We start from the raw sequence: 72,089 nt of genomic DNA, 5'->3' as shown, positions 1-72,089 counted from the left end.
TTGATATATAAGTGATTAAGACTGTCTTTATTATCTTATAAAACTGAAACAGTAAATCAATCACATATTTTAACTGAGTTTACTTTATATCAGATAGTTTCAATATCTGAATCTTTTTCTAATCAGAGTATTACACTCAATAATCAATTATCTAATATAATTAAAGAGTCTGATTAGTTATCTTATATATTGAACTTCACTGTGTTTTAATATTCTGTATTATATTCAGTGATCTGACTGATTTATTTATTTATTAAATATTATGAAATTGTTATTATTATTTAAAGAAGGTACAAATTGTATTAGCAATGTTTTAAATCTGTGATATTTAAATTATTAGTCAATCTATTCAAAATTAACAGTAGTATTATTAAAAAGCATTATTAAAAAGTAATATTAAAAAGTTGTCAGATTTCCCTCTCTACGGGCCGACCGCTTCCGCCTAAGCGAGGTGTACGCTGATTGCTTAGCAAATGTCTACACATATAAAAGACTGCATAATAGATAGATCTTGATAATATAATAAACTACTCTATATATTATCTTCATCAGATTATGTCTTTTTTATGCATAAGAATTCACTCTAATTTGTTATATTCTTACACTTCATACTCTTAAAATTAAAAAAAAAGATCTAATTACATTCTGAAATGCTGTATTAGTGGTTCTGCAGCTGCTCATCACAGATTGAAAAGAATTGTTGATTTCAAAATCAATCAATCTGCTACAGACTTTTATAACAAGTCTGTAAGCAATTTCTGTGTTCTCACATGAAAAGAAGATATTCAACACAGTTAATACATACATATAATATCTCTGAATAAGAGCTGCTTGAGCTGCAATCACTATCTCAAACAGCTCAAAAAGTTCAAACTGAAATGAATACAGAATATGATATAAGTTTAAGAGAGAGAGAAGATCTTCTTTTAACAGAATACTCTATACTTATTCAAGATAGTTCTGTCAATAAAATCACTGAAATGTTGATATGCTTCACTTATCTATAAGAGACAGAATTCTCAGAAGCAGATGCAGTAAAAATCACCTGTGAACAATGATTATAGAAGCAGAGAATAAATCTCAATCTCATCACAGCTGTAAACTCAGTCACTGAGATAGATATGTTCTGCAAATTCAAGACTGATTACAGTTATATTGAAATGAAGATTACTACAAAGCTCTCAGAACTGAAAGACTCTGATATCTGATACTGTGAAATTGAATCAAAAGTAGTTTTAATCAATACATCTCACATTCTTACAAATAAAGAGCTTTTCCCAGATACTCAGCTTATGAGTGATGATTTAAAAATATGATAATATAAAGAAAGCTGATTATAAGAGTGTATATTGAACTCAATGAAGACTGAGCTGTAAACACTTACTTAATTCAAACTCAATCAGACTGATAATAATAATGTCATTAGAATGAGATAAGCTGCTGCACTATAATAAGTAGTTGAATTAAAATATTAAATACACTGAGCAGATCTTCAATTCAAATTATATAACAAGGTCATCACTATATTAATTACTGATTATGAAAATGATGTTCCACTGTATACAAAGCACTGATAGATAATAATAAACAATATTAATACATATAACTGATTAATATTCAAAGACTTTCTCACTCAATAATTCATACATAATCTGAAGACTCATGTACAATCATTCATTCAAATCTATCTTAAGAATCTATGTTAAGAAATCTCAAAGATATCTGTCTCTGAGATCAATCTTGATAATCTCATTGATGATCTTGTTCACTACAAGACAGTTGTCAGATCAAATAACAACAGAAAGAGAATATCAGCAAAAGAAGCTGAAAAGAAAAAGAAAAAAAAGAAGAATAAGAATGATGATAATAAAGCAGAACTCACTGAGATAATTAAGCTCAGATCACAGTAAATCAATTGTGACAGAGAAAGAAATACATCTAATCTTCATCATAAAAACATGTTTGATACAGTGATAAAGTGTAAGTATTATACTCACTGCAGACATGATGAGACTGATTATTTTCTTAAAAACTGAAAAGATTAATTATCAGAATATCAAAGAATCAATTATTCTATAATTAAATACTATGCTGAAAAGAACTCAACATTCTTTATCAGTGAAAAGAACTCTAACTTTATATTTACTGCAAAAGCTCTATCTGCTACTACAGTCTGTAGAGATTCTCTATGATACTTAAACACTGCAGCTTTCTACACTATGACATCTGATATAAGTGTCTTTAAATACATATACACTTCAGATGATAAAGAAGAACTTGACTCTGCAGAAGAAATCAATGATAAGTTAATTACATCTACTAGCATTAATGAGGTCTGTATTTATATAAATGAAATGAAATTGAATCTGCAGAATATTTACTACTCATCAGCAGTTTTCTGTAATCTCTTAAGCTTCAGTTAACTTATTAATGAAGAATTTAACTTTGAACTTCTCTGAGATAAGAATGATTACATCATTAATTTTAAGATGATTGATGAATACAATTAACATTTCTATACTGTGAAAACAAATTATCATATCTATTTAATTTATAGTATCTGTGAAGCTGCTCTAGCTGCAGTTGTATGAGTATTGTTGAATTATAACAATACACTCTTTGTATAATACATTCATCTAGAACATCTGAATATCACTGACATTCAATAACTGATAAAAGATCTCATCTCTGACATTAAAATTAAGAAGAGCTCTGAAATGTTATTCTATAAGACCTGTAAACTTGTGAAAGCTAAGAAGAAGATCTCATGAATCTCTATAATAAGAGAAAACACTCACAGCACTTATCTGCACTTTGATATTACAGAAGATAATGAATTCTTCAGCACTCTTGATAATTTTTCTCCATCTCTTCAAGACTACAGATACCTACTTCTTATAGTAGATGATATCACATGTTATAAGACTGCTTATTTTCTCAAGAACAAAGATTAACTGCTGAATGTTATTGACTTTCATCTTAAATATCTCTGAAATCTGAGTATAAAAGTTGCATTTATATGTTCTGACAGAGTCACTGAAATAAGTGATCAACAGATACAAGTAGTTCTCACTGAATTCAGTGTCAAATGAGAGTTGACAGAACTCTATGCTCTTAACTAAGATGATATTACAGAACAGTTTATTTAAACTGTTATCTTAAAAGCTCACACTATAATGATACAAGCAGGTCTATCAGCTAAGCTATAAGCAGAGACTGTGTTTACAGTGATACTGTATATCAATATAGTCTCAATGAGTACTTTCTTATTCTCAGATATGATTCAACTGAAGAACTGAATTCTGCTAACTCTCTATAAAGTATGAGAAGACAGACTGTTTCTGCACAGCAGTAACTTGTGAGCTGTTAAATTGTCAGTTTATATTCTCAAAGAAGATCTTTAAAAAGATTATAATAAGTTTACTGAACACAGTGAATAAATAATTCTGATTGAATATTACAGTGAGATGACATACAGAATATGAAACTCTGTAAAGAATGAAGTCATCATATTCAGCAGTGTAAAATTTAATAAGAATATCACACTATCATAGCTAGTGAGCTCAGAACTTGATAATCACAATATAATTAATATATCTTACATACTGACTACAGAAATACTTACTTATAATGATCATCTTTATACTGATTCAACACTGATCTCTGTATCTCTGCAGAAAGAGTTTCTCTCTGTACAGATATCAGTTAAGAACATCTCTCTCTTATTTACTACTACAGTTAGACTGACCGTGTGACCGTGTCTGAGACCAGGACCAGATTTTTTGATAGTCTCATTACCAATTCAACTGATCTCATTACACGGTTTTAACATTAGATAGTAGTTTCATACTGTTTCAGTGAGACTTACTGTCTACTCTTATCACATTTTTCAAATGAGACCATGATTTTCACTTCTCAATTTAAATTATTTTTATTGCTTTAAATGACTTTAAATCTCATTTGAGTGTTACCAAAAAGTGTTACTTTTTAAAAAATTAAAAATAGTCTAAAAAAACCTTAAAATGTCTAAAAATAGTAACTTTATACCAAGAATGGGACTAAATGAGATCAAATGAAACCACTTTCTTATTTTTTTCAAGTCATGGTTTCATTTTAAGATCTGATATATAGTCACTTTGCATGTTTTTTTGATAGCCAGTCCCAGCGGGATTCACGTCAAGAAATGTATGGGACCAGATCAAATGAGATCAAATGTGAAATTCATGGTCCCGGCGGCCAGTCTAGCTACAGTCACAGACTGCAAAGTTGAATATCTCTGAAAGAAAGTTAGTGAGAAGTCATCTACAATCTCAAAAAGATACAGAAGATCTCAGAAAAATAACATAACTTTCAATCTTATTACTCTGAAGATATTCAGTATTATTGAATTTCAGCTCTTTCACATATTCAAGATCTGTATCACACACTGAGACTCTGAGACTGTTGCAGAGATTAAAGTTTTATAAATATATAAGAAGATAATTGCATCTCTGTAAAAGAATGCTTAAATAGCTGTTATAAAGAAAGAGCTTGACTCTGCAGCTAAGTATAAAATTTTCAAGATTGTGAATAAGTTAACTGTTAAAACCTGAATTCTTGATAATCACTGAGTTTATCATGTCAAAACTGATGCAAATGGCAGTATATTATTCTACAAGACAAGATGAATTGTCCAGGATTTTCATCAATAAAAGAGTGTTAATTTCAATGATATCTATGTCTCTGTCATCTCTGCTTCTGTTATTCATACTATACTTGCAGTAGCAGCAGCAAAAAGTTGAAATATTTATCAAGTTAATTTCATCACAGCATTTCTGAATGTAGGTCTGTCATCTAATAAGCAGCTTTATATAAGATAATCAACTGAATTTGATGATAATACTAGTTATATATGCCTACTTCTGCAGTCTCTCTATAGTCTGAAACAGATCTTCTATCTGTGATTCAATCTACTTACAAGTCATTCCAAGAATATCAGTTTTGAATTCTCTCATTATGATGAGAGTCTCTGATTCAAAAGAGACTCTCAGATATTCCTCACTCTCTATATGAATGATGTCAAGTTAATAGATCTCAATGCAAATATTATTGAACAGATGTTTCATTAAATCATTGATTAATTTATGATAAAAGATCTGAGATCTGTAAACTACTACTTAAGCATGAAGATTGAGAAGAATGACAGTGATATCAAGCTGTTATAAGTTATCTATATTGAATCAATATTGAAGAAATTTGAAATAACTGATTTCTGACCTGTAAGAATTTTCATGAAATCTGTCTTTAATCTGCTCTTTAACTCTGAATCTTTTAATGAGTTCAAATATCAGTAAGTCATTGAATTACTTCAATATCTTATTATATACACTTATTCTAATATATCTTTTATAACTGTCAAACTTATCTGTTGATCAAGCAAGTCTATACAAGCATGCTAAGTCACAGTTAAACAGCTCTTTCACTATATTCACAGTATAACTGATCACTATATTCACTACATCACTGAAGTAAAAAAGCTTAACTTTGAAGTCTTTACAGATTCTGATTGAGTAGATAACACTGATAACTGTAAATCTATATCAGGTCTTCTCATTCATCTCACAGACAGATCAATTATATGAAAATTCATTAAATAAATAATTGTGACACTGAGTATCACAGAAGCAGAGTACATATCTATCTCTGAGAGTCTTAAAACTGTAATCTGGCTACATAGACTACTTACGAAGCTTGGATTTCTACTTCTCAATTTTACAGTTTCTCTATATATTGATAATAACAGAGCAATTGCTGTAGTAAATGATGAAAAGATCATCTGCAATGTACATTATATTGATATTAAACATCATCATATCTGCGATACTGCAGCTGCAGATATTATTAAAATCATACAGATAGATATCATCAGCATGACTGCAGACACTCTAATAAAAGCTTTAACAGCTGAAGTTTATAAAGATGCTCTGATTAATATTAAGATCTGAATATCTATAGTCAGAAAGGCTCTGAAGACATTCTGACAGATATAGAGTCTTATCAGCCTGCTATCTCTACAGTAGTTTATACATTTATTCATTTATCTCACTGTTTTCTTTACTTTCTTATTCTTCAAATTCTTATTAGTTCTCTATGAAATCTTTGATGAAAGATACTACTATCTTTTATATATAATATTTCTTCTTCAGTTATAGAATCACTCTGCTAAGTTGTAAATATCTACTCAGCAGAGTAGTGACTAAGAGAGGTATCAGATTCCTCTCTCTACAGGTTAACTGCTTCCGTCTAAGTGAGGTGTACACTGATTGCTTGACAAACGCCTACACACATAAAAGACCGCACAATAGATAGATCTTGATAACATAATAAACTACTCTATATATCACCTTCATTAAAAGTGTGATTAAAAAATATTATCTTTTACAAAGTAAATGCAAAAGTTACTTAAGTAATTACTTTCATCTCATTCTCATCTCAAGAATCAGTCATCTTATTATTCATTATCTTAATGTTAAGATTCTTTATCAGTGTTTATATCACAAGTTAAATCACATAAACAATGCAGAAAATATGACCTTGTTTATTGTAAGAAGTCTACGCTGAATAGATCAGTATAATCTATAGATCTTATATAACAAAGAGAAAAACATTAGAGATGAAAAAGAAAGAAAAAGTGTGAGAATTAGCAATTGAAGTGAATATTTATACATGTATGTGATGATGTACATAGTGAGGCTTTGAGATAGAAGAATCTATACATGTTCATAGCAGCTGAGAATCAGTGATTGAGAATGACTGAGAATCAGAGTGTACACAGTTCATGACAGCTGAGAATCAGCAATCAAGAATGGCTGAGAATTGAAGTGTACATATTCAAGAATGAAGCAGTTGAAATCTGTGAAGTGTAACAGAATAGTCTATATAATTGATTGAGTACAGCTCATCATATTAGCTTCTCTCTTTCAGAAGCAGTTCTCATCAGTCAAGAGCTGCTGTTTCAGATAATACAGAACTTGAAGTTCAGATCAGTTGATTATAGCTGACTTATTTCATAAGATATTATCAACTGCAGCTGCAGAGTCTCTTATTAAGAATGTTCTCAATCTCTTACTCAAGCTCATTATCTTCTTCTATAATGCCTGGCAGCTGTCAGTCAGAAGTCAGTTAAGAAGAGAATGAGTCAGTAATGATGCAGTGAAGCAAGCTTGTATAGAAGATATTATAAATCTCTGATAATATGTTAAGATAGTAGTTATAACTCTCTAGAACTTCTATCACTTTATACTTAATATAATGATAATTCAGTGTATAAGAAGAATGTGTAATCTGTATATTCTTAAGATTTAATCACATCAAGTCTTCTATCTGTGGTTCGGAAGAACGTACGACCGTCGGATAATAACGCGGCCGCTTCCGAACTACTAGCGTACGCGTACAAGTGTAAAGGGGCCATAGCAGCCGCTAATCATAATTAGCGTATGATATTACAATATATAAGAAGCCGGCGTACGCCTGTAATCATATGCTGGCTTAAGCAATCTTTGAATCACATCTGATAGCATGTCTAAAAACTGATGAGAAGCACAGGCTTCTTCAGGGCATGATAATTCCATCTACAAAGTGATTCATAGTTATCATGTCAGTGTGGTTCTGGAACATCTCAAAAGATAGTGTACAAAGAACAGTGAGCAGAAGAGCATCTGATTGATACTGCTTCACTTATTGAAGGAAAACTCCACACCCAGGCAAATACCATGTATGTGAACAGATGAGGTGTGAGAAAAGAAATGAGAGCAGTGAATCAGATTCAAAGAAGATCACTCTTCATTCAAAGAGATAAAAGAGAGAGGTGGCCATCACTGAAGTCATATAATGATAACAGAAACCATATAATGATATAGTGATAGAATGATATAGCAATATAACAATACAGCAATATAGCAATATAATAATAGACATTGTATGATCAAAATCACTGAAATGAATACCTTCTCTAGTCAATACAAACAACACCCTTCTCTGCTATCTGAACTGAAAGGTATGCAGAACCTCTTAGAGAGTTTACTCAAAGCAGTAAGAAAAGCAGCTGAGATCACTGAACTGAAATCAAAGCTCTGTACATGTACAAGAATTCTAAACAAGATTAAGGCCTTGTGTACACAGTGACAGGTCAAGACAGAAGTCAAACAATAATTGACATTTACTGCAGATCAAGCATTCACTATAAAGAGCTTCACTGATGCAATCATCATCATCAATAAGAATAGAGAAAATCAGATCTTAGACCTGCAGTAGAAGATTGAACATTTACACAGATAGATAACTACACTGAATCTGAAGATCTCACTATAATTGTTCACAATCTCTTCAGAAGTATACACATTATCAGAGATCACTGTGCAGAATGAGAATCTGAGTATGAAATATATCAAGTCAGAAGATCTGCTGAAGTTACTAAGCTTCAATGATGACTGGAAAAATGATGCTGTAATCAGCTGACTAAGTCAGATGCAATTATATTATCAGATTAAACATGAACTCACAGACAGACAGTCAATGAAATTTCAACAAGTCTTAAAATCTGTCACATTTCTATGCAGAAAAGCGAAGTCATTATGAATGACTGATGAAAAGATAAACCTTGCAGACTCAGAGTAATATTCATTTTCACAAACATGAAATGAGTTTTTTAAGTGAATCTTGCATAACTTTGAGAAAGTGAATATATGAGATAAGTGTTATAAACACTTCACTGAGTGTAGATAAGTGAGTAATCTTATATTATACTTCACACACTTCAGCTTACACTATCTTATATTGAATAAAGAGCTTTCAACATCTTTCTGTTTACAGATCTTCATTCATAATCTTACATCTGAGTTGAGAGTGAAATGAAAATGCTTAATCTCACAGTCAGACACAGTAAAGAAAGTATACAACATTCTTATCATACAGAAATAAGTGAGTCAATTGCAACAGAAAATACTGCAATCAAGTATATCTCAGTGAAGAATGAGTAATCAGACTTCTATAACACAAGTCACACATCTGAATATGATAAATCTAGATCTGAATGCCATTGCTAAAGTACTGAATTCTCTGAAAAAGAGATTCTCTAGATGAAAATCTTGATATTACAAGCATCAAGCTTGCTTCAACTGTGAATATTAAAATCATGATACAAAAGATTGCACTCAGTATGCATAGTTAAGAGAAGCAAGAGAGTCAAAAAACTAGCAGAATCAGTGAGCTCAGAGACACTCACTGATATTCTATGAAAAGTCTTCAAAGTGAAAGAGATGTCTGTGTTAGATGACTCTCTGAATTCTGTGAATGCAAAGAAGAAGCAGGCTTCTGAATGAAGTGTAGATGAGAATGATGAAGTGAACACTCATCTCAATATCTTGAGACCTGAAATGTTAATGTATAGAGAGCACTTGAATAAGAATTAAGAGATGGCTGCAAAAGTGTTAGCAGACACAGAAGCTTCTATATAATATATTAGTAATCATATAATCTGAAGATTGAAAGAGGTCTGCTGAGTGAAGAATTTCTGATGCATAAGATTATCTGATAACTGATATCTGATATCACTTATAAAAGTAAGAGTTCTCTTGCACTTCAGAGAATAATCTTGCTATATTTAAGTATGAGAGCTGCAGAATATGAAATACAATCTTATTCTCAGACTCAACTGATTTCAAAGATTCAACTCACAGATTCAATAATGTACATGTCATATGCAGTTGACTGATAGGAAGAAAATGGTTCATACAATTCTATCAACTGATATGAGAAGAACATTTCACATCTCTGATATAAAAGAGTTAAATCTGCTTACACATTAATAAGCAAAGAGAATGATTTGCAAGACCTCATTCAAAAGCATTCTATATATCATACAGAACCTGAAAGTGAAGAAAACCAAGATAAAGAATATACAGAAGAACAAGCATATGAAGAAGCTTCTGAAGAAGTATGAAAAGATCTTCTGAACAGATCTTTCACCAGAATTGTCACCAGAATGAGAATTCATACATGAGATTGACACAGAGGACATAAAACCAGTCAATCAGAATGTATACTCTCTGTCATAAACACATCTCAAAGAACAGAAGCATCAGATCACTGATCTTCTAGAATATGATCTCATACAATTCTCATCAAGTACATGAGGCTTTTCAGTCCTATTCATGAAAAAGACAGATGAAGAGTGATGAATGTGTATCAATTATCAAGCACTTAATAAGCTTACAATCAAGAATGAATATTCACTGCTATGAATTCAACAACAGTTGAATACAGTCAGAAACACCTGATATCTATTAAAGATTAATCTTCTCTCAGAATACTGATAGATCTGTATAGATGAACTGTCAGTCCTGCAAACCATGTTTAATACACAATGAGAGAAGTTCAAATTCCTAGCAATGTCATTCAATCTGACAAATGCATTCATCATCTTTCAAATGATGATGAATACAATTCTTCATAAACAGAATGAAACCTCATATCTTATATATCTCAATGATATTCTAGTCTTTTCAAACTCATACAATGAATATCTGAAGTATCTCAATGAAGTGCTTACAACTCTGACAGAGTATAAGCTCTATATCAAATCAATCAAGTGTGTGTTTGAAATGAAAGAGTTGAAGTTTGTAAGACATGTAGTAAGTGATGACTGTATACACCTCATTCTGAAGAAATTGAATATCATAGTAAATTAGCCGTGGCTGAGAAATGTACACTATGTACAACAGTTTCTTAAGTTGGTCTCATACTACTGCAGGTTCATCAAGGATTTCATACAAATATCTGCATCACTCTCAGATCTCTTAAGAGAAATGAATGCAAATCTGCAAAAGAAGAAGTTTCATTCAATTATCTGAAATGTCATGTGCAAAGAGGCTTTTCTCACACTGAGAGAACATATAACAACATTCTCAGTGCTTATTCAATCAGATTATAATAAACCTTTCTACATCAAGACAGACACATCTGAATGAGCTATTGAAGACACTCTTCTACAGATAAGCAAGAACAGCAAGCTGCACTCAGTGATATACAATGATAGAAAACTATCAGATGCTGAGCTCAATTATTCAGTGTATAAAAAGAAATTGCTAGCAATCAAGCACATGCTAGTATTGTGAGATAGATATATCAATAACAGGTATACAACAATGATGATTACAGATCATAAAAGTCTCATCTATCTATAATTAATAATAAAACCTTTCAAACACTTAGCACATTGAATCTCAGAGTTTCAAGTGTACAATCTTCATATCAAATACTAAAAGAGATCAGATACAGTGATACCTGATACAATCAGTCACAGATCTGATTTCATGAATGAGAGTTCTGTGAATCAGACACAAGAGACATTTGTGTTAAACACACTGAGAGAATGCAAGGAATCAGAATGAGTGAACATTATGATCTCTTACTTGAAGAATGACAAGGTGTTGAATGACAAGCATCTCACAAGAGTAGTAGAAGAGATACTTTCAAACTTCAAGCTGAGAAAATTGAGAAAGAAAAACAATATTGTGATTTACTGCAATCTAGAATACACAGAAGCTTTCTATCTAGAATCTTCATTTTGATGTGACTTGATGACTTATATGCACAAAGAATTCAGTCACTTAGAAAGTTCTGAACTCATGAGCATACTCAAATCAAGAGTGTACTGGTCAAGCATGACTGAGAACATTCAGGTGTATGCTCATGAGTGCCTGAATTGCCAGGTCATGAAAGAATCTAAGAAAGAATTAGAATATGAGAAAGCACAACATCAGATGAAGTGTATAATACAACTGTTCAAATAATGAGAAGTGAATCTCATAGACATATTGCTGCGAATGCCAAATGAAAATTGATGAATAATCACTGCTATTGATTACACTACTGACTGGCCAGTTGCAAAAGCAGTTTCAGAGATGATAGAGAAAGTGATGATGAAGTTTCTACATGATGAGATCTATGTCAACTATGAAATATCATATGAGATTCTAACTGATAACAGTGTGAACCTTATAAAAGAAGTAGTGAGGCATTTCATGAGTCAGTTACAGACAAGACATTGTAGAACAACATCATATCATCTGTGAATAAATGAGAAGATGAAATGCTTGAATGAAATCTTGAGCAACATACTGATGAAATATCTAGTGAGCAAGCCTACAAGATTATGAGATGAATATCTCAGGCAGGCACTATTAGTTATGTGAATTTGACAGCATGCAGTCTTCAAGTGTTCATCATTCTATCTGTTGTATGAATTGCATCCGCGCATCTCAGAGAATGCTTTGGAAAAGGTGAGAGAGAGAGCAGTTATGAATGCAGCAGAAACAGCAGTTGCAGATGCAGCAGAAACAGCAGTTACAGATGCAGCAGTAGCAGTTGCAGACACAACAGTCACAGACACAGAACTAAGATTGAAAGAGATCAGCCATGCACATATAAAAGCTAATGAGTTACTCCTGAACTGAGCAATTCAATCAAAAAGAATACAAGACTCACTTGTTAAGAAATCAAGTCTCAAGATAAGAATATGAGTTCTTATACATAACAAGAGTTCTGAGAAGTTTCAATCTAGATGGTTTGAGTCATATAAAATACTCAAATCACATTCTCTGAGAATATACACATTGAAAGAATCAGAGAAATGAGTCTTATACAACTTAATCAATGATTCATAACTTATAAAAGCAAAGATACAAGACCTGAGCAGATTATGATCATTCACAGCACTATTATCAGTGTTAAAAAAGAAGAGACTTATAATTGAAAAGTCTCATGAAGTAAGAGAAATCATAGACACTTACAAATCAGATGATCTCACTTATTTCAATCTTTTCACAATTATAAGAAAAGAATGAGAAGAAATGAAGAAATCAGATAAATACCACACTCTGATAAGTGATGAGACTGTAGCTGATTATATGATAACACATCACAGACAGTGAATGCAACATGGCAAAGAGCAGTCTCAAAGCAGCAGACTTGCATGTGAGTCAGATCATAGAAGAAAAAGAAATTCAGAGTTGAATTCAACTGTTTATACCAGTTCAATTGCAGAGATCACAGAGAATGAACTATCTGAAACATCTGCAAACACATGAGATTAAGCCATCTCAATCCCTGAGAACACTCAGAGATCAGATGAGATTAGTTTCAATAAGCTGTTCACTGTAGTGATCTGAGTGAGTGAAGAGAGACAGTATAATACATGAGACAGAATCATAAAAGATAAAAGCTGCTGAATCTAGTCACTGAACACTGTATCATATAGAGGTTGTGTAAGAGTAGTGACTAGCAGATAAAGAAAAAGTGTAAGAAAAGAGATAATGAATTGATCATCAATCATAAGAGTCAGCTGCAAAAGACAAATATTATCATACACATTTCATTCATTTTCATACATCACATGTTAATCTATTTTCAACATCACATCATCTGAAAAACACTAAAAACAAAGGAAATCTCAAAACTTGAGATCTGCAAGGAATTTGAGAGCTGCAAGTCACTCTCATAACAACACTGTGTATGTCTTTAATTCCTCTACTGCTCTGCATACAATATTAATGTCATTTATCACAAGATTGACTGGAATGTCAATATAGAAATGTGTATGCATATATGTAGAGAAATTGAAGAAGAGCACAGAACCTGCAGGACCAGAAGTCAGAGCAGAGAGAGTGAAGACAGAAGAAATGAAAGAGAGAGGTATAGAACTGAACAAACAACAGAAGTCACTCGGGGCTGAACACTTATAATCTGATGTGCACACAACCTTCCCCGCAGGAGAGAGAGAGAGAGAGAAAGCAACAAGAGAAGCTTGAGAGCAGAAGAAAGTAGTCTTGATAATGTTATCATCTTTGATCAGAATGGTCTCTGATACTGAAGTAACTAAGAATCATTGTTAGTATATGAAAATTGTAAAAGCAGAGATAACAATTACTGAATAAACACTCACTGGCCTTAGAATTGTACACATAATTACAACACACATGAGGCTTCTCAGAAAGAGAGAGAGAGACATAGAGAAATACAGAAAGTAGAACACAGCATGCAAACAGCTCATTCTCACAATAATATCTCAGACAAGGTATACAAGTCTCACATCTGCAGATGTAAAAGAGTATGACATCTGTGTTTTCATTTCTGAAAACATGAATATTCTTCACCTGTATTATGAAGTTGAATGACAAATATCAGAGAATAGACTGATACAGGTCAATCATTCTGAAGATATTCATCAGAGCAGATATATCTGCAATATTAAATTTAACAGTCATGAAAAGTTTCTTGATATCTGTGAATATTATAACTTCATGCACAGTAAAACTCATCACAATTTTCTCTAAGAACAGAAAAATCAGCATCAGAAAGAAAAGATGAAAAGAAAAAGACTTACAATCTTAACACTGTTGAGAAGAGAGATGATTCTCTGATATAAATGAACAATTCTCTCATTATAAATATTTAAAATAAACATAATAATTAGCATCTGTGACTGAGCTTCAGATAGTCATGTTATACATCATCTTTATACAATAAATTATTCTGAGAGTCAGTAAGAAGAGTGAAAGTGTACACACTGAAAGAGATAGTTCATTAAGTCTATACAACATCTTCTTGAAACAGGAAGAGCTGGTAATGAAAGCAGAGATGATAAAATCAGAAGTAGCAGAAGTGAGAGTTGCAGAAACAGAGGTAGTGAGAGAGAAATCAGACACAGAAGCAGATGTAGAAGATTAAGAGAGAGCAGTAGAGAAAGAAACAGAGAGAGCAGAGAGAAATGTAAGAGACTCAGTCACACATGACACAGACAATTTCTTCATTATCATGTTCTTCAAGTTCTCAATCAATGATTTAACACTGAGTTCACTATTATAGACAGATGTGAATCTGTCAACATGTGAAGATTCTATACAAATAAAAACAAACATATCAGTATCTGCATTCATGCAAAATCATGTCAGAAAACATGATCAGAAACTCACTGAGAAGGAAATAATTAAGAGTATATGAGAAGATGAAGAAGATGTGTCATCATTCATGATAATACATTGTTCTGACAATTGTTAGAAGATAAACAAGTTCTGATCATGTTTCATAACATATTACACTTACTGCTAATGAACTGCTCAGTATGAGTACTATGATAATACTTGTTATGAGAACAGAGAGTCATTGCCAGAAACATGTATAATGTGATAGATGAACAGATAGAAAGAGTTGAACAGAAGAAGAAGTAAGAATCTTGAATGAGATGATGATGTTCAATGATGATGAAATGAAGAAGATGATTGAAGAATGAGAAAAGTTAGTGAATGAGTAATGTAATATAGTGAAAGCTTCTTTGTAAGAGTGTACACAGGACACTAGCTGAATCAGGAATAGGCCACATGATCATGAAACACTAGTGGCGAGCTAATCCGCATGAAGCTAGGGCGTGCGACATGGTCATGTGGGCGTGACCGAATCTGGTGGGGGAGAATGTGGTTCAGAAGAATGTATGACTGTCAGATAATAACGCGGCCGCTTCCGAACTACTAGCATACGCGTATGAGTGTAAAGGGGCCATAGCGGCTGCTAATCATAATTAGCATACGATATTACAATATATAAGAAGCCGGCGTACGCCTGTAATCGTACGCTGGCTTAAGCAACCTTTGAATCACATATCTTATATTATTCAGTGAGATCTCAGTGAATATTGATTTGATTCTCTTAATCTTGTTTTACAGTTATTATAAAGACTTCTGCTCAGTTATAAGTATCTCAGAGCTTTATTACTATATTATCAGTGATCTGAATTGAACTGCAGAGATTCAGTGTGAACTGTGTAATCTTCAGAAGATTCAACATCTTCATGTAGTAACTATGTATGAGAAAGAACAGACTTATATCTATTGAAATAATATCTCAATCATTGATAGTGATCTCTGTATATAGAAGAAGATTATATTAATCATCTTATAAGTAATTACAGAACTTATGAAGATAATTTTTCATAGTCTGAATTATTTATTCTGATATATTATCAGTCTTAAAGTGATAGACAGTTGATAGATAGTATATAATCTTAAAAACTTAACAGATTCTTGTTCAGAGAGTGCTTATGAATTAACAGCTCTGATCTAATACTATAGATCTCAGTAATTTATATATTCAATAAACAGACTCTGTAAAAAAGCTTTAATAACTTATTCAGTATTTATTTTATTACAAGATTTCAATATTATATCTTTACTTAATTAATTCATAATAATCAGAATATTGCTACAATTCTTGCTCTTAAATAGATTAACAGTGAAATTAATTACTACATCTTATCAGATTCTATCAGAAATATTAAGTGATTTCAGTAAATCTTTTCTACAGTTCTTTTATAAGATAATGAAAGAACAGTAATTACAGTTTCAGACAAAGTATCTAATACTGCTTAATATCTCAGATCAGTAGAACTCTTGAGAGATCATTCTATACAGTTGTTTATAGTCTGAATAATCAGTTATATGTGAATTATGTATCTCTGACATTATTCAGATATGTAAAAGTTTGAAGTAAGAGATTCAGTGTTGTTTGCAGAATTATAGAGTGTTATTATCATTGATTGAACATTCTGAGATATCAATTCTTATATATAGTTCTGTAACGTGGCGGAACCGAAGTGATGACTAGTCAGCAGTGACATGTAGAGATAGTTGTTTGAGAAGCTGTATAAGTGAGCTTGACTATCTTGCTTGAATAGTGAGCTTGTAGGCTACAGAGTTATTACAAGAATATCACAGATATGATACTTAGTATACTAAGAAGATTGTATGAGGCATGCAGTAACTCTTGTATATATTTCAGTAGAAGAAAAATAAATTGCTGACTTCTTTTATAAGGAGTCAGTATCTAGTTATTCTATATAGACAATGAGTGAATACCTTCTCTCATTTCATGAGTAAGACTAGCTGAAGTGATACCTCAGCAGTGTCTCACTGCTAAGGAAAAGTAATCTGCTGATCTCATATAGAAGTGAGATTCTCATATTTATCAATCAGATCTTTCTATGATATATCTGAATGATGTTATAGAGTGATTGAAAACTGGTTTGAATAGCCTGCAGAATGAATGAAATCATTCACATGAAAGTAATGAGTCATGTGAAACTGCAACAGGGCCTTGACACAGTCAGAAGTGTGACAATACCCTCTTCTTTAAGAATATAGTCTCTATGCTCTCAAGATTACTGAATTAGAAATTATCTTTGTTATATAGCAACAGTTGTCAACTGATTGACAGTGTATATACTGTGTATAATACAAAGAAATAGATGAGTTTTTCTGCTGACTGTGTAGATCTTTCTTTTCTCATCTTCATTCAAACTAAACATGTGATAAGTGAGTTCCTTATATATTGATTTGAAATATGGAAAAATGTAGTTAATAAGTGACTTGCAGATCTCTCATCATATTTCATTCTATATATAAAATTCCCTGCAAAAGTGGTGTGTTTTAGAGACAAAGCTAACAGTAGTGATAGGATTTTTTAAAAAGATTCTCTCTCTCTGTGACACATTTTTCTTCCCCTCCTCTCATCTGCAATAGTGAGTGTATGAGAGCATCATTCTTGAGAGACAATAAGAGGCTTATTCTGACATTTTCTAGTGAATAACAAATGTCTTCATGATGCAGCGATGGTCTCCATGACTGTCAAGAAAGCCAGGTTGAAGGCAGAGATGATGGTGTCAATGAGCCGCGGGAGCACTGCTCTCATTATTACACCTTCTTCTTCTCCTTCTTCTGCTTCTTTTACAGCTGCAGTGATAGTTGCTGTGCCTTGCAGTGAGGTGTCAATTCTTCTGCTGATTGATTCATCTATGTCTGATCTGTCTTCTGCCTCTCTCATTGCTGTTGCAACACCGCCCCCTCTGTTCACTAATACAGTGATGTATGACCCTGTGTGATCATTTGAAGAGGAACTCAGAAAGAGCTTGATTTCAGAGACAGTGACTCTGAGAAGCTCAATCTGTAGTTCCTCTTCTGCACACTCAAGCCCTGCTTAGAATGCTGCTGAGTTAGGTTCACAGAGTCTTACAGTTTCTTTATCTTCTCTCTGTGAGAAGGCTTCAGTGCAGTCTCTGACCAGTATTACTACTTATCTACACTGTGCTAAGCAGCTGAAGAAGAGAGAGATCTTATACATCTGCTTCTTCTTTCACTCTCATTATTTTCATTGTATTCACAACAATGACTTCTATCTCTCTGTAAGTATTCTCTCACAGGAAGATGTTGTATCAGCTCTGATAAGAAGTCTAGATACTTAAGCAGTACAGAGTAAGAGTCTCAGAACTTCAAGTATTGATAAATTTTATCAAGACTGAGAAGATCTCTCTTGCTTATCTGTAAAAGAAGACAAAAAGTGTGAATCTCTGAGATGAAAAAACACCTCAGAATGACTGACTTTAAGAAGAAGTCAGCTGATATCATCATTGAAAGTACTGCAGAGATTAATCACTGATTAAAGAGAATCTCACTTCAATTGAAGTAGATGACTGAGATGTTTTATAAGTTAATAAGTTATCATTTCATACATTTCTTCTGCTCTTCTGTGATACTGCAGTACTAACTTCTCATCAGACAAAGATACTGATATCAGAGACTTCAATAATGAAGAATAAGTTTGATAAGAGTGTGATTATTAATGAGTAGACTCTGAGATTCTCTCTTTTTACTTTTTCAGTAGGCTGCAGCCTCATTAAATTAGCAGCAGTCTGTGAGTTAATTAATATTAATCTTTTTATTGATTTTAAATATTTCTTTCTTTTTCTTATTAACTGCTTCAGGAATTTTACACTTGTATAGTCTCATTAAACTTCTAAAAAATCCTTTGAGAGAAAATAGAAGAAGAGTGCTACAGAGTCTACAAGATACTGACTTATCATCACAAGATTATCTCTAAAAAATCCTTTAAGAAAAATAAGAAGTCTTTAAGCAGTATTTCTTACTCAATGTCTCTGATGTATAATAGAGCAGTCTTTACTAGCTGTCTCATAGCTTACAATCTCTTTCTCAGTATTTTTCAAATACTCAAGCAGTTTTCATAAATTCTCTAATAATGAATAATCTTCTCATTTAACAAGATATTGAAGCTTGCTGTAATATATTCACTTATTCAATATTTTCTTCATAAGATATTCAGTATCACTCTTAATCTCAATATCATTCAGTCAAGATGACTCTGTCTCAGAACATTGCTTATAGAGCTTTAAATAAAAAATGTGAAAAATAGAATGAATTGATTTCAATTCTGTAAGTAATTTTAACTCATATGTCTGCTTACTCATCACTCTTATTATCAGAAAAGATTCTAGTCATCACTCACTGAGCTTCTTATACAGTCTCATTGTCTTGATATTCTTTGCTGAAAGTAGTACTTAATTCTCTATCAAGAACTTCATTAAAAGATGTTTTTAATTATAGTATTTCATCTATTACTTCTGAGTATAATAGATGCTTTTCATCATCTTCTTATAAACTTTGTTTAAAAGTTTCAATCTCACTTTTACTTCTGATACTGAGAGATACTTCATTCTCTATATCTGTCTAATATTCTGACTGTCTATCTCTCTCTTTGAAATGTTGTCTGTGATATCACTGAGTAACAAAGAATTATATTCATAATAAGTATAGAAAGAAAATATCTTTAAGATTACATTCTTTACATTGTTATATATGAATTCAGTAGTCAGAAGATGTTTGAGTTAATCATTCTGATAATATGAATAGAACACTTGAAGATACTGTTCTAGTGTCTGATTCTAATATTCAGTCTGTTCATCAGTCTGCAGATGAAATGCAGTACTGAGAAGACATCTTATTATAAGATAATAGCAAAAAGCTGATTAGTATTTACTGATGAAGAGGAATTCTTGATCTATTATCAATAATTTCAGAGCATCATGATCATGAATAATGATATCTAAAAATAGATCAGTCAATTCAGAGACTTTAATCTTTTTATAAGTAGAGATATATCTGATTATCTTTATAAAGTGATCAACAATAATCAAAATCAAGTTATATTCTTTAACTCTTGTCAACTTCAGCAGATCAACTATGAAATTCATTGATAGATTCTGTTATAAGCTCTTTAAAACAGGCAGTGATATCAACTCACTGTATTACTTATACTACAGAATCTTTATTCTTTAACAGATATTATAAGTTTCAATATACTCTTTAACATCTGCTCAGAGCTTGTCTTAAATGTATTTATATTTTAAAAGCTTCTCAGTCTTCTCTAATTCAAAGTACTCTGTATAAGAATTATTATAATGAATTCTTAATAACTTCTGATGCACCGCTCTGCTACAAGAAACAAAAACTGAATTATTCAGCAGTAAAAGTTCACATTCTTCTAGTTATCAGCAACTTGATTTCTTAGCAGCATCATCTCACTCAGAGTCTGTCTCTTTCAAGTTCAAATCAGATTCTTTCTTCTTCAACTTCTGAATTCAAGCTGCAGTAGAGATATTTCTCTTCTATAACTTATCAATGAATTTCAAAAGTAGTCAGATTGAAAGATTGTAGACTGTTTCATTCTTTATCAATTCAATAATTGTAAGATATGATACAAGAAGCTCATAATCTTCAGTATCAGTCTCTTACAGAGATCTGAGTTCTCTTTCACCTTCTATACTGAGTTATACAGCTGTCTCTTCAGTGCTGTTTCTGAGTTTTAGAGAATCTCAATCCTCTGCAGTCAGCTTCTTCTGCAGTGATAGCAGAGATTCTTTTATAGAATTCTTCTTCATATTAACAATATTATAATCAGACTATCTAGACAGTGTGTCAGCGGGGTTAAGCTAATCTGAATGATATTAAATATAGAAATCATACTCTGAAAGCAGCTTCACTCATCTGACTTGATATTCTGTCAAGCTCTTTATTGTCAAGAAGTAACATAGATTTATATAATCAGTGAGAACTTACACTGAGTACTTACTACTCTGAAGATAATGTTACTAGATCTTAAAGAATTTGACAATTGCTAACATCTTCTGATTATGAGTATCATATCTTCTCTATATAAGTAATAACTTCTTGAAGAAGAAGATCACTGATCTTCATTCACAGTATCTTATAGACTCTGTGAAAAAGTCTTCTTTCATAGACAATTCATTATCTATTTTTTCAGAAGTAATTATTCTCTGATTCTTTCAATATTGAAAGATTTCTGATATCAACTGTGAAAAGATTTCACAGATCTCATTCTCAGATACATCAGTCTTACACTGACTGAATAAGTCAGAGTTAAAATGATTCAACATTATAACATCTATAAAAGCTTGTTTTAATTTCACAAACACCTGCACAGTATCTTGAGTGAGGATAAACAGTCTCATTTTTCTGTCTTTCACACTTTTCTTCAACAGATCTGTAAGAGAGACAGTAATCTGTGAATATGCATAGATGAATCATCTGTAGAAATTCACAAATTCTAGAAACATCTGCATCTTGCAGTATGTTCACAGCGCTGATCAGTTCTCAATGATGAAGACTCAGCTTCTGTTCATTAAAATGTCATTCATCTTAATAATATAATCTAAGAAATCAATCTTCTGCATGTAGAATGAGCATTTTTCAGTATTTATATAGAGTTAATGCTGTCTCAAGTGACTCAACACTTCTCAAACATGAATATTATGTTCTTTCTCTGATTTCAAGAAGATTAAAATGTTGTTCAGATATACTATGCAGAAGACATTGACAAGGCTCTGCAGTGCCTTATTTATATAGATCTGAAAGATGGCTGAAGCATTATAAAGATCAAAAAGTAAAACAAGATATTCAAAATTGCTGTACTTGATATGAAAAGTCATTTTTCAAATGTCATCTTCATTAACCCTGATTCTATGATAGACATTCTGTATATCAATCTTTGAGAACATCTTCACTTCAGATAATTGATTGATTATCTCATCAATTAACAGTAATGAATAGCAATTCTTAACTGTCATCTTATTAAGGCCTCTGTAGTCTATACATAGACATAGTCTATTATTCTTCTTAGATATAAAGAGTATAGACATCTCTGCTGAACTCTTTAATGAATATATTCAGTTCTTTGATTGCACTTCTTCAAGATATTTGCACAGAATATTCAATTTCTTTACAGACAAGTTATAAAGAGGCCTGTATAACACTGTTACACTGTCTTCAAGACAAATCTTATATTATATCTTAGTGTCAGGAAACTTTGCTGCTTTCCTTTCTAAAAAGACATTTTTAAAATCTGTAAAGAGACATCATGTATGTCTGTCTTCAATAATGAATACTACTACTAATCTTGTAGTGAGAGTGATGACTTCTTCATCTATTCTCAAGTCTCAATCATCTAACATATAGTATATCAACTCAATCTTTTTCTCAAAATTCTTTTAATAAAACTCTTCAGATTTCTCTATCACTGTCTCTTCATCAGTAAAGTAATACTGTCACATCTGAGTGACTCAGTCAATAAGAGAATTGTTTTCTCTAAATTATGAGAGATCTAGAATGACATTCTCATCTATAATATTGACTGTGTGAAGAAGTAAACTATTCTTTTTAAAGATTTCTTCTGAGTCTGTGATTACACACTTTGCTTAAATTATGTCAAAATGATGATATTTTATTTCATTAGTAAATTTCACATGATCTGATAGATCTATCTTCTTTCAATTCTTCATCAAAGAAAAGAAATAGAATATGAAGTTAATATTTATCTCAGAGTCAAGTAGATATCTCACTGATATCTCCTCATTCAGAGTATACATTGTGATCATAACATGAACTCAGAGATGTGAGAATTGTCAATTCTTCATTTCTTTCTCTTCATTATCTTTCACAGATATGTTTGTCAGAAGAGAAGTTAACTTTAAGAAGATATCTTCTCAGTTTCTTCTCTTCTTCAGCTTCTTACAATCACTGACATAGTGATTACCAGCTCTGTAGTTGAAACAGAGATTTTTATCAAATCTTTTTTAACATTTCTTTGCAGTGAGTGAAGAATCAGAATACTTGAAATTCTTCTTTACTTTCTCTGCACTGAAGCTGTCATGACACTGTTTAAATTCTATCATTAATTACTTAGAAGAAGTCTTATTAATCTTTTTCTCAGAGAATTGATTATTTAAATAGATCTGAGAAGTCAGATTGACAAGCTCAGTGCAATTGATTGATGAACTCTGATATTATAATATCATTGTCTGCATCTTATAAGTCAGCTTTATAAGATAAAGCTGTGTTTTTAATTGATTCAAATCATCAGTCAATTTCTCTCAATATTCTTTAAATCTTATATTAAAATCAGAAGAATTCTCATTATCTCATTAATATAATGAGTTGAATCACTGTGCTGCTGTGAAGCTGCAGTTACAGTAATCTTTGATTTGATTCAGTAGAAAGTTCTTGAATTCTTCTTAAGTTATAACAGTATTAATACACTCAAGCTTTCTCTTCTTAATGACTCAAGTAGTTGCAGAGATACCTTCAAGAAGGTTGACAGTGTATATTACTCATATCTTGTAAGTATTATACTGACTCAGATTAAGGCAGAATTTTCATTCAAGAATATAGATAAAGCTGTGAAATTCAGATAAGATGTTTCTCTTATATCTCAGTGAATCTCTGATCTTAATCTCTCTATCTTCATGATAGATGTAGGTGTGTAGAGGCTGTGATGGTAGCAGAGCAGTTGAAGAGCTCATGTCAAAATGCGCAGTGAGTTCAGAAATCTCAGATTTCTGTCAGAGTAGAGATGTATACACTCTAGGAAATGATGTAGTATTTCCCTCAGAGAGTGAGGTTGAGTCAGTCCCAGTGTGAGTGCATGAGGTCATATCAGTCTGTTAGAGCTTGACTGATTCAAACATGTAATCAGATTGAGTGATTCAAATTGTAACATAACAGAACTGAAGTGATGACTAGTCAGCAGTAATATATAGAGATAGTTGTTTAAGAAGCTGTATAAGTGAACTTGACTATCTTACTTAAATAGTGAGCTTGTAGACTACAGAGTTAGTGTGAGAATATCACAGATATGATACTTAGTATACTAAGAAGATTGTATAAGACATGCAGTAACTCTTGTATATATTCTAGTAGAAGAAAAATGAATTGCTGACTTCTTTCATGAGAAGCCAGTATCTAGCTATTCTATATAGACAATGAGTGAATACCTCCTCTCATTTCACAAGCAAGAATAGCTGGAGCAATACCTCAGTGACGCCTCACTGCCAAGGAAAAGTAATCTGCTGATCTCATATAGAAGCGGGGTTCTCATATCCATCAATCAGATCTTCCTATGATATATCCGAATGATGTCATAGAGTGGTTGAAAACCGGTTCAAACGGCCTGCGGGATGGATGGAATCATCCGCATGGAAGCGATGGGCCGTGTGGAACCGCAACGGGGCCTTGGCGCGGCCGGGAGCGTGACAAGTTCTGGGAAAAATCAGAGTGCTTCTTGATATACGACTTCAGTAAGTATTTAAAGAAGCTCATTGATTTGAGCTGTTATATATCATAATTTATTTAGTGTAGATCTGAAGAATGTTTTAATCAGTAAAGTATGTATAGTATTATGAATAATCTTATTGTGATTAACTAATATCTTCAGATTCAAGAGTCAGTGTTCTTAATTCATTCAGTGTGTATCTGTTATATCAGATAATATATTTTATTCTTATCATGAGAGAGTATCTGTCATCGAGTTCTGACTGCTGAGATGATAGTGTATTATGAAATAAAAGTGGCTTAGAAACTCAGATTATCATATCTATCATTCAGTGAGTTTACAGATTATTGTAAAGTACTTGAGATTCTTATAATCTGTGATTATCTCAAATTCAGAGACACTTCAGAGTTTAGAGTCTTATTTCTCTAAACAGTATACAATCACAAGAAGTTTCTTATCATAGATTTCATAATTGTATTCAGCAGAACTCAGTTTCTTAGACATGAAGATATATAATTGTAGAATATCTTTATCATCATATTATAATATAGCTTCTTCTGTGACATAGTCAGAGAAATCAGCTTTGATAACTATCTTACAGTCAGAATTGAATATTATTAGCAGAGAGATGTTAATAAACATCTTCTTTATCTGTGTAAATACAGCTTTAGTATTCACTGATCATTGAAATACTAAGTTCTTTTTAGTAAGCTCTGTAAGTGATCTCATGATATCTGAGAAGTTTTGTATAAATCACTGATAGAAGTTAGTAAATTCAATGAAGCTTTGTACATCTTTCACAGTGTGTGAAGCTTCTCATTTAAGAATGTCAGAGATTTTCTCAGAATTCATTTGAATTCTCTTACCAGCTTCTATGATGAAACCTAAGTATTTAGTACTCTTGACTTTGAAATTATACTTATTAATATTGATTGATAGTTCTGCTTCTTGTAGTTATTATAATACTCTTTGTACATACTCTTGATATTTCTTTCTGAATTCATTGATGAAGATGAGAATATTATCTAGATAAGTAGATACAAATTTATCAAGAAAGTCTCAGAGTACTCAGTTGATATACTTCTGAAATGAACTGAGAGTATTGATCAGTTCAAAGAGTGTGACTACTTATTCAAAGAGACTATAACATGTTTGAAATGTGATAAGCTATTCATCTTCTTCAGTAATATAAATCTTATAAAACATGATAATAATATTTAACTTTGTAAATCATTAAGCTTGTCTAATATATGCTAGAGTTTCATTGATTAGAAATAAGAGATAATAATCTTTCTTTGTCAATCTGTTCAGATCTTAATAGTTCACACAGAATCAGAGTTCTTCATCTGATTTCTTTACAAAGAGAATAGAAGCTGCAGCAGAAGAGTTGCTAATACATATAAATCTCTTATTCAACAGATTATTGAGTGTCTTCTGAAGAAGAAGAAGTTCATCTCAGAACATATTATCGAGAGACTCTTATGATGATTCATAGTTCTTATTATTCTGCTTCTCTAAATTGATACTGTGATCTATTTCTGAATCTTGTAAGAGGGGTAAATTTGTAATATTATCTTATTGAAAGACATCTAGATATTCATAATATTGTTAAGAGAGTTTTGTATGAGAATCTGTTATTGTAGTACTGAATAACTTCTCTAGAGCTTTCTTAATATCAGTCAGACTGATGAAATAGATTGATATATAATCTTACTGTTGATGACTTCATCAGCAGTTTTAATAACTTCTTTTTCAGAGTATTTTATAAGTGTTGACAGATATCTGTGTAAGATTCATAGTTTTATAAATATTATCCTCATGAATTCTATCATTGTTAGAAAATATCAAGCTTCTGTTTTAAGTATTTAATAAGATATCTTGTTCAGATAGTCAGATGAGTTCTAATATAAGATTATAATCAAGATTATCAACTTTATACACATAGGCATCTTCACATTGATATTCTTCAACATCTATGTTTAGTTTCACTATATAATAGATGTAAACATCTTTTGAATCATCAAATCCTGCAAGAAGTCAGAGTTTTGATAAGAGAATATACTGAAGATTATAATGTCTTACAACTGAAGATTTTATCGTTGCATAGTAACATAGACTGCTGTCTATCATGACTTTTATATTATACATGTTATCAATCACAGTAGATATAAGAATCACATTCATTGTCATTTTCTCTTCAAATTATTATTATTCAACCTTTTCAAGCTTCTGTTTATGAATTTGAACAGAAGCTAATCTTTTTCCTATTTTATCAGAGTATTCTTATAGTTATCTTCTGAATCTTCTTCTAATGTAATATGATTGATATGAACTGCTGATATTAATCTTTCTTTTAAATAAGAAGATATATAGGCTGATTAGCAGTTGAAAGTAATATGTTCTAATCAGTTACAGTTGATGCACACTTCTTATTGATATTGATTGACAACTTCTTCAGAAGTGATCTCAGAAACTCAGAAGTCTGTTCAGACAGTGAAGATTCTTGCTTATGTATAGACATTTGAGTCTACTCAATTCATGATATCTGCATCATTGTTATTCTTCGGCGCAGGTGTATGAGTAACTGAGATATAACATCTTCTATCACTGTTCTGTATACTCTTGAGCTTGATAAGACAGTTGTTCAATGTCTGAAGCTGTGTGCAGAAACCTTTATAAGTCTGGTCTTTATCTACACTTATAAGAGTCTGTAAGAGTTTGAAAGTTAATGTCTTCTTAAGCATACTAATCTTCATTTAATTCTCTCAAGATTAATCACCTGCTTTTAGAATCTTGATATTGAAGTCAGAAATGAATGTTGTAAGAGAAGTACTTCTCTGTTAAGTACTCTATAATTAATCTAATGTCTTCTATTGTATGACAGTGTCTTGAAACAGAATATCAAGATATTTAATAATATTGTTAGATATTTACAACTGTAACGAGATGAAACTGAAGCAGTGACTAGTCAGCAGTATCATGTAGAGATAGTTGTTTAAGAAGCTGTATAAGTGAGCTTGACTATCTTACTTGAATAGTGAGCTCATAGACTACAGAGTTATTGTGAGAATATTACAGATATAATACTTAGTATACTAAGAAGATTGTATAAGATATACAGTAACTCTTGTATATATTTCAGTAGAAGAAAAACAAATCACTGACTTTTTTAATAAGAAGTCAGCATCTAGCTATTCTATATAGATAATGAGTGAATACTCTTCTCTCATTTCATGAGTGAGAATAGCTGAAGTGATACCTCAGCAGTGTTGTATTATCAAGAAAGAGTAATCTGCTGATCTTATATAGAAGTAAGGTTCTTATATTTATTAATCAGATCTTTCTATAATATATCTGAATAATGTTATAGAGTGATTGAAAACTGATTCAAATGAGATGAAATTATTCATATGAAAGTAATGAGCTGTGTGAAACTGTAACAGAGTCTTGATATGACTGAGAGTATAATAATACTCTTCTCTTTAAGAGCATAGTTCTGATACTCTTAAGATTATCAGATTAGAAATTATCTTTGTTATATAGTAATAGTTATCAACTGATTTGACAGATCAGCAACCAATCGCTCCACCACGAACTCGCTCGATTTTTCGAATAAGAACCCGCCGATGGATCCATCGAAAAGCCCTCGATCATACGAGCATTTTGACCCCATCGCCGACCGCATACCCCGTGTGGTGGTGGAGTTATCCAGCCAAACGTGAACCAGACGTTGTTTGAAACTCCTGTGTGAGATTATCCCCCATTCTCCCCTACCACACCACAACCCCGGGCCAAATTGCCATACAAATTGTAAGGTGAAGAGACCTAGCCATATGCACCAATCTTCTCAATTTTGGAAGATCCCCGATCTGTAGTTGTGGAGATATCTGAGGAGCGACCTCCGCGAAAACCCTGTCCATCTTTGATGTTTCAAAACATCAATGCCAAGTCTCATCCTCGTACCGCCCTTCCTAATCTGGCCCATCCCTGGCAGAAAAATACAAAAAGATACCTCAGTGATAATATCAAGCACATAATCAACAGTCACTTCTGAAGTGCAATCTTCATGGTCTGTCTTCAGTGTATCTAGACATCAATGCCAAGTCTCACCCTTGTACCACTCCTCTCAATCTGGCCCATCCCTGACAGAAAAGTACAAAAAGATACCTCAGCAACTGTACTTGATACATAATCAGCAGATATGACAACTATAAAATCAGTATATCTCAAGATCTGACTGAGCCTTTGATCTCTGTACAGTGAGATATATTAAATCTAGTTTTAATATCTCAATATTCAATAGATTCTGCAAGAGATTGAGAACAGTAATACTAGATTTCTATTAAATTTGAGAATTAACTCTATATTGATATAATCATTGACAAAGTCTTCTATTTTGAGATATAAATAACCAGTTCCTCTACATCTCACTGACAATATTTATATTATTATATAGAAATAGACTTATATTCTCTATAATATCAAGACTCTAAAGAGAGAAAGTCTTGATAGAGAGTATATAGTAATGTATATCTTAGCAGTTTCTATCTTATTCTTCTGCAGCAGTTAATGCAAAAAAAAAGATCTTAGAAATAGTTTTTTACTTCTCTTGAAAAAGTAAGATGTTTTTCTCTGAGTTTTATATAATATTCTTACAAAGAATAAAAAACAGAGCTGTTTTCTGTCATAATTTCATATTCTTTTAAGTAAGAATTACTTTTTCAGTGACTGAAGAGCATTTATTAATACTTAATTCTTTTTTACACTCTTTATTAACTGATTTGAGTTACATACTTGTTGTGTGAGAAGAATTAAATGATTTAGAATAAAATTAAATAGTTTTAATCAATTTCTCTGCAAAAAATTGATTTATTTTTTATCAGTTTTTCTCTTAAAAACTGTCATATTATCTGATTCATTATCAATTGATATCATACTCTTTCTCACTATATCTCAAGAAAGAGATTGTAAAGATTTTATTGATTTATCTCAAAAATTAATTTTAGTTTATTAGATTCTCTTCAAAAATCTAATCTAGTTACTGAACTAGTGTGAAAAAAATCAGGTGTTTTATACATAAAAGTCTTTTATTCTTCTTTTGAAACAGTCTGATCAACTTTTCAATTGAAAATAGACTTAGAAATATCTCAATTGAAACAGTCTGATTAACTTTTCATTGAGTGAGAATAATGAGTTCAAAAATACACTCAGTTGATGTGAAAAAAGATGCTTTCTTAAATACTATTTCTGAGATTGAAATTCTGAAGAGAAGAAAGAAAGAAGAAATAGAGAAATAACAAGTTCTTAAAATACAGAAACTTGAAAAAGTAAGCAAGATTCTTGAAAAGCAGTGTCTGAGTGAGATGAATAAAGAAGTTCTATTAATTCTTCATACTCAGACTAGATAACTACAGAAGATAATCAAGTTCAAACTTGAAATCTCAAACACAGTTCAAAAAACATTGAAAATTTCTAGTATAATTACTGACTCTTCATCTTACTCTTCTTCTTTTTTTCCTACTTCTTCTTCTTCTTTGAATTAGAAGAAAACATATGCTGAAGCAGCTGAATCTACTGTCTATAAATCTGCTATCTCAAAATATGCTCAAAATTCTGAGAAAACTGAGAAGAATACTGCTCATATCTCTATTCATAGAAAAGTGAAAAAGAAAATGTAAAAAGAGAAAAACTTTCAAATCTTTAGAAATAAAAGACTTATTTTTAAAGTCTTAAATCAGAATATTCTGCAAAGAAACAAGCTAAACTTAAATCTCATTTTCAGAATTAGAAATGAAATTAATCAGCAGTTCTTTTCTCAGTTAATAACTGATATTGAAGTTTAAAAATCAGTTATAGCTTTAATTAAGTCATTATTCTTTGAAAACTTCATCATTCTGATTACAATGTCTGAATTAAGTGCTGAATTTCTTATTCAGAATGAGAATCTCTGAAAGTCAGCAGTAGAATCTTTGCTAAATACAACAATTCTATCTGAAAGAGATGAAAAGTGAGACAAATTCATTCTTTATAATATTTCAGTTGAAATTTTTGACTGTGAAGAAGAAATGCTACTTCTCAAAAATGAATTGAAAGAATACAACTCTATTCAACTGAGAAAGAAGCCTGTATGACTAAATTCAATTGAGTTCAGACAAAGCAGGAGAAATGCCTCTGTTCTAGTATATATAAAAACACTTGAACAGTCAAAGATCTCTGAAGTAAGAGTAGCAGGTTTGAAAATGAGAGTTCATGAATACAAAGACTCAAGAATGAATCTCAAAGCTCAAACACAGTGTTATTATTATTATTATTATTCTTTCATTATACTCATATGCAAGCGGAGCTTATGATGAGTCCTTGTGTAATGTTAAATACAGGCCAAGTCTTGGTTATACAGGAGGAAATACAGGTGTTGAGACCACGCCAAGATAACAAGAACATAGAAAATACAAAGGAGTGACAATTAGATACATGTGATAATAACTTCCCAGCTCAGGAACATAGAGCGATTTTATTGAAGTGATTTGTACACCTGTGTATTTATTAGAAACCTGAGATGCTTGAGTTCCAGATTTAATATATCCTCTGCGGGTTTCAAACTCACACGCCTTGGTTTCCCATGCCAAGGTGCTACCAGATGGCTGCATTAACCATTCAGCCACTGGGGCTCAAACACAGTGTTCAAACTGTCAAAGATATGAATACTTTGCAATCTCATATTTTAGAGACTCAAAATGTGCATTCTGTGCCAGATATCATAAAACTAGTGAGCATAAATGTGAAACATGCTCAAAAAGAGATGAAATATGTCAATATACTCTGCTTAAGTGCTCTAATTGCAAAGAAAAACATGCATCTAGCTTAAAAGAATGTATATTTACTTCTAGAACTCAAAAGAACTGAAGAAAAGATGAAGCTCAAAGTCAATCTAGAACTGAAGAGAAGAGTCAAGTCAGTAGACTTATAACTGCAAGCTTAAAAAGAAGAAACTCTTAACTATCTAAATCTTCAAACTTCAATTCTTCAGCTAAATATAAATAGAATTTGAATTCTTAAACTTCTGTTAAGATTAGAGAATTAAGAAATGACTCTGATAATAAACTAGATATAATGTAAGCAGTTGAGATCCCTACTTTTCAAAATAGTTATAATCTACTATCTAATGATAGTGACTAGATTCTACTCTATCTCTACTCTCATTTAGTATGAATATACAACAAAAATAATAAAAAAAGTTTAAAAATTCTTTAAAAATCACATTTATTCAAAATAATATGAATAGAAACTCAAATTGTATTTATTCTTGTCTTCAAATTGCATTTAAATAAAAAGTTGATTTTATACTACTTCAGAAACTGAATTTTAATACTGAGTAAAATTACATCATTTCTCATTTAAGCTACTACTGCTTTCTATCTCAAAAGTCTGAGATAAAGTCAAGAGTAGTGATCTATGAAAGAAAGAGATCAAGATATTAATTTAATCTAAGATTTAATATTATATCTGACTCTGATATTCTGATAAGTGATATTATAGATAAAGAAAATGAGTTTAATACTATACAGCTTATAAATATCTATAATGAAAAGTCATTGAAGAAAAATAACAATATCTGAATAATTGATAGAGAATTTCTGAACATAACTTTATCAAGAAACTCTATAATTGTAGAAGATTTCAATGCATATCATCTCTGATGAAATTCAGAATGTAAGAGAGCAGTGAGAGCTAATAATCTGATTAAATGAATCTTTAAATATTCAATAGATTTAATTAATAAGTCTGATCAATAAACATTCTTTAGAAAAGATATGAAATAGAAATCTATTATAGATCTAATCTTCATGTTACAAAATCTAATGAAAAGAAGACTTATAAACTGATTTATTAATTTGAATGAGACATCAGAATCAGATCATGAGATTATTTAATTTAATATTGAACTGAGTGAAAAATAAATGAGTGAAAATTCTCTTCTCTCTAATCAGTTTAACTTTGAAAAAGCTGATTAAAAAGCAGTTGAAGAAAGTATAAAACTGTTAAAATCTGAAAGACAGTATGAGCTATATTGAAATTCTGATCAAGATATCTCAAATGAAATGCTTAAGAATAGAGTGAAGCTTATTACATCTATTATTCTAACAAGTGTTAGAGATAATATTTCAAAGAGAAAATCTTCTGAGTATTCAAAACCTTAATGAAATGAGAATATCTTATCTAAAAGAAAAGAATTAGCTACTGCTAGAAGAGATTAAAAGAATAATGTAATATCTGATGAAGAGTTCAAAGCTGTCAGAAATGAATATTTTTCAGATATTAAAAGAGCTAAAACAGACTGCTGAAATAAATTTCTTAAAGAAGTATAAGAGAAGAAAGTTTTTAAAGCTTTTAACTATACTAAAACAAGAAGTGTAGCAAAACTTTCAGTCTTAGAATATGAGTTTCAGAATGAATTATATACAGCAAACTCTTTTAAGAAAAAATGTCAAGCTTTTATGAGAATTCTCTTTCAGAACTCATCAGATTCAGATTCAGATTCAAAGAAAGAGAATATATCACTTCTCAACTATATTAATGAAAATGACTGGAAATGGCCTGATCTTACATAAGATGAATTAGAGTCAGCTATGTTCTCAAGTTCTGTTAAAACTGCTGCAGAGCCTGATTCAATTAATCACTTAATTATTCAAAATATATATTTCTACTTAAAGAATGAATATTTTGAGCTCTTTTTCAATCTCTTGAAAAATGAATATCATTCTGAATGCTGGAGAGAAGTCACTGAAGTGATTCTTGTAAAATCTAATAGAAAAACTTCAATTTCTAAGTCATATAGAGTAATATCTCTATTAAACTATCTAGAAAAGATTTTGAAAAAGATAATAGCTACTCAACTATCTTTTATAAGCTCTATTAATAACTCTCTTTTATTCAGTGAATAAATAAGAGATAGAAAACAATGTTCTGTAATTGATACTATTCTCTCAGTTGTTCATGATATTCAAATAATAAAGTATGAAGATCTGGTCTCAACTGCAGTTTTTATTGACATAAAAGAAGCATTTAATCATGTTTCAAAGTCAAAGTTAATTCAGACTTTGAAGATATTAAAAATGTCACTTTCTCTAATAAAATGAATTAACTGTTTTATATCTAAAAGAATTATACAACTTTTCTTTGATAGAATGAAATAAGACAAGACTGAGATAAAAATAGAAGTATTACAAGAATCTTCAATCTCATCTATTTTATTTGCAATATACACTGCATATCTATTCAAAAATAGAAATATGAGAATAGTATAATCTCTGAGTTATATGAATAATATTGATCTAGTCTACAGCTCAAAAACTATTAAAAAGAATTTGAAAGTGATTGAAGAAGCTGTAAAGAAAATCTTTATTAGAGCAGATATCAATTAAATTCAATATAATATGAATAAAACTGAGTTAATTCATTTCTTTTCTAGATTCAATGAGAAAGAACTATCTCTATCTCTTTTAAATAGAGAGATTAAACTCAGTGTAAATATCAAATGATTAGAAGTATGATTAAACTTCAAGTTGAATTTTAAATATCACATTTAACAAAGAACTGTCAAGGCAGAAAGACTATTGAATAACATAATCAGACTATTAAATACAGAGAGAGGTCTATTCTTTCAGACTATGAGACAGTTATATGTAGCCTGTATTATATCAGTAACTGATTATGAAGTTCAAGTTTAATGAAATAATCAAGAGAATTTCACTGAACTCTTTCAAAGTCTGTAAAACAGAGTCTTGAGAAGAATTCTAGAAGCATTTAAATCATCTTCTATTAAAGCAATGAAAATTGAAGCTTCAATTTCTTCTTCTGCTATTAGATTTGAAAAGACCTGTTTAAACTATGCACTGAGAGTTATAAAGATGAGCTTAAATTATATAATCAGAGAAAGAGTCTCTTCTTCATTTTCATCAATTAACTCTGAAAATGAACTGAATTGAAATAGATTTCTTAATTGAAATGAAAATACTTCTTTAAAGAAAATATCTTCTTAACTGTACAGACTATACTCTCTAATTAAAAATCAATTTTCTTCTTTAAATATTGAAAAAGTTGATTATGAGAAGTTATCTCTCTGAAGAGAACAGCTTGAATCTCTTATAGACTTATAAATACATGAACTATTTAAAGAGAAAGAATATGAACAGCATTTAAAGAGAATTTCTATCATTAATATAAAAGACTCTATTCTGATTTATTCAGATAACTCAAAAAATGAGAATTTAAATAGATTAGATGCAGGCATTGCTTATATTAAAAATAATATTAATTTTATCTCAGATTTCTGAAATTTAGACTGTGAATCTGAAGTCTTTGATACTGAACTATTTATAATAGTGAAAGCTTTCAAACTCATTGAAATAAAATCATATAAAAGTGAAAATAGTTTGAAAGAGATATGAATATTCTCTGATAGTCAAGCTGCTTTAAAAAGACTTAGAAATAGTCAGATTTATAATAATTAAATGAATCTTGAACTAATCTTAAACTCTGTTTTGAAAATTCAAAAAAGAAAAATATCAAAGCTGGTAATTCATCTGCACTGAGTTCCTGCTTATATGAATATTCATGATAATGAATTGACTGATTCAGCTGTAAAAAAGAGTGCAAAATTAAGCAGATCTATTCAAAAAATTATGTTCTGATCTTTTATAAAGAGAAAAATAAAAGAATCTTATTTAGACAAGTGAAATGAAAACTGGCAGAAATAAAAGAAGAGTATACATTATTCAAGATTTGAAACAAAACTCAAGTGAAAATCTTGTTTAATTAAATATAAAAAGAAAATATTCTCATCTATAATACAGCTGAAACTAGAACATGACTATTTTAAATCTTATACACAAAGATTTGATGATAGATTTGACTCAATAGAATGCTCATTCTGCAATATAAATGAGAATTCTGAGTATATTGTAATACACTGTGCATTATATAATAGTCTCAGAGTCAGATTGAAAGAGAAGTATAATCTAAATCAATTAAATATAAGATTCTTATTCTCAACTAAGACAGAAATTAAATACTTAATAGACTTTCTATCAGAAACTCAAGCAGCTACAAGAAAATGACTAAATTCAGAAATATCTGAATATGAAGAGAAGAAAATCAATCAGATATAGTCTGTTAAAACAGCTATATACTATCTTTTAATAATTTATTTTGTTACAGTCTCTCTTTACTTTATCTTTTTCTTTCAATTTCTTTCTATCTATCTATTTAATGTGTCTATCTTTAAGACTGTATTCTCTTTTCCTTTGTTATGATATTGTCAAATGATTTCAAAGTATCAGAAGATGTTAAAACACTGTAATTTGTAAACAGTTTTTATATTCTGAGCTGAAATCTTCTGATTTTATCTATCTGAAATTGATGAATGTATAATAGTTAACTTTACAGATATAGAAAAAACCCTGAGAACTAAAAGTTCGCAGGTAGATATCATAGTCTCTGACTGCATACATCTATAATTGAATAATAATAATAATAATAATAATATCTTATATATCTGAGTGTCAGAACTCTCAGATCTTTCACTGATATTCTCTTATAAAATCTTATTACAGAGTTAGAATAACTGATGAGTAAGCTTCTATCTAAGAACTCACTGCCTGCTTAACTGTGTTTCTCTTTCTTATGCATTGTTATATGTTCAGATATCTTCTCAATGAATAATTATTTCTAATAAGAAAATAATACATGAATAATTATTTCTTATAAAAAGATAATGAATATTTTTCAAGTGTAGAAGATCTACATTAAATAGATCAGTATAATATATAGATCTTATATATCAAAGTGAAAAACATTAAAGAAGAAAAAGAAAGAGAAAGTATGAAAATCACTAATCAAAGTGAATATTTATACATGTTCATAGCAGCTGAGAATTGGTGATTAAGAATGGCTGAGAATGACTGAGAATCAGAGTGATAGAAGTCTGTGAAGTGTAACAGAATAGTCTATATAAATGATCGGGCGTAGCCCGTTACATATATATATACAGTCACTGCAAAAGTTCAAAAGAAAGAGATTAATATTTTAATAAAGTAGTCTGATAAAAAGATAATATATAAACACTGTATTAAGTGAATTTTTCTCTGTCATCTCAATGCTGCTTATAATAAGATTGAGAGAAGTTCAAAGTCTTATATAAATTATAATTATGATAAAAAGAGATGTGTAATTTCTTCTGAAGAATTAAAAGAGTATATTAATAAGCTGATCTGAATTCATAATTTTTATATTACTTTGTTAAATGATTTCAAGAAATTAATTAAGCAATTAATTTTAAAGACAGTGAAAAATATAGTTAAATAAATTAAGAAAGCTAGAATATACTATCAGAAAATGAAGAGTATAACTATTATAATTAAGTCATTAAATATAATTATCAGTATCACTGAAAAGATCAGAATTGAGATATAAAAAGTAATAATAAATATTAAACAAATTAAATTAACAGTTGAGTAGAAGAAAATAGTGATTAAAAAGTTTAAATTAATAGTTAAGTAGAAGAAATTAATAATTGAAAAGTTTAAATTAATAATTCAGTATGAGATTCTGATAACACTTAACTGTTATATAAAAGATCAGAATCAGATAATTATATATTTAATAGATATAATAAATCAGATAAATTAAAATGTCTTCAATATTATAATAAAAATATATGAAATTTTAAACTGAGTGAGAATATTCTCTGACACTTGATAGAATATTAATAAGAATAAGAAGTCTGATAATATTAATAATATTAATAATTCTCTTCTCTCTGTTCTCTTTACTACTTATCTTATTATCATCTCTGCTACTAGTACTATCTCTTCAGTCTCTCTCACTCTCTTTACTACCTGTCTTATCACTGCTTCTACTGCTGCTACTACTATTACTATCACTGTTACTTCTACTAGTTCTTTTTACCTCTCTTCTAAGATTCTGATAATCAGCTCTAATTTAAATGTTTTCTGTGATGAAAAAAATATAAGTTAGAATTAATGAAATACTTCTCAGATTTATATATACAGAAGTTGATAATAATAATATAGATAAATAAATGAACTGCTTATAAATATTCAGAAATCTCTTAGTTTAAATATTATATTAATTCTACTTCTCTCTCTGAGAAAACTTTAATTAGAATTCTCAAGTTTGCTGATATTAATAAGAACAAGAATATACAGATAATAGAGAATAATAAGAAAGAATAAAAAATAATACAGAAAATCTGTAAGAAATTAAGTTACTAGAGATTATTAATACTGATAAAGAAGACATTTTTTTAAGTTAGTAGTTAAAGAAATAGAAATCAGTGACATTATTAATATAATAATAATTTTTTTCTATTCATAGCTTGTTGTCGGATTGGGTGTCACGGATAAATATGTTGAAGACATATGAATCTTATTTGTATCAAGATCTGCTTGTTATATTATCTGTGCACTATCTAATATATCTATTTCATACAAAAGATAGAGCTATTTATAGTAAAATATATGTGCGAGCCAAGAGAGCTAGCATAAGCGAGTATTAGATAAGCATTGTAGTAAGCTGATGATGATGAGAAATATTGTAGTAATATGATGTTGATGGCGTTCAGTAGTGTATAACCTCTTTTTCCTGACACACCCCCTTCAGCAAATGTAACATGTAAATGAAAGTGTAAATGAAGCTGCAACTAAAAGAGTGTAGATGAATCTGTAGAGATTACATCAAGATAGACCATTTATTCTGCTTACGCCTTGATGATATCTGATATATCAACTAGGCCTAGCATCTTGACGAATTCTGTATGTTTCTGGCGTGGCAGAGCCTTAGTGAGGCCATCCGCTGGCATCTGGGCCGTAGGCACCCAATCAACTGTAATATCGCCGGATTGGACACGTTCTCAGATTGATATCTTTCATCTGAATCCTCCCATCGGGATAGGATGACGATATCATCCACATAGAAGAAGACAATTAATCGATCATTTGAGAAGAGGCAGCAATCCTCTGGCATAGAGGTGAAGCCTAGCATTCTCGGATTCTTCGTGATGTGGGTGTTTTTCAACATCTGTCCAGTGGTTCGGTGGATCTGGCAGTTGAGATCTATGGATCTCTGAAGTCGGTATGGATGCTGTTGATGTAGCTGTATTGTTGAGAACAGTCAAAACAGTATTAGAAAATAAATTTTGAGACTTGTAGAAGTCTGAGTGTGATTGAGAATGAGAGAATGCTTCATTGATCATTTGAAAAGGATTGACTTTGGCATTTGCAACTGCCATAAGGTGGGCAGCTCTGTGATTTCGGGTTCTGCGGTCTTCAATGATATTATCTTCATCAAAGTTAGCACTGATATTGTGAGCTCTATGTGCAATGTTCTGTGTACGATCATCTATTGCAGCTGATTGAGTATTAATATCAATATTGAGACCTGTATCAACATTAGGACCTGTATCAACATTAGGGCCCGCTGGCCCTGGCGTAGGTTCAGGTGTTGAATTCAGTGTATGAGATCTAATGTGGGGACGTCTAGATATTTGATTTTCCGCATTAGATAGATGGCAGGGTTCACAAAGCTCAGTGGTAAGCTCATCCGCAGCATCTTCTAGATTGGTGATTTGAACACCAGTTGCAACATTTGCAAGCTTTTGAATGGCGATTTTCAATGGATGTCCTAATCTCTTATGCCATGTTGACTGAGTAGCTATAGAGATCTTAGGTTTTTGAGAAGGTTTTGTGTGTATCAGCAGGTTGGAAGAAGGATTTGTAGAAGTTGAAGAATTTGAAGATATCATTTTTTCAGATATAGTGATGTTAGATGTGTGTGGTGTGGTAGCTGCATCGGCTTCAGTAGTGGATTTTTCCGAGATAGTTGAGAAAACAGCTGTTTCACTATTATATTCTGTAACTAGCAACCCCCCAAATACTTCAACGCATGCAAAGATTGTATTATCTGCGCATTTTCACAATCTGAAGTCTTTTCCATCATAATAGATGCCTCCTATATGGAAACACGGTTTCCATGCGATGATATTTGTATGGAAATTCGGGATGTAAGCCGCGTTGGTGAGTTTGACATTGAACTGCTTTCCTGCTTCATTTATCATGATAGTTCTAACAGTTCCATAACCTTCAACTTTAGTGCTGGAATCACCTGTATAGACTTCCGCATTCTCGTTCGCAGGTGTAAAGGATAGGAAACATGTTCAATTATTGCATATATGCTGTTCCGCGCCAGTATCAAAGATCCAGGAGTTTCGGAGGTAGGAGCGAGAATTTGAAGAGTTCATTGATATTTTTCGGATCTGTTGATCGATAGATTGATGATCGATAGATTGATGATCGATAGATTGATGTTCGATAGATTGAGGAACTGATTTCTTCAGAACCATTCCTCCTATGACTGCTTCATTGGCATCTACCATATCCGTATTCGTGGATGAATCTCTAGATATCGCACGATCAACGCGTCTCTTCAATCCTTGATTTTTAAGAGCTTGATCGATTTGAGTTCTCTTCTCCCCATTTTCCTTCCATCCAGGTGGCTTCCTTGATGGATTGAGATAGTAGCACTGGGTGTATCGGTGACGGGCTCCGCAGATGCAGTTTCCGAATGTCGCTGGTCTTCCATTAAGGGTAGTGAAGTTCATAGGTTTATCTCCTTTGAGAATACCCATTTCCCTATACCGTTCCTTGAAGTCCTTAACTAACTCTATCAAAGATATGACATCTTTATCACGTCGGACATCCTTTGCCCATGCTTGTGCATATCCTGCATCAATAGCTAGGTTTGTATTTAAGAAGTCTTTCTTCAAGTTGAACTGTCCAGCTATATCCGCCTCTTTGATATCATCTTCGATGAGTGATCAGTCATTTAATCACTTCTCTATACCTCCGTTTTTCGGTGCTTTGCAGAGATCATGGTATCGGGTTCTCACATCATCTTGATAGTCCGCGGTCGTGGGTGAGAGACGATCTCTTAATGAATGGATAATCTCCTTCACATCATCATTCTCGCTGCGTACATGTTGTAGCTCTGTGGCATCCACTGTTCTCCATATGACATCTCGTATCTTTGTCATACCTTCATTCATTTTTTCATATTTCATATATTTGATTTTCCACGCAGTGACCTTGATGTCATATGCTATCTTGGCCTCCGCGGTGGCTTCTTCTGGACACTCAGGTTCCAGAGGTTCTTCTAGTTCAGAGAAGATATCGGGTTTATCAAGATTGATGAAGTCTGATACCTTCTTGTCCTTTGCATATCCTAGCATATGCTTGTACCAAAGTTTCCAATCTCCAGGAACGCTAAGGTGTACAGTTGCACTAGACATTGTCTTGTCTGTCATATCGGTCGAGTATTTCGGATAGATATGATCAGAATTCAGGGTGTATAACGGTCGAGTATATCGGAATGTATACGAGTGAGGATCTATCGTCTCAGTTCGAATGATAGTTATCAGTTCGAATGAGGATTGGGATCGGTGTATCGCGCTTCTCTTCAGATGCTGCTTACCGGGAATCAGGTATGGTATAACAGTCGATTAGATCGGACCGTATACGAATGAGGATCAATCGTCTCAGTTCGAATGATTGTTGTCAAATTCGAATGAGGATTGGGATCGTGGTGTATCGCGCTTCTCTTCAGATGCTGCTTACCGGGCTCATAACTGTCGGATTGGGTGTCACGGATAAATATGTTGAAGACATATGAATCTTATTTGTATCAAGATCTGCTTGTTATATTATCCGTGCACTATCTAATATATCTATTTCATACAAAAGATAGAGCTATTTATAGTAAAATATATGTGCGAGCCAAGAGAGCTAGCATAAGCGAGTATTAGACGAGCGTTGTAGTAAGCTGATGATGATGAGAAATATTGTAGTAATATGATGTTGGTGGCGTTCAGTAGTGTATAACCTCTTTTTCCTGACACTTGTTTATAATGATTTCATTATTATATTAAGATTAGAAAGTAGAAAACTTAACCTTGTTAAGTGTATCACTTAATCTCATTATATAAGCTAATCTTATAAATATAGCTTATATTACTATCTGATCTCACTTAATACATCTTTTCTTATAATTTGAAACTACTTAATTATTTATTATCAATTATCAACTGATTTTCAATCAATTGTTAATTACTTAAATATACAGATTGAATTTATTTTTATTACTATAATTAATTAACAATTAATTCAAGATTAATTCAAAATCAATTCAAAATCAATTTAAAAGTAATTTAATACTGAAATTATTCTTAAATTTAATAATAAAGTAAGTATTTATATAAATTACACTGAATTAATTATTAACTAATTTTCAATCAATTATTAATTACTTAAATATACAGATTGAATTTATTTTTATTACTATAATTAATTAATAATTAATTCAGAAGCAATTTAAAATTAATTTAAAATTAATTTAAAATTAATTATTAAATATTTTTATCTTAATATATTTTAAAATTCTGTAAAATATCTCTTTATATTTTATATGAATTTATCTGTTCATTTCATTGCTTATGAATTAGCTATACATGCTTTAATTGATTAATAAGCTGAGTGAATGAATGATTATTATTATTATTCTTCTTCAATTATAGATGTATACAGTCAGAGACTATGATATCTACCTGAGAACTTTTAGTTCTCAGGGTTTTTTCTATGTCTGTAAAGTTAACTATTATACATTCATCAATTTCAGATATGCAAAATCAGAAAATTCCAGCTCAGAATATAAAAACTGTTTACAAATTACAGTGTTTTAACATCTTTTAATACTTTGAAATCATTTGACAATATCATGACAAAGAAAAGAAGAAAAAGAACACAGTCTCAAAGATAGACACATTAAATAGATAGATAGAAAGAAATTGAAAGGAAAAGATAGAGAAAAAGATAAAGTAAAGAGAGACTATAACAAAACAAATTATTAAAAGAGAGTGTATAGCTGTTTTAACAGACTATATCTGATTAATTTCCTCCTCTTCATATTCAGATAATTCTGAATTTAGTCATTTTCTTGTAACTGCTTGAGTTTCTGATAGAAAGTCTATTAAGTATTTAATTCCTGTCTCAGTTGAGAATAAGAATCTCATATTTAATTGATTTAGATTATACTTCTCTTTCAATCTGACTCTGAGACTATTATATAATACACAGTGTATTATAATATACTCAGAATTCTCATTTGTATTGCAGAATGAGCATTCTATTGAGTCAAATCTATCATCAAATCCTTGTGTATAAGATTTGAAATAGTCATGTTCTAGTTTCAGCTGTATTATAGATGAGAATATTTTCTTTTTACATTTAATTGAATAAGATTTTCACTTGAGTTTTGTTTCAAATCTTGAATAATGTATACTCTTCTTTTATTTCTGTCAGCTTTCATTTCACTTATCTAAACAAGATTCTTTTATTTTTCTCTTTATAAAAGATCAGAACATAATTTTTTAAATAGATCTGCTTAATTTTGCACTCTTTTTTACAGCTGAATCAGTCAATTCATTATCATGAATATTCATATGAGCAGGAACTTAGTGCAGATGAATTATCAGCTTTGATATTCTTTTCTTTTGAATTTTTAAAACAGAGTTTAAGATCAGTTCAAGATTCATTTGATCATTATAAATCTGACTATTTCTAAGTCTTTTTAAAGCAGCTTGACTATCACAGAATATTCATATCTCTTTTAAACAATTTTCTCTTTTATAAGATTTTATTTCAATGAGTTTAAAAGCTTTCACTATTACAAATAGTTCAGCATCAAAGATCTCACATTCACAGTCTAGATTTCAGAAATCTAAGATAAAATTGATATTATCTTCAGTATAAGCAATGTCTGTGTCTAATCTATTCAAGTTCTCATTTTTTGAGTCATCTGAATAAATCAGAATAGAGTCTTTCATATTAATTGTAGAAATTCTCTTCAAATACTGTTTATATTCTTTCTCTTTTAATAGTTCACTTATTTATAAGTTTATAAGAGATTCAAGCTTTTCTCTTCAGAGTGATAACTTCTCATGATCAACTTTTTCAACATTTAAAGAAGAAAATTAATTTTTAATCAGAGAGCATAGTCTGTACAGTTGAGAAGACATTTTCTTTGAAGAATTATTTTCATTTCAATCAAGAAATCTATTTCAATCCAGTTCATTTTCAGAGTTAATTGATGAAAATTAAGAAGAGACTCTTTCTCTGATTATATGATTTGAGCTTAACTTTACAACTCTCAGAGTATAGTTCATACAGGTCTTTTCAAATCTACTAATAGAAGAAGAAATTGAAGCTTCAATTTTCATTGCCTTAATAGAAGATGATTTAAATGCTTTCAGAATTCTTCTTAAGACTCTGTTTTGCAGACTTTGAAAGAGTTCAGTGAAATTCTCTTGATTATTTCATCAAACTTGAACTTCATAATCAGCTACTGATATAATACAGACTATATATAACTATCTCATAGTCTGAAAGAATAGATCTCTCTCTGTATTTGATAGTCTGATTATATTGTTTAATAGTCTTTCTGCCTTGACAGTTCTTTGTTGAATGTGATATTTAAAATTCAACTTGAAGTTTAATTATACTTCTAATCATTTGACATTTACACTGAGTTTAATCTCTCTATTTAAAAGAGTTAGAGACAGTTCTTTCTCATTGAATCTAGAAAAGAAATGAATTAACTCAGTTTTATTCATATTAAATTGAATTTAATTGATATCTGCTCTAATAAAGATTTTCTTTACAGCTTCTTCAATTACTTTTAAATTCTCCTTGATAGTTTTTAAGCTGTAGACTAGATCAATATTATTCATATAACTCAGAGATTGCACTATTCTCATATTTCTATTTTTGAATAGATATACAGTGTATATTGCAAATAAAATGAGTGAGATTGAAGATCTCTGTGATACTTCTATTTTTATCTCAGTCTTATCTTGTTTCATTTCATCAAAGAAAAGTTGTATAATTCTTTTAGATATAAAACAGTTAACTCATTTTATTAGAGAAAGTGGCAGTTTTAATATCTTTAATATCTGAATTGACTTTGACTTTGAAACATAATCAAATGCTTCTTTTATATTAATAAAAACTGCAGTTGAGACCAGACTCTCATACTTTGCTATTTAAATATCATGAATAACTGAGAGAACAATGTCAATTGCAGAACACTGTTTTCTATCTTTCATTTATTCACTGAATAAAGAGAATCATCTATAGAGCTTATAAAAGATAGTTGAGTAGCTATTATCTTTTCTAAAACCTTTTCTAGACAGTTCAATAGAGATATTACTCTATATGACTTAGAAATTAAAGTTTTTCTATTAGGTTTTGCAAGAATCACTTCAGTGGCTTCTCTTCAGTATTCAGAATAATATTCATTTTTCAAGAGAATAAAAAAGAGCTCAAAATATTCATTCTTTAAGTAGGAATATGTATTTTAAATAATTAAGTGATTAATTGAATCAGGATCTGCAGCAGTTTTAACAGAACTTGAGAAGATAACTGACTCTAATTCATCTTGTATAAGATCAGACTATTCTCAGTCATTTTCATCAATGTAGTTAAGAAGTGATATATTCTCTTTCTCTGAATCTGAATCTGAATTCAGTGAGTTCTGAAAGAGAATTCTTATAAAAGCTTAACATTTTTTCTCAAAAGAGTTTGCTGTATATAATTCATTCTGAAACTCATATTCTAAGGCTGAAAGTTTTGCTACACTTCTTGTTTTAGTATAGTTAAAAGCTTTAAAAACTTTCTTTTCTTATACTTCTTTAAGAAATTTATTTCAGCAGTCTGTTTTAGCTCTTTTAATATCTGAAAAATATTCATTTCTGACAGCTTTGAACTCTTCATTAGATATTATATTATTCTTTTCATCTCTTCTAGCAGTAGCTAATTCTTTTCTTTTAAATGAGATATTCTCATTTCATCAAGATTTTGAATACTCAGAAGATTTTCTTTTTGAAATATTATCTCTAACACTTATTAGAATAATAGATATAATAAGCTTCACTCTATTCTCAAGCATTTCATTTGAGATATCTTGATCAGAATTTCAATATAACTCATTCTATCTTTCAGATTTTAACAGTTTTATACTTTCTTCAACTACTTTTCAATCAGCTTTTTCAAAGTTATACTGATTAGAGAGAAGAGGATTTTCACTTATTTATTTTTCACTCAGTTTAATATTAAATTGAATAATCTTATGATCTGATTCTGATGTTTTATTTAAATTAATAAACCAGTTTATAAGTCTTCTTTTCATTAGATTTTGTGATATGAAGATTAGATCTATAATAGACTTCTGTTTTATATCTTTTCTAAAGAATGTTTGTTAATCAGACTTATTAATCAAATCTATTAAATGCTCAAAGATTTATTCAATCAGATTATCAGCTTTCACTGCTCTCTTATATTCTGAATTTCATCAGAGATGATGTGCATTGAAATCTTCTGCAATTATAGAGTTTCTTGATAAAGGTATGTTCAGAAATCCTCTATCAATTATTCAGATATTGTTATTTTTCTTCAATGACTTTTCATTATAGATATTTATAAGCTGTATAGTATCAAACTTATTTTCTTTATCTATAATATCACTCACCAGAATATCAGAGTCAGATATAATATCAAATCTTAGATTAAATTAATATCTTAATCTCTTTCTTTCATAGATTACTACTCTTGAATTTATCTCAGACTTTTGAGATAGAAAGTAGTAGTAGCTTGAATGAGAAATGATGTAATTTTACTCAGCATCAAAATTTGATTTCTGAAGTAGTATAAAATTAACTTCTTATTTAAATGCAATTTAAAGACAAGAATAAATACAATTTGAGTTTCTATTCACATTATTTTGAATAAATGTGATTTTTGAAGAGTTTTTAAACTTTTTTTGTTGTTTTTATTGTATATTCATACTAAAAGAGAGTAGAGATAGAGTAGGATCTAGTCACTATCATCAGATAGTATATTATAACTATTTTGAAAAGTAGGAATCTCAACTGCTTGTATTATATCTAGTTTATCATCAGAGTCATTTCTCAATTCTCTAATCTTAACAGAAGTTTAAGAATTCAAATTCTCTTTACATTTAGCTGAAGAATTAAAGTTTAAAGATTTAGATAGTTGAGAGTTTCTTCTTTTTAAACTTGTAGTTATAAGTCTACTGACTTGACTCTTCTCTTCAGTTCTAGATTAACTTTGAACTTTATCTTTTCTCCAGTTCTTTTGAGTTCTTGAAGTAAATATACATTCTTTTGAGCTAGATGCATGTTTTTCTTTGCAATTAGAGCACTTAAGCAGAGTATGTTGACAAATTTCATCTCTTTTTGAGCATGTTTCACATTTATACTCACTAGTTTTGTGATCTCTAGCACAGAATGCACATTTTGAGTCTCTAAAACATGAGATTGCAAAGTATTCATATCTTTAACAGTTTGAACACTGTGTTTGAGCTTTGAGGTTCATCCTTGAGTCTTTGTATTCATGAACTCTCATTTTCAAACCTGCTACTCTTACTTCAGAGATCTTTGACTGTTCAAGTGTTTTTATATATACTAGAACAGAGGCATTTCTCCTGCTTTGTCTGAACTTAATTAAATTTAGTCATACAGGCTCCTTTCTCAGTTGAATAGAGTTGTATTCTTTCAATTCATTTTTAAGAAGTAGCATTTCTTCTTCACAGTCAAAAATTTCAACTGAAATATTATAAAGAATGAATTTGTCTCACTTTTCATCTCTTTCAGATAGAATTGTTGTGTTTAACAAAGATTCTACTGCTGACTTTCAGAGATTCTTATTCTGAATAAGGAATTCAGCACTGAATTCAGGCATTGTAGTCAGAATAATGGAGTTTTCAAAGAATGATAGTTCAATTGAAGCTATAACTGGTTTTTGAACTTCAATATCAGTCATCAACTGAGAAAAGAACTGCTGATTAATTTCATTTCTGATTCTGAAAATGAGATTTGAGTTTAGCTTGTTTCTTTGCAGAATGTCCTGGTTTGAGACTTTGAGAATAAGTCTTCTATTTCTGGAGATTTGAAAGTTTTTCTCTTTTTGTATTTTCTTTTTCACTTTTCTATGAATAGAGGCATGAGCAGTATTCTTCTCAGTTTTCTCAGGATTTTGAGCAGGTTTTGAGACAGCAGATTTAGAGATAGCAGGTTTAGAGACAGCAGATTCAGCTGCTTGAGCATATGTTTTCTTCTAATTCAAAGAAGAAGAAGAAGAAGAAGTAGAAAAGAAAGAAGAGCAAACTGAAGAGTCAGTGATTATATTAGAAATTTTCAAAGTTTTTTGAACTGTGTTTGAAATTCCAAGTTTGAACTTGATCACTTCCTGTAGTTGTCTAGTCTGAGTATGAAGAATTAACAGAACTTCTTCATTCATCTCACTCAGATACTGCTTTTCAAGAATTTTACTTGCTTTTTCAAGTTCCTGTATTTCAAGAACTTGTTGTTTCTCTATCTCTTCTTTCTTTCTTCTCTTCAGAATTTCAATCTCAGAAATAGCATTTGAGAAAGCATCTTTCTTCACATCAACTGAGTGTACTTTTGAACTCATTGTTCTTACTCAATGAAAAGTTGATCAGACTAATTCAATTGAGATATTTATTAAACTCTTTTTGAATTGAAAAGTTGGTCAGACTGTTTCAATTAAGAGGTTTCTAAGTCTGTTTTCAATTGAAAAGTTGGTCAGACTATTTCAAAAGAAGAATCACAGACTTTTGTGTATAAAACACCTGATTTTTTTCACACTAGTTCAGTAACTAGGTTAGATTTTTGAAGAGAATCTAATAAACTAAAATTGATTTTTAAGATAAATCAATAAAATCTTTACAATCTCTTTCTTGGGATACAATGAGGAAAAGTATGATATCAATTGATAGTAAATCAGATGATATGACAGTTTTTGAGAGAAAAACTGACAAAAAATAAATCAATTTTTTGAAGAGAAATTGATTAAAACTATTCAATTTTATTCTAAATTATTCAATTCTTCTCACACAACAGGTATGCAACTCAAATCAGTTAATAAAGAGTGTAAAAAAGAATTAAGTATTAATGAAAGCTCTTCAGTCACTGAAAAAGTAATTCTTACTTAAAAGAATATGAAATTATAACAGAAAATAACTCTGTTTTTAATTCTTTATAAGAATATTGTGTAAAATTCAGAGAAAAACATCTTACTTTTTTAAGAGAAGTAAAAAACTATTTCTAAAATCTTTTTTTTGCATTAACTGCTGCAGAAGAATGAGATAGAAACTGCTAAGATATGCACTACTGTATACCTTCTATCAAGACTTTCCCTCTTCAGAGTCTTGATATTATAGAGAATATAAGTCTGTTTCTATATAATAATATAAATATTACCAGCAGGATGTAGAGGAACTGGTTATTTATATCTCAAAATAGAAGACTTTGTCAATGATTATATCAATATAGAGTTAATTCTCAAATTCAATAGAAATCTAGTGTTGCTGTTCTCAATTCCTTGCAGAATCTATTGAATATTGAGGTATTAAAACTAGATTTAATATATCTCACTGTGCAGGGATCAAAGGCTCAGTCAGACCTTGGGGTATACTGATTTTATAGTTGTTGTGTCTGCTAATTATGTATTGAGTACAGTTGCTGAGGTATCTTTTTGTACTTTTCTGTCGGGGATGGGCCAGATTGAGAGGGGTGGTACGAGGGCGAGACTTGGTGTTGATGTCCAGATACACTGAAGACAGACCGCGGAGGTTGCACTTCAGAAGTGGCCGTTGGTTATGTGCTTGATATTATCGCCAAGGTATCTTTTTGTATTTTTCTGCCGGGGATGGGCCAGATTAGGAAGGGCGGTACAACGGTGGGACTTGGCGTTGGTGTTTTGGAACATCAAAGATGAACAGGGTTTTCGCGGAGGTCGCTCCTCAGATATCTCCACAACTACAGATCGGGGATCTTCCAAAATCGAGAAGATTGGTGCATATGGCTAGGTCTCTTCACCTTACAATTTGTATGGCACTTTGGCCCGGGGTTGTGGTGTGGTAGGGGAGAACGGGGGATACTCCCACACAGGAGTTTCGAACAACGTCCGGTTCACGTTTGGCTGGATAACTCCACCACCACACAGGGTATGCGGTCGGCGATGGGGTCAGAATGCTCGTATGATCGAGGGCTTTTCGATGGATCTATCGGCGGGTTCTTATTCGAAAAATTGAGCGAGTTCGTGGTGGAGCGGTTGTAGCTATAACTGATTTTTAAACTTCAATATCAGTCATCAACTGAGAAAAGAACTGCTGATTAATTTCATTTCTGATTCTGAAAATGAGATTTGAGTTTAGCTTATTTCTTTGCAGAATATTCTGATTTAAGACTTTGAGAATAAGTCTTCTATTTCTGAAGCTTTGAAAGTTTTTCTCTTTTTACATTTTCTTTTTCACTTTTCTATGAATAGAGACATGAGTAGTATTCTTCTCAGTTTTCTCAGAATTTTAAGCAGATTTTGAGACAGCAGGTTTAGAGATAGCAGATTCAGCTGTTTGAGCATATGTTTTCTTCTGATTCAAAGAAGAAGAAGAAGTAGGAAAAAAGAAAGAAGAAGAGCAAGATAAAGAGTCAGTGATTATACTAGAAATTTTCAATGTTTTTTAAACTGTGTTTGAGATTTCAAGTTTAAACTTAATCATCTTCTGTAGTTGTCTAGCCTGAGTATGAAGAATTAACAGAACTACTTCATTCATCTCACTCAGATACTGCTTTTCAAGAATCTTGCTTGCTTTTTCAAGTTTCTGTATTTTAAGAACTTGTTATTTCTCTATTTCTTCTTTCTTTCTTCTCTTCAGAATTTCAATCTCAGAAATAGCATTTGAGAAAGCATCTTTTTTCACATCAACTGAGTGTATTTTTGAACTCATTGTTTTCACTCAATGAAAAGTTGATCAGACTGTTTTAATTGAGATATTTCTAAGTCTATTTTCAATTGAAAAGTTGGTCAGACTGTTTCAAAAGAAGAATAAAAGACTTTTATATATAAAATACCTGATTTTTTTCACACTAGTTCAGTAACTAGATTAGATTTTTGAAGAGAATCTAATAAACTAAAATTGATTTTTAAGATAAATCAATAAAATCTTTATAATCTCTTTCTTGAAATATAGTGAGGAAAAGTATGATATCAATTGATAATAAAGCAGATAATATGACAGTTTTTAAGAGAAAAACTGATAAAAAATAAATCAATTTTTTGCAGAGAAATTGATTAAAACTATTCAATTTTATTCTAAATCATTTAATTCTTCTCACACAACAAGTGTGCAACTCAAATCAGTTAATAAAGAGTGTAAAAAAGCATTAAGTATTAATAAAAGCTCTTTAGTCACTGAAAAAGTAATTCTTACTTAAAAGAATATAAAATTATAACAGAAAACAACTCTGTTTTTAATTCTTTATAAGAATATTGTATAAAATTCAGAGAAAAACATCTTACTTTTTCAAGAGAAGTAAAAAACTATTTCTAAGATCTTTTTTTTTTGCATTAACTGCTGTAGAAGAATGAGATAGAAACTGCTAAGATATACACTACTATATACTCTCTATCAAGGCTTTCTCTCTTCAGAGTCTTGATATTATAGAAAATATAAGTCTATTTCTATATAATAATATAAATATTGTCAGCAGGATGTAGAGAAACTGATTATTTATATCTCAAAATAGAAGACTTTGTCAATGATTATATTAATATAGAGTTAATTCTTAAATTCAATAGAAATCTAGTGTTGCTGTTCTCAATTCCTTGCAGAATTTATTGAATATTAAGATATTAAAACTAGATTTAATATATCTCACTATGCAGGGATCAAAGGCTCAGTCAGATCTTGAGATATACTGATTTTATAGTTATTGATGTGCTGTTGACTTGTTGTTCACTGATTATGTATTAAATACTGTTATCAAGATATCTTTTTGTATTATTCTGTCAGAGATGAGCCAGATTGAGAGAAGTAGTACAAGAGTGAGACTTGATGTTAAAGTCTAGATACACTGATGACAGATTATAAAGATTGCACTTCAGAAGAGTCTGTTGATTATATGCTTGATATTATCACTGAGATATCTTTTTGTATTTTTCTGTCAGAGATGAGCCAGATTGAGAAGAGTGATACAAGAATGAGACTTGACATTAATGTTTTAAAACATCAAAGATGAACAGGATTTTCACAGAGATCACTTCTCAGATATCTTCACAACTACAGATCAGAGATCTTTCAAAATTGAGAAGATTGATGTATATGACTAGATTACTTCATCTTACAATTTGTATGGCACTTTGGCCCGGAGTTGTGGTGTGGTTAGACTGGCCGCTGAGATCATGAATTTCACATTTGATCTCATTTGATCTGGTCCCATACATTTCTTGGCGTGAATCCCGCTGAGACTGGCTATCAAAAAAACATGTAAAGTGACTATATATCAGATCTTAAAATGAAACCATGACTTGAAAAAAATGAGAAAGTGATCTTATTTGATTTCATTTAGTCTCATTCTTGATATAAAGTTACTATTTTTAGACATTTTAAGGTTTTTTTTAGACTATTTTTAATTTTTTAAAAAGTAACACTTTTTGATAACACTCAAATGAGATTTAAAGTCATTTAAAGTCATAAAAATAATTTAAATTGAGAAGTGGAAATCATGATCTCATTTGAAAAATGTGATAAGAGTAGACAGTAAGTCTCACTGAGACAGTATGAGACTACTATCTAATGTTAAAACCATGTAATGGGATCAGTCGAATTGGTAATGAGACTATCAAAAAATCTGGTCCTGGTCCCAGACACGGTCACACGGTCAGTCTAGGTGTGATAGAGGAGAACAGAAGATAATCTCACACAGAAGTTTTGAACAATGTTCAGTTCATGTTTAACTGAATAACTCCACCACCACACAGAGTATGCAGCTGGTGATGGGGTCAGAATACTTGTATGATTGAGAGCTTTTTAATGAATCTATCAGCGGGTTCTTATTTGAAAAATCAAGCGAGTTCGTGGTGGAGCGGTTGGTGAATAAATGAATTAAAAGGTTGAAAGTCAATTATATTACTGTATTATATGTAGACTGATCATGTGACTGTGTCTGAAATCAGAACTAGATTTTTTAATAGTTTCATTATCAATTTAACTGATCTCATTACACAGTTTTAATATTAGATAGTAGTCTTATACTGTCTTAGTAAGACTTACTGTCTACTCTTATCACATTTTTTAAATAAGATTATAATTTTCACTTCTCAATTTAAATTATTTTTATTATTTTAAATAACTTTAAATCTTATTTAAGTATTATTAAAAAGTGTTACTTTTTAAAAAATTAAAAATAGTCTAAAAAAAATCTTAAAATTGTGGTTCGGAAGAACGTACGACTGTCGGATAATACCGCGGCCGCTTCCGAACTACTAGCGTACGCGTATGAGTGTAAAGGGGCCATAGCAGCCGCTAATTAAATTAGTGTATGATATTACAATATATAAGAAGCCGGTGTACATCTGTAATCATACACTGGCTTAAGCAATCTTTGAATCACATCTGATAGCATGTCTAAAAACTGGTAAGAAGCATAGGCTTCTTCAGAGTGTGATAATTTCATCTACAAAGCAATTCATAGTTATCATGTCAGTGTGGTTCTAGAATATCTCAAAAGATAGTATACAAAGAGCAGTGAGCAGAAGAGCATTTAATTAATACTGCTTCACTTGTTGAGAGAAAACTTCACACTCAGATGAATGCCATGTATGAGAACAGATGAGATGTGAGAAAAGAAATGAAAGCAGTGAACCAGATTCAAAGAAGACTACTCTTCACTCAAAGAGATAAAAAGAGAAAATGATCATCACTGAAGTCATATAATGATAACAGAGTGATATAGTAATATAATAATATAGTGATATAATAATATAGTGATAATAATAGATATTATATAATTAATAAGAAACTACTGAAATGAATATCTTCTCTAGCTGATACAAATAACACTCTTCTCTGCTATCTGAATCAGAAGATATACAGAATCTCTCAGAGAGTTTACTCAAAGTAGTAAGAAAAGCAGCTGAGATCACTGAACTGAAATCAAAGCTCTGTACACATACAAGGATTCTAAACAAGATTAAGGCCTTGCATACACAGTGACAGACTGAGACAGAAGTCAAACAACAATTGATATTCACTGCAGATCAAGCATTCACTATGAAGAGCTTCATCAACACAATCATCACTATCAATAAGAATAGAGAAAACCAGATCTTAGACCTGCAGCAGAAGATTGAATATTTACACAGATAGATGACTATACTGAATCTGAAGATCTCATCATAATCATTCACAATCTCTTCAGAAGTGTACACACTATCAGAGATCACTGTGCAGGATAAGAATCTGAGCATGAAATACATCAAGCTGAGAGATCTGTCAGAGTCATCAAGCTTCAATGATGACTGAAAAAATAATGCTGCAATCAGCTGACTAAGTCAGATACAATCATATTATCAGATTGAATATGAACTCACAGACAGACAGTCAATGAAATTTTAACAAGTCTTAAAATCTGCTATGTTTCTACATGAAAAAGCAAAGTCATTATAAATAGCTGATGAAAAGATGAATCTCACAGACCTGAAATGATATTCATTCTCACAAATATGAAATGAGTTTTCCAAATGAATCTTGCACAACTTTGAGAAAGTGAATATATAAGATAAGCATTATAAATGCTTCACTGAGTGTAGACAAGTAAGTGATCTTATATCATACTTCACACACTTCAGCTTATACTATCTTGTGTTGAATAAAGAGCTTTCAACATCTTTCTATTTACAGATCTTCATTCATGATCTTACACCTGAGTTGAGAGCAGAATGAAAATGCTTAACCTCACAGTCAGATACAGTGAAGAAAGCATATAATATTCTCATTGTACAGAAATAAGTGAGTCAATTGTAACAGAAAATACTGCAATTGAGTATATCTCAGTGAAGAATGAGTAATCAGACTTCTATAACACAAGTCACACACTCAGACATGATGAATCTAGATCTGAATGTCATCACTAAAGCATCAAATCTTCTGAAAAAGAGTGTAAGAAATCCCGCTCCTCGCGGATTCTTTACCTCTATTCCTATCTCTCGCGTAATCAATAGGGCTAGCGGCCCTTGGCTACACACAACTATATAGACTGGAGTTCATGAATACTATTCATAACTCAGCTTGAATGCTATTATATATTTGATCTCTATATTTATCTTCCTACTGTGAACACTTTTAGTAGTTAACAGTACATATCACATCAAGCTGCAAACATCTGAATAATTGTCTGTGAGCACTTATTCTTACATTTCAAGCTCAGTCAGTCAGCAATCACTTATTATAACTGAAAGAACTAGAAACTCACATGCTTCAACCCCTGTAAACTCTACTGCAGACACTCAGAAGCAGCCATCTGAATCATGAATAACTCTCATGAAAGAAGTCTCAGAGGACTTATCAATCACTTGTGAGACATCATTCTCTGCATCTGTGACAGGGGAACTCTCTGAACTCATAAACAAATCAATTTCAGTGAAGAATATTCTTGAGCATCTTCTGTGAAATCAAGCTATTTTTCTATAAGAAATGCTTACTGCTTACAAACATTCTTGAACTAAGTCTCTAGACATGATCTTCAGAGACATCTGCAAACTGAAAAGAAACTTTCTCAAGCTGCAATCACTTAAGGTCATCTATCAAATCACAATCTATAAAAGCTTTTGCAAGTTTGTATTTGAAATTGACTTACAAGCTCAGCTGTGTGATATGAAAGATGAAGAAGCTGTCATCTATGTAATGACAGGCCTCTATTACACTGAAGTCAAGAACTGGCTGAATTATTTAGAGAATGATCATGAGAGATTCTAATGATCTGTTCTCAAGATCTATCTAGAGAATAAGTTAAGAGACTCTGTGAGTCAGACAGAGAACATCTGAGCCATAATCATCAATATTAGAAAAAGAGGTGAGGAATCTGATGAAGACTACTCACAGTGCTTCATGAAATTGTGATATGAATTAAGATCTGTGAAAACAGAGCTCTGAAACAAGATCTGAATAATGATGTTTATAAAGAGACTGAATAAAGATATGCAGAACAAGCTTATTGAGCAAGACTCTAAGCTCTTGACTCTGAAGAAACTGATGACTCTCATTCATCACTTACAGATCACTGTGAGAGTCACAGACCTGTGAAGAGCAGATCATCAACTGGCTCTGCAAGGATCAGAATAACAGAGAACAGGTTTATCAGAAAAAGATGACAAGACATAGAGAGATTCATGTCTGACTATTAAGCAGAGAGAGAGAGCTTCACAAGCTTCTGTGAACAGAGTGTATAATAGAGAGACTAAGAAAAAGAGACTCTGCTTCATCTGTTCTAAATCAGAACATCTTCATGCAAACTGTCTGAATAAATCAAAATAGAAATTTGAGAAGTTGCAGACAGAGTCAGCAACAGCCTTTTTAAGGGTCTTGAAGCTGACATCTGAATCTGTTGCTCTCTCAATGAAAATGCTTGCTTACAGAAAGAGACTGTGTCATGATGCTGCTGCCTCACAAGTATGAAAAGTATTGATGAACTTAGAATCCCAGGTCACTGTGATGTCTCTAAAGCTTGTGAAGTGAATGAGCTGAAAGATGAAGACTGAGAACCTGCTCTTGCAATAAGTAGGGTATGAGAACTCAGATCTGAGAGCTGAGAGACTTATAAGAGTCATCTTTGAATTACAAGATCTCTCTGAAATCTGAAGAAGATTTGTAAAAACTGTGATTATCACAGATATCACAGATGACATGTATTTGAGACTTGTATAACTTTAAAGACACAATCTGCACATAGCTGTCTGTGAGTCAGGTTTATACTTCTGATCAGTGTTGACAGACTCACTCACAGAGGTAGAAGCAGTTGATACTGTAGAGTTGATTAGAGAAGACAAGCTCATCTATGTGATGACTTTGTAAGTGTCTGAGAATCTTGTGATCATGAAAACTGAGCTTCAGATATCAGAGGAATACTGAGATCTCACAGAGATGTTCAGCTCAGCTAAGACAGCTGAGCTTTCTTCTCATCATGAGAAGAATCTGATAATAGATTTGATAGAAGAGCAGAAACTCTTCTGAGAATCAATCTATAAGCTCTCTCATCATGAGACAGAGGCCTTGTGAACCTATGTGAAGAAGAATCTGAAGAATGACTTCATTTAATCTTCACAGGTCTCTGTGAAAGTCTCTGTAATATTTGCAAAGAAGAAGAATGAAGATCTCAGATTGTGTGTAGACTACTGTGATCTGAACTTCAAGATAACAAAGAGTCACTATTCTCTGTCTCTGATTGAGAATGTGATCAACTGTCTTATGAAAGCTGTCATATTCACACAACTGAATGTGATCAATGTATATACACAGCTGTGAATACAGTCTGAGAATGAATAAAAGACTGTCTTTAGAACTGTACTGAGATTATTTGAATATCTAGTGATGTCTTTTAATCTGACTAATACCTCTGCAGCATTTCAGTCTTTTATTAATAAAACACTTCACACATATCTGAATGTCTTTGTAGTAATATATCTGAATGATGTGATGATGTACTTCATGAAGAAGAAAGAACACACTGAGCATGTGTGAAGCATGTTAAAGATCTTAGATGAGGCAGAACTGTATGTTAAGCTTGTAAAGTGCAACTTCAGTGCTCACTGAATTAATTTTCTAGAATATGTAATCACTGCAGATGATATTCAGATAGAATCTTCATAAGTTGAGACTATTCTATCATGACTGAAGTTAACTAGTATTCATGAGATTCAGATCTTTCTGAGCTTTGTGAATTTCTATAGACAGTTTATCTTTGCATTCATAAGAATCTTCTTGACTCTTACAGACATGCTGAAGAATAAAAATAAGAAGAAGTCATTCTATAAACAGAGAATGAAAAGATTGTTAAGAAGAGAGAACTGTAAGAACTTTCTTATCTCAGAAGCTTGTGAGGTCTTTGCAAGGTTGAAACAGATATTTACAGACATAGTAATACTGTTTCACTTTGATCTCTTACTCTTAATCAGATTGAAGACAGATGTCTTCTTCTTTATGATTTCAGAAATAGTCTCACAACTACAGTCAAATGAGAACTGAGTTTCAGTGATCTTTTTCTCATGAAAGATGCAACCTGTGAAGATCAACTATGACATTTATAATCAGAAGCTTCTCACAATAGTGAAATTCTTCTGTCACTGATGTCACTACTTTGAGAGTCTTATAACAGTGATTACTGTTAGAACTGATCATAATAGCTTATAATAGTTTACTTCAATCAAGGAACTCTCACAGCAGCAGGTTCACTGGGCTCAGAGACTGAGTGAGTTCTGGTTCAAGATAGAACATATCAAAGGAACTAAGAACTCAGTGAATGAACTCTCTTACAGGTCAGACTATATTAAGAAGACCAGGACAACAGACACAGAGAGACTAGAGAAGACAGAAAAGCTTCATGAAATGCTCAGACTGAGTGTTGTAAAGAGATTAACTAAAGAGTCTCTTAATCTCTCATAAGAGAAGAGGGAAGAGAGAGAGAAGAAGCCTGTGCAACTACTCTCTATGACATTAAGAGTCAACACTCTGAAGATCTCTGTGAGGATTCTTGAAGAGAGTATCTATAATCTAAAGAGTTTGTGAGCTTTGAGAAGCACTGTAGAAGACCTGATGTAAGAAGAAACAGAGTATAAGTCTTTGTAAGATCTTCTATTCAGATTGTCTGAACTGTAACTGAAGAATGAATATACTCAGTATATTCAGAAACTGCTCACAGCAGAAATCAACTCTGCAGAAATAAAGAATTGAAGAGACTTAAATAATCTCTTGTAAAGAGAGAGCTGGATTTATATACTCATGAATAAGTTTCTATATGTAGAACTCATTAAAAGGCATTATGACTCTTCTCTAGTGAGTCATTTTACAGACACTAGAACTCATGAGTTACTTATAAGGAAATACTTCTGACTGAAGATGTGAGAACTTGTGAAGAAGATAGTGAATTCTTATACTATTTGTCAGAATTCACAGATAGTACAGTTCAGATTATATAAAGAACTTACTTCTCTACTCATCTCACAGAAACCTTGAAAACAGCTAGAAATGAATGTTCTTGTGAGCCTCTCTGAAAGCAAGGACATATATGATACCTGTTTTGACAGTGTGCTGATGATAGTGAATCACTTCATCAAGATGACACACTTTATACTCATCTGTAAGAACTTGAAGTCAAAGAATTTAACTCACATCTTCATCTGTGATATGATCTGATTGCATGAATTGTCTGTAAATATTGTCTCAGACAGAGAATCAATCTTTATAGAAGAGTTCTGATCTGATCTGATAACTATACTGAAGATCTTGTAAGATCTAAGCACAGCTTTTCATTAACAGACAGATGATCAGATAGAATATCTGATGAGTATATTAAAACAGTATCTGTAATACTTTGTCAATTACAATCAGAATGACTGAATGCATTGATTATCACTCACAGAGTTCATATATAACAACTCAAAGCATGTCAGTACAGGCAAAACTCTCTTTGAGATACTCACTGAGACTCATCTGCGGATGATCTTGATGAACCCATGAGAGTACACTATAGAGTGTGATAATGCCTGTGAATGAGCTGAGAGAATTCAGAAGATTCAGAAGAAAGTCTGTAAATTCTTAAGAAAGACTCAAGAGTATCAGAAAAGATACTATGACTTTAAGCATATTATGAAGAGTTTCAAGAAAGATGATAGAGTCTGACTAAGTCTAGAAAACATCATTATACAGAGATCTAGTAAGAAGCTGAATCTCTTACAGACAGAGTCTTATAAGATTGTGAAGAAAGTTAGCTCACAGTTCTACAGATTGAAACTGTTATCTGAGTTATAGATATACAATATTTTTCATGTCTCTTTACTCTGTAAATATAAGGAATTCTTAGAAGAGAACTCTGTGACTCATCACTCTGTTCATAAAGCACTAGAGAGTGAAAGAGAATATCAGATCAAAGAGATTATTAACTCAGAGAAGTGAGATTATGAGCTCTGATTCAAGGTTCAGTGATAAGAATATTCTGATAAGATAAATGAGTTCACTTAAGAATTATTCAGATAGATAAGACATCTGCAGAAGCTGAGATATGACTTTCATATTACAAATTCTGATAAGTCAGAATAACACAGTCTTTGCTAAGAACCTGATTGTGATAAAGATATTAATACTGTTATTTGTGAATCCTAGTCTATAAGATAATAGGTTTCTACTGAGATGAACAGTCTGCAGTGTACACAAGAAAAGAAGAAAACATACTCTCATTAAAGCTAAAAAATAAGAAAATAAACAGGGCTGTGAATACAATTTAGAGATTAATAAAGAAAAAACAAAGAAAACTCACACTCACATCATCAATACTCATGATACTTAATTCTCTCATAACTATCAATTTTCTTCTTCAAAGAAGCAGAGAGTATCATATCTGCAGTACAGACAATTATTGCATTTAACATAAAGATCATTAGAAATGCACAGACTTCAGAGAAGCTGAACATCAGAGCACACACAGTTGTGACAGAGCCTTGAAGACTGGTCATCTGTATATATGATCAGATATTTCTCATGAAGCTGTGTTCACTCTCTCAGTTGTGCTGAAGTATTCAGCCTGAAAACAATGAGAATATGAAGAGGAGACTCATCTGTTCAGATCAACTTTTATCATGAATTCATGACATTTGCATTGCCTTGATTACCTGGATTTTGCAGGTACCTGGGAACTCATCTCTCATTGATAATGAGATTGTGGAAATGCGCTGCAGTGTGAGAACCATTGATAGAGAACCTAGGCATATTCACATATGTCTGATCAGAGATTGTGCAGGCAGAGAGGGAGTGATTATAGGCCTGTGAGACTGTAGAAGACACTGGTAACACTGAGAGCTTCATAAGAACTGTCAGCTAGGGTCTGTAAGGAATTACTTATAAGAAGACTTATAGCAAAGAGAAGGACTGCACTGCTTAGAGTCAGAGGCTGGCCTGGGGGAGGAATGAGGTGGGCTGCTGGCCTGAAGATCGGGTGCGGTGGCAGAGCTGGGGGGAATGAAGGTGTGATCATGAGTGACAGTGCCCCTGCTTCATCAGCTGGTAAAAAGCAATCAGAGAAGTTGCAGGGACACTCACAAGAAGCTTAGCAGTAGTCAGACATTGTTTGTGAAGATATTGAAATTGAAAAATTTTTATTCTTGAGAAGTTCTTGAATCAATATACAGACATTGTCAGAAACACTCTCTCTCTGTTATCTGAGTGAAAATACTTCACAGATGAATAGAAATACTCACAGTTTGTGAGAATGAAAGCTGTTACAGAAAAAGGAAAAAGAAGATGAGATTCTGTGAACAGATCTGGGATATTTATACTACTCTAGAGAGATTTGCTTGCACTGTGAGTGATTTCATGAAACAGTCAGATCACTCTAGTAAACAAGAGTGATTGTGAATCACAGGCCTGAATCTTTCTATATGACTATAAAGAGTGATTGCAGACTGTGAATATCTTGATTCTATAATTCTACAGACTTAGTGAAAGAATAGAAAATTCCTCACAATTCTACAGTGTTAAAGAGCAATGATTTGTAAGAATGAATGAAAGATCAACTCATGAATGTTTCTCTTTGATGAGGGTGATCTCACAGAGAGTGATTCACCTGTGAGATGAATCTGTGTGATGATTACACAAGAATCTCATGAAAATGATTGAGAGTCAACTGAAACTCTTCTGTATGAAAGATATAAGATGAATCTGTGTAGTAGTCAGAGAAGAATCTGTAGGTTATAAAGAATCTCATGAAACAAGGAACTGAGTGACAGACTCTTTTCTCTTTATAATAACAAGGGATTTTTCCTCACTGAGGTTTTTTATAGATATGAAGGATTTTTAGTGAGTATCACTGCAGTGCTGAGCTGACTATGAAGTTACTCAGTGAAAGGCTTCACAGACAAAGTCTTAGAGAGGGAGGAGTATGTAAGAAATCCTGCTTCTCACAGATTCTTTATCTCTATTTCTATCTCTCATATAATCAATAGAGCTAGCAGCCCTTGGCTACACACAACTATATAGACTGGAGTTCATGAATACTATTCACAACTCAGCTTGAATGCTATTATATATTTGATCTCTACATTTATCTTTCTACCATGAACACTTCTAGTAGTTAACAGTACATATCACGCCAAGCTGCAAACACCCGAATAATCGCCTGCGAGCACTTATTCTTACAAAGAGATTCTCTGAGTGAAAATCTTGATATTGCAAGCATCAAGCTTGCTTCAACTACAGACATCAAAATCATGATGTAAAAGATTGCATTCAGCATGCACAGTCAAGAGAAGTAAGAGAGTCAAAAAACTAGCAGAATCAGTGAGCTTGAAGACACTCACTGATATTCTATGAAAAGTCTTCAAAGTGAAAGAGATGCTCATGTTAGATGACTCTCTGAATTCTGCAAACATCAAGAGAAAGCAGGCTTCTGACTAGAGTGCGGGCGAGGATGAAGTAAATACTCATCTCAATACCTTGAAACCTGAAATGTTAATGTATAGAGAGCACTTGAGTAAGAATTGAGAGATGGCTGCAAAAGTGTTAACAGACACAGAAGCTTCTATGCAATATATTGATAATTATATAATTCAAAGATTGAAAGAAGTTCACTGAGTGAAGAATTCTTGATATATAAGATTATCTGATAACTGATATCTGATATCACCTGCAAAAGTAAGAGTTTCCTTGCACTTCAGAGAATGATCTTGCTATATTTAAGTGTGAGAGCTGCAGAATGTGAAATATGATCTTATTCTCAGACTTGATTGATTTCAAAGGTTCAATCTGCAGATTCAATGATGTACATGTCATATGCAGTTGACTGATAGAAAGAAAATAATTCATATGATTCTATCAACTGATATGAGAAGAACATTTCACACCTCTGATATAGAAGGGTTAAATCTGCTTATGCATTAATAAGCAAAGAGAATGATTCACAAGACCTCATCTGAAAGCATTCTGTATGTCATACAGGACTCAGAAGTGAAGGAAATCAAGATAAAGAATATACAGAAGAATAAGTGTATGAAGAAGCTTCTGAAGAAGCATGAGAAGGTCTTCTGAACAGATCTTTCATCAGAATTGCTGCTGAAATGAGGATTTGTACATGAGATTGACACAGGGGATGCAAAACCAGTCAATCAGAACACATACTCTCTGTCATAAATGCATCTTGAAGAACAGAAGCATCAGATCACAGACCTTCTAGAATGTGATCTTATACAACTCTTATCAAGTGTGTGAGGCTTTCCAGTTCTATTTGTGAAAAAGATGAGTGAGAAGTGATGAATGTGTATCAATTACTGAGCACTCAATAAGCTTATGATCAAGAATGCATATTCACTGCCACAGATTCAACAACAGTTAGATACAGTTGAAAATGCCTGATATCTATCAAAGATTGATCTTCTCTCAGAATACTGGCAGATTCATGTAGATGAACTGTCAGTTCTGTGAACTGCATTTAATATACAATGAGAAAAGTTCAAATTTCTGGCAATGCTATTCAGTCTGATAAATGCATCTGTCATCTTTCAAATGATGATGAATACAATTCTTTATAAACAGAATGAAATCTCATGTCTCATATATCTTAATGATATTCTAGTCTTTTTAAACTCATATAATGAACATCTGAAGCATCTTGATGAAGTGCTTTCAACTCTGACAGAGCATAAGCTCTATGTCAAATTAATCAAGTATGTGTTTAAAATGAAAGAGTTGAAGTTTGTAGAACATGTAGTGAGTGATGACTGTATACATCTCATTCTGAAGAAATTGAATGTTATAGTGAATTGACCGCGGCTGAGAAATGTACACTATATATGACAGTTTCTTGAGTTGATCTCATACTACTGCAGATTCATCAAGGATTTTGCATGAATATCTGCATCACTCTCAGATCTCTTAAAAGAAACAGATGCAAATCTGTGAAAGAAGAAGTTTTGTTCAATTATCTGAAATGCTGTGTGCAAAGAGGCTTTTCTCACACTGAGAAAATGTGTAATAATATCTTCAGTACTTATTCAATCAGATCATGATAAACCTTTCTACATTGAGATGAATGCATTTAAATGAGCTATCAGAGATGCTCTTCTACAGATGAGTAAGAATGACAAGCTGCATCTGATGATGTACAATGATAGAAAACTATCAGATGCTGAGCTTAATTATTCAGTGCATGAAAAGAAATTGCTAGTGATCAAGCACACACTGATGTTGTGAGATAGATATATCAATAACAGACATACAATAACAGTGATTATGAATTACAAAAGCCTTGTCTATCTACAATTAACAATAAAACCTTTCAAACACTTAGTATATTGAATCTCAGAGTTTCAAGTGTATGATCTTCATATCAAATACTGAAAGGAATCAGACACAGTGATACTGAATGCAATCAGTCACAGACCTGATTTCATAAGTGAGAGTTCTATGAATCAGACACAAGAAATGTTCATGTTAAACACACTGAGAGAATGCAAGGAATCAGAATGAGTGAATGCTATAATCTCTTACTTGAAGAATGATAAGATGTTGAATAATAAGCATCTTATAAAAGTAGTAGAAGAGATGCTTTCAAACTTCAAGCTGGGAAAATTGAAAAACAATGTTGTGCTTTATCATGATCTAGAATACACAGAAGCTCTCTATCTAGAATCTTCATTTAGATGCAACTTGATGACTTATATGCACAAGGAATTCAGTCACTTAGAAAGCCCTGAACTCATGAGTGTACTCAAATCAAGAGTATACTAGTCAAGCATGGCTGAGAACATTCAGACATATGCTCATAAGTGTCTGAATTGTCAGGTCATGAAAGAATCTAAGAAAGGGTTAGAATGTGAGAAAGTATAACATCAGATGAAGTGTATAATACAACTGTTTAAATAATGAAGAGTGAATCTCATAGATATATTGTCATGAACATCAAATGAAAATCAATGAATAATCACTGCTATTGATTACACTACTGACTAGTCAGTTGTGAAAGCAGTTTCAGAGGTGACAGAGAAGATGATAGTGAAGTTTCTACACAATAAGATCTATATCAACTATGAAATGCTGCATAAGATTCTAACTGATAATAATGTGAATCTCATGAAAGAAGCAGTGAGGCATTTTGTGAGCCAGTTACAGACAAGACATTGTAGAACAACATCATATCATCCGCGGATGAACAGAAAGATGAAATGCTTGAATAGAATCTTGAGCAACATGCTGACAAAATATCTAGTGAGCAAGCCTATGAGACTATGAGATGAATATCTCAGGCAGGCACTATTGACTACACAGATTCAACAGCATGCAGTCTTCAAGCATTCATCATTCTACCTGTTGTATGAATTGCATCCGCACATCTCAGAGAATGCTTCAGAAAAGATGAGAAAGAGAACAGCAGTTACAGACACAGCAGGAACAGCAGTTGCAGATACAGCAGTCACAGACACAGAATCAAGATTGAAAGAGATCAGTCACACACATGCAAAAGTTAATAAGTTACTCCTGAACTGAGCAATTCAATTGAAAAGAATACAAGACTCACTTGTTAAGAAATCAAGTCTCAAGATGAGAATGTGAGTTCTTGTACACAATGAGAGTTCTGAGAAGTTTCAACCTAGGTGGTTTAAGTCATATAAGATACTCAAATCACATTCTCTGGAAACATACACATTGAAAGAATCAGAGAGACAGATCTTACACAACTTAATCAATGATTCATAACTTGTGAAAGTAAAGATACAAGACTTGAGTGAATTATGATTATCTGCAGCACTATTATCAGTGTTGAAAAAGAAGAGACTTACAATTGAAAAGCCTCATGAGATAAGAGAAATCATAGACACTTACAAATCAGATAATCTCACTTATTCTGATCTTTTCATGATTACAAGAAAAGAATGGAAAGCAATGAAGAAATCAGGTGAATATCACACTTCAATAAGTGATAAGACTGTAGCTGATTGTATGATAACATGCTGCAGACAGTGAGTGCAACACAGCAAAGAGCAGTCTCAAAGCAGCAGACTTGCATGTGAGTCAGATTGCAGAAGAAAAAGAAATTCAGAGTTGAATTCAACTGTTTACACCAGTTCAATTGCAGAGATCACAGAGAATGAACTATCTGAAACATTCACAGACACATGAGACCAAGTCATCTCAACCTCTGAGAATGCTCAGAGATTGAGTGAGATTAGTTTCAATGAGTCATTCACTGTAGTGATCTGAGCAGGTAAAGAGAGACAGTATAATGCATGAGACAGAATCACAAAAAGTTGAAAGCTGCTGAATCTAGTCACTGAATGCTGTATTATATAGAGATTGTATAAGAGTAGTGACTAGCAGATAGAGAAAAAGTGTAAGAAAAGAAATGATGAATTGATTATCAACTGTAAGAGTCAGCTGTAAAAGACAAATGTTATCATACATATCTCATTCATTTTCATATATCACATATTTAATCTATTTTCAACATCACATCACCTGAAAAATGTCAAAAACAAAGGAAATCTCAAAACTCAAGATCTGTAAGAGATTCAAGAGTTGTAAGTCACTCTTGCAACAACATTATGCACATCTCTGATTTCTCTATCACTCTGTGTATGACATTAATGTCATTGATCACAAGATTGGCTGAAATGTCAATATAGAAATGCACACACATACATGTAGAGAAATTGAAGAAGAGCACAGAACTCACAGAATCAGAAGCCAGAATAGAGGAAATAAAGGCAGAAGAAACAGAAGAAGAAGAAGACACAGAATCAGACAAACAACAGAAGCTATTCAGGGCTGAATACTTATAATCTGATATGTGCACAACCTTCTCTGCAGAGAAGAAAGAGAAAGTAACAGAAGAAGCTTAAGAGTAGAAGAGAGTAGTCTCAGTGACATTGTCATCTTTGATCAGAATAGTCTCTGACATCAGAGTAACTAAGAATCATTGTTAGCATACAAAAATTGCAAAATCAGAGATAGAAACAGTTACTGAATAAACACTCACTGATCTTAGAGTTATACACACAATTACAACACACACAAGGCTTCTCAGAAAGAGAGAGAGAGACACAGAGAAATACAGAAAGTAGAATACAGTATGTGAACAGCTCATTCTCACAACAACATCTCAGACAAGGTGTACAAGCCTCATGTCTGTGAGTGTAAAAGAGTACAACATCTGTGTTCTCATTTCTGAAAACACAGATATCTTTTATCTGCATTATAAAGTCAGACAACAGACATCAGAGAATAGACTAATATGAATTGATTATTCTGAAGGAATTTATCAGAGCAGATATCTCTGTGATATTGAACTTTACAGTTATAAAAAGCTTCTTGATATCTGTAGATGTTACAACTTCATACACAGTAAAATTCATAACAATTTTCTCTAAGAATAGAAAAATCAGCATCAGATTGAAAAGATGAAAAGAAAAAGACTCACAATCTCAACACTGTTGAGAAGAGAGATGATTCTCTGATATGAATGAATAATTGTCTCATTATAAATATTTAAAATAAATGTAATAATCAGCATTCACAACTGAGCTTTAGATAGTTATATTATATACAGTCTTCATACAATAAATCATTCTGAGAGTCAGTAAGAAGAGCAGAAGTGTACACACTGAGAGATATAATTCATTAAGTCTACATAACATCTTCTTGAATCAGAGAGAGCTGATAACAAAAGCAGAGACAGTAAAATCAGAAGTAGCAGAAGTGAGAGTCACAGAAACAGAGATAGCAGGAGCGGGAGAATCAGACACAGAAACAGATGTAGAAGATTGAGAAGAAGCAGCAGAGAAAGAAATAGAGAAGAGAGAGAGAAACACAGAAGACTTAGTTATATATAATATAGATAATTTCTTCATTATCACATTCTTCAAGTTCTCAATCAATGATTCAATATTGAGTTCACTATCATTAGCAGACATAGATCTGTTAATATATGACAATTCTATATGAATAAAAACAAACATATCAGCATCTGTGTTTATGCAAAATCATGTCAGAAAACATGATCAGAAATCTGCTGAGAAGAGAAACAGTCAAGAGTGTATAAGAAGATATGTCATTATTCATAATAATATGTCATTCTGATAATTATTAGAAGATAAACAAGTTCTGATCATATTTCATAATATGTTACACTTACTGCTAATAAACTGCTCAGTATGAGCACTATAATAATGCTTGTTATAGAAACAGAGAGTTATTGTCAGAAATGCATACAATGTGATAGATAAACAGATGAAAAGAGTTGAACAGAAGAAGAAATAGAAATCTTGAATAATGATGACATTCAATGATGATGAAATGAAGAAGATAATTGAAGAATGAGAAAAGTTAGTGAATGAGTGATGTAATATAGTGAAAGTTTCTTTGTAAGAATGTACACAGGACACTAGCCGAATCAGGGATAGACTACACAATTGTGAAACACTAGTGGCGAGCTAATCCGCATGAAGCTAGGATGTATGACATGGTCATGTGAGTGTGACTGAATCTGGTGAGAGAGAATGTGGTTCAGAAGAACGTACGACTGTCAGATAATACCACGGCTGCTTCTGAACTACTAGCATACGTGTACGAGTGTAAAGGGGCCATAGCGGCCGCTAATTAAATTAGCGTATGATATTACAATATATAAGAAGCCGGCGTACGCCTGTAATCGTACGCTGGCTTAAGCAACCTTTGAATCACAAAATGTCTAAAAATAGTAACTTTATATCAAGAATAAGACTAAATGAGATTAAATAAAACCACTTTCTCATTTTTTTCAAGTCATGATTTCATTTTAAGATCTGATATATAGTCACTTTATATGTTTTTTTAATAGCCAGTCCCAGCGGGATTCACGCCAAGAAATGTATGAGACCAGACCAAATGAGACCAAATGTGAAATTCATGATGAGGTCATGATTATGTAACAAGGTCAAGTGGCGCACTTAGTGAGGTCAAGTTTTCTGTATACACTATTAAGATTTTGTAGAATAGTTGAAGGTTGTATTGATAGATCTATCTACAGGAACATAATATAGTGATGAGTCACATGATCTAGTGGGATCACTAACCGCAACAGCTGTAAGGGCCAACACCCCCCCTCGAGATAACAAGAATCACATACAAAAACACCCAAACCACCAAGATAGTCTGTCAAAACCAAATACAAATGTAAAATTAAACATTCCCAACTTTTATGCCTGTAAGGCCTAGCAAAACCATGAATCATGCAAATGTCACATTGTCTAGAGGTTTAGTGAGTTCATTCACTGCCATCTGAGTGATGAAAATGTATTCTAAATCAATAATCCCCTGATTCAACTGTCAACATGAAAAATGAAAATGCATGTCAATGTGCTCACTTCAGGCTGTAATGACTGTCATCTTTGTGAGATCTATGACATTCTTATTATCAGTGAGGATTCATATCAGAGATATAGTGATGAAGCCAAGCTCAATCATGAGATTTCAGATTCATGTTGCCTCATGAATCACCTCACTAAGAGTCACATATTCAGCCTCATTGAAACTTAGAGATACACAAGGTTGCTTCACTGAATGCCATAAAATCAGGCTGTCTGCAAGCTTAAAAATGTAGCTGAATATTGATTTTCTATCATCATTCAAGGAGCTGGCTCAATTGAAATCTGAGTAGCTGAAGAGTAGGTAGGAATCATCAGAAAAATCAGGGATAATAGAAAGATTGATAGAAATGAACCCCTCATACAGACTGTGTCTGTAGAAAATACCCAGATTTATAGTCTCTTTCAAATAATGTATAATGTGTAATAGAGCCTTTCAACATTGAGGTGTTGAATCAATGTTCTGTTGAGTAAGTAGCAAGACAGTGTGAGTGATATCAGGATGTGTTTTAACTGTGAGATATTGCAAGCAACTCACACCATGTTGATATCACTGAATTGTGAAATCAGTCTCTTTCTCAGGTATAGGGGAATCATCAATGCAGAATTCATTCTTCATTGATATTCTAGCAACAGCTGCATCATCAAGGTAGAAATCTTCAACAAGATATTTGATATATTGATAATATATCAAATCAATTCTCTTGTTCAAACAATTGATCTTCATACTCAAATACTTGATTGACTGATGTAGATTCTTGACTTTCAATTTCTTACTAAGCATACTTACTAGCCAATCAGCATTCTCAGAAGCTTCGGATATGATGTTGAGATCATCAATATAGATTGTCATATAGAGGTGATGTCTGAATGTATAATATCAGAGTGCTGGATCATGAGCGCTGACTGTAAATCCAAGATCGCTTAACAGAGCTGTTAAGTAATTATACCAGATCTTCACTGCAGAGTCCAGGCTGTATAGACTACTCTCAACTGTGCAGACAAGCATTTTCAGTGAACCTGTCTTAAATTCAGTGAATTATCTCATATAGATCTTCTTAGTGAGACACTTATGAAGATATATCATCACTATATTCATCTGACAGAGTGTCCAACCGTGTAGTACTGCTATTGTAAAAAGAATACAATTAGCAGTATCAGTGATGACTGAAGCATAGATCTCTTCTCTAGAATCCTTCTTAAGTCAGTTATTACAAATCACTCAATGTAATTTTCTAAGAATATTATCAGAATCAGTATTTAAGTCTGTGAGCCTATCTTTCTCAAGAAACACTCAATGACCTGAAGTAATCAGTTCACCCCTCAGGACATCAGATCTAGGGATCAAACTCCATGTATTGCATCTCTTCAGGTCAGTAATCTCACATTGCATGGACTTCTTTCAATAATCTCCTACCTCTTCTGGCTGAGATGTGGCATCCTTGTAGAACTTTGAGAGGTTGCCTGTAATAAGGCTTGAAGTGTAAGTAGCCAGCGATTTCGCGGGCTGCAATCATGTAGAATTTGAATCATCAATGTCAGAGGTGTCTCCATTATCAACCAGATGAATATCAGGCTCTGGTTCAACAATATGATTGATGGGTTTCACAGATGTAATAATCAGTTTTTCAGTGATCAAGAACCTCACATCACTACTGACAATAATCTTATCAGATTCAGAATGCTATAGGCAATATATCAATGTGTCACTGAATTCAATGATATGATAGAAATCAGCATGTGAAGAAAGCTTATCCGCGGGCTGCTGAGATTCATGCAAGTGAACAAAAATCTCTGCACTCAATCAGTGAAAATGCCTTACATTCAGCAGGGTATTCATAAGTGCATATCAAGAAATCTTATATGAACTTGAAGTCACAGAGATCTCTGCAGTAGAGGATCAAAATTTCAAGTTATAAAGAACTGTAGATGTGAGAGTATTATTGATTATTGCAATCACTGTCTCTAGAACATCTGCTCAGAACTTCTTAGAGAGATTATCTTTCAAAAGAGCAGCTCTAACTCATTCCATGATAGTACAGATCTCATGTTTGAAAATGCCATTCTGGTGTGGTGAATGTGGTGCTGTTGATTCCCATTTAATATCATATGAATTCATAACTGTGTGCATACATGTGGATCAGAAAACACCATCAATATCAGTCTGTAGAAAAGCAGAGACTGTATATCTGAGATTACTCATGAATCTGAGTCACAACTCAAAGTATTGAACAGTCTCATCCTTGAACTTTAAAAAATACACTCAATGGTAGTGGGTCACATCACAGGTGATAAGCATTCAGTATTTCATTCCCTGGCGGGACTCTAAGAGGTGATCAGAGAGGTCTTTCAATGTATGTTCATCACCTGCAAGGTCAATATGAACCTTCTCAATGAGTTGAATAGATCTAGACATCAGTGTTTTCAAATAATCTCACATCATACCAGTCTTGACACATTCCTTGCAAAAGAACTTAGTCTTAGAACCTTTAATTGTGACTTCAGTATGAGAATCCTTGGCCATAGCAATTATAGCATCAGTGTGAATGTGACTGAGGTCACAGTGCCAGTTCAAAAGAGTCTTTGATATTCTTGTATTCTTGAGGCCTGTATTCGCGTCCGCAGAATTGACATTATTAACAGTAGTAGCAGCAGTCACAGAAAGATCAACTTTTCAATCAAAATTGTACTTGTGAGGCATCATCACAATATACTTGACTGCTCTGTTCAGATGATTGAGATTCTCATTGAACTCTCACTCATTGATCTTATATATGTTGTTCTGAGTGATCTGAACTGCATGAAAAATAACACTGTTCAGGGCTCTGCAAATGAAAAATGAGGGAATAGTGAAAGATAATGTAAATTGAAATCCCTGATCTTCAAGCTTCACAAATGAGAGCAGATTAACTGTAATATTAAAAATATAGTGAACATTCTGCAAGTTAACATCATCACTCTCAATCTTCAAGATAACAGTCT

At 31.9% G+C, this 72,089-nt stretch overlaps 4 protein-coding genes across 4 annotated transcripts; 1 reads left to right on the top strand and 3 right to left on the bottom strand.

The window, feature by feature from the left end:
- Positions 1-17,685: 17,685 nt before the first annotated feature.
- BDCG_17078 (uncharacterized protein) lies at positions 17,686-17,910 on the bottom strand (the record flags this gene model as incomplete). The annotated part of the gene is made up of 1 exon (XM_045426241.1): positions 17,686-17,910. One exon carries the CDS (start codon positions 17,908-17,910, stop codon positions 17,686-17,688), a length of 225 nt encoding a protein of 74 aa, XP_045281153.1.
- Positions 17,911-39,559: 21,649 nt separating this feature from the next.
- Positions 39,560-40,906, bottom strand: BDCG_17077 (uncharacterized protein). Its single transcript, XM_045426240.1, has 2 exons — positions 40,423-40,906; positions 39,560-40,383 (listed from the first exon to the last, which is right to left on the bottom strand). The coding sequence occupies exons 1-2, from the start codon at positions 40,880-40,882 to the stop codon at positions 39,737-39,739; spliced, it is 1,107 nt and encodes a 368-aa protein (XP_045281152.1). The 5' UTR covers positions 40,883-40,906; the 3' UTR covers positions 39,560-39,736.
- A 6,433-nt stretch (positions 40,907-47,339) lies between these two features.
- Positions 47,340-48,119, bottom strand: BDCG_17076 (uncharacterized protein; the record flags this gene model as incomplete). Its single annotated transcript, XM_045426239.1, has 2 exons — positions 47,340-47,762; positions 47,859-48,119. 2 exons carry the CDS (start codon positions 48,117-48,119, stop codon positions 47,340-47,342), a joined length of 684 nt encoding a protein of 227 aa, XP_045281151.1.
- A 1,557-nt stretch (positions 48,120-49,676) lies between these two features.
- BDCG_17075 (uncharacterized protein) lies at positions 49,677-49,787 on the top strand (the record flags this gene model as incomplete). Its single annotated transcript, XM_045426238.1, has 1 exon — positions 49,677-49,787. One exon carries the CDS (start codon positions 49,677-49,679, stop codon positions 49,785-49,787), a length of 111 nt encoding a protein of 36 aa, XP_045281150.1.
- Positions 49,788-72,089: the final 22,302 nt, after the last annotated feature.

This window comes from Blastomyces dermatitidis, assembly GCF_000003525.1.
Source record: "Blastomyces dermatitidis ER-3 genomic scaffold supercont1.5, whole genome shotgun sequence".
In the NCBI taxonomy this organism is placed as follows: domain Eukaryota; kingdom Fungi; phylum Ascomycota; class Eurotiomycetes; order Onygenales; family Ajellomycetaceae; genus Blastomyces; species Blastomyces dermatitidis.
Note: the sequence above shows the minus strand (reverse complement) of the source record. Positions and strands in the feature narration are given on the sequence as shown.

Coding starts and splice junctions, on each gene's coding strand:
- BDCG_17077 (XM_045426240.1), bottom strand. CDS start 40,882: ATGACAGACAAGACAATGTCTAGTGCAACTGTACACCTTAGCGTTCCT. Junction 40,384..40,422: donor CAAAGCACCGAAAAACGGAG/GTATAGAGAAGT, acceptor CACTCATCGAAG/ATGATATCAAAGAGGCGGAT.